We start from the raw sequence: 65,559 nt of genomic DNA, 5'->3' as shown, positions 1-65,559 counted from the left end.
GGTACAGGCAGAGGCTTCAGGCATGATTAGCCATGGTAAGAGACAGCCCCGGGCGAGGAGGCCCGGGGCGAGCAGCCCCGGGCGAGGAGGCCCGGGGCGAGCAGCCCCGGGCGAGGAGGCCCGGGGCGAGCAGCCCCGGGCGAGGAGGCCCGGGGCGAGCAGCCCCGGGCCTGGAGGCCCGGGGCGAGCAGCCCCGGGCCTGGAGGCCCGGGGCGAGCAGCCCCGGGCGAGGAGGCCCGGGGCGAGCAGCCCCGGGCCTGGAGGCCCGGGGCGAGCAGCCCCGGGCCTGGAGGCCCGGGGCGAGCAGCCCCGGGCCTGGAGGCCCGGGGCGAGCAGCCCCGGGCCTGGAGGCCCGGGGCGAGCAGCCCCGGGCCTGGAGGCCCGGGGCGAGCAGCCCCGGGCCTGGAGGCCCGGGGCGAGCAGCCCCGGGCCTGGAGGCCCGGGGCGAGCAGCCCCGGGCCTGGAGGCCCGGGGCGAGCAGCCCCGGGCCTGGAGGCCCGGGGCGAGCAGCCCCGGGCCTGGAGGCCCGGGGCGAGCGGGGCACTTCCCTTTCTGGGTCTCCAATGCCTCGGACCTTTGCGGGGAATCTCTGCACTGAGTCCCTAGGGTCTGGAGGCTGTTTCGGGTCCTGTGAACCCTTTCTCTCAGGTACAGGGAGCGGCTTCACCCACGGTGAGCCAAGGTAATGACTCAGGGCTTGGATGCCGTGTCTCGTAGCAGGTGTTTGGGATTCTGTGTTTCCCTACTCTCGGACCTAACCCCGCGGAGTCAGGCATCTGTCTCCTTGGGATTTTGTGCTCGCTGCATAGCCCCTGGAGGGGCTGCTTGGGATTCTGTGTCTCCCACTTCTCCAACATTCCCCGTAAGGTTCTCAGCTTAGACCCCATGGACTGGAGGCTGTGTGGGATACTCTGACCCGTTCCTCTCGGGTACAGGCAGAGGCTTCAGGCATGATTAGCCATGGTAAGAGACAGCCCCGGGCGAGGAGGCCCGGGGCGAGCAGCCCCGGGCGAGGAGGCCCGGGGCGAGCAGCCCCGGGCCTGGAGGCCCGGGGCGAGCAGCCCCGGGCTAGGAGGCCCGGGGCGAGCAGCCCCGGGCCTGGAGGCCCGGGGCGAGCAGCCCCGGGCCTGGAGGCCCGGGGCGAGCAGCCCCGGGCCTGGAGGCCCGGGGCGAGCAGCCCCGGGCCTGGAGGCCCGGGGCGAGCAGCCCCGGGCGAGGAGGCCCGGGGCGAGCAGCCCCGGGCCTGGAGGCCCGGGGCGAGCAGCCCCGGGCCTGGAGGCCCGGGGCGAGCAGCCCCGGGCCTGGAGGCCCGGGGCGAGCAGCCCCGGGCCTGGAGGCCCGGGGCGAGCAGCCCCGGGCCTGGAGGCCCGGGGCGAGCAGCCCCGGGCCTGGAGGCCCGGGGCGAGCAGCCCCGGGCCTGGAGGCCCGGGGCGAGCAGCCCCGGGCCTGGAGGCCCGGGGCGAGCAGCCCCGGGCCTGGAGGCCCGGGGCGAGCAGCCCCGGGCCTGGAGGCCCGGGGCGAGCAGCCCCGGGCCTGGAGGCCCGGGGCGAGCAGCCCCGGGCCTGGAGGCCCGGGGCGAGCAGCCCCGGGCCTGGAGGCCCGGGGCGAGCAGCCCCGGGCCTGGAGGCCCGGGGCGAGCAGCCCCGGGCCTGGAGGCCCGGGGCGAGCAGCCCCGGGCCTGGAGGCCCGGGGCGAGCAGCCCCGGGCCTGGAGGCCCGGGGCGAGCAGCCCCGGGCCTGGAGGCCCGGGGCGAGCGGGGCACTTCCCTTTCTGGGTCTCCAATGCCTCGGACCTTTGCGGGGAATCTCTGCACTGAGTCCCCAGGGTCTGGAGGCTGTTTCGGGTCCTGTGAACCCTTTCTCTTAGGTACAGGGAACGGCTTCACCCACGGTGAGCCAAGGTAATGACTCAGGGCTTGGATGCCGTGTCTCGTAGCAGGTGTTTGGGATTCTGTGTTTCCCTACTCTCGGACCTAACCCCGGCATTTCTGGGCCGAGAGGAAGGGTTTGTTTCCTTTTCGGAGTCAGGCATCTGTCTCCTTGGGATTTTGTGCTCGCTGCATAGCCCCTGGAGGGGCTGCTTGGGATTCTGTGTCTCCCACTTCTCCAACATTCCCCGTAAGGTTCTCAGCTTAGACCCCATGGACTGGAGGCTGTGTGGGATACTCTGACCCGTTCCTCTCGGGTACAGGCAGAGGCTTCAGGCATGATTAGCAATGGTAAGAGACAGCCCAGGGCGAGGAGGCCCGGGGCGAGCAGCCCCGGGCGAGGAGTCCCGGGGCGAGCAGCCCAGGGCGAGGAGGCCCGGGGCGAGCAGCCCCGGGCGAGGAGGCCCGGGGCGAGCAGCCCCGGGCGAGGAGGCCCGGGGCGAGCAGCCCCGGGCGAGGAGGCCCGGGGCGAGCAGCCCCGGGCCTGGAGGCCCGGGGCGAGCAGCCCCGGGCCTGGCGGCCCGGGGCGAGCAGCCCCGGGCCTGGCGGCCCGGGGCGAGCAGCCCCGGGCCTGGAGGCCCGGGGCGAGCAGCCCCGGGCCTGGAGGCCCGGGGCGAGCAGCCCCGGGCCTGGAGGCCCGGGGCGAGCAGCCCCGGGCGAGGAGGCCCGGGGCGAGCAGCCCCGGGCCTGGAGGCCCGGGGCGAGCAGCCCCGGGCCTGGAGGCCCGGGGCGAGCAGCCCCGGGCCTGGAGGCCCTGTGCGAGCAGCCCCGGGCCTGGAGGCCCGGGGCGAGCAGCCCCGGGCCTGGAGGCCCGGGGCGAGCAGCCCCGGGCCTGGAGGCCCGGGGCGAGCAGCCCCGGGCCTGGAGGCCCGGGGCGAGCAGCCCCGGGCCTGGAGGCCCGGGGCGAGCAGCCCCGGGCCTGGAGGCCCGGGGCGAGCGGGGCACTTCCCTTTCTGGGTCTCCAATGCCTCGGACCTTTGCGGGGAATCTCTGCACTGAGTCCCCAGGGTCTGGAGGCTGTTTCGGGTCCTGTGAACCCTTTCTCTCAGGTACAGGGAGCGGCTTCACCCACGGTGAGCGAAGGTAATGACTCAGGGCTGGATGCCGTGTCTCGTAGCAGGTGTTTGGGATTCTGTGTTTCCCTACTCTCGGACCTAACCCCGGGATTTCTGGGCCGAGAGGAAGGGTTTGTTTCCTTTTCGGAGTCAGGCATCTGTCTCCTTGGGATTTTGTGCTCGCTGCATAGCCCCTGGAGGGGCTGCTTGGGATTCTGTGTCTCCCACTTCTCCAACATTCCCCGTAAGGTTCTCAGCTTAGACCCCATGGACTGGAGGCTGTGTGGGATACTCTGACCCGTTCCTCTCGGGTACACGCAGAGGCTTCAGGCATGATTAGAAATGGTAAGAGACAGCCCCGGGCGAGGAGGCCCGGGGCGAGCAGCCCCGGGCGAGGAGGCCCGGGGCGAGCAGCCCCGGGCCTGGAGGCCCGGGGCGAGCAGCCCCGGGCGAGGAGGCCCGGGGCGAGCAGCCCCGGGCCTGGAGGCCCGGGGCGAGCAGCCCCGGGCGAGGAGGCCCGGGGCGAGCAGCCCCGGGCGAGGAGGCCCGGGGCGAGCAGCCCCGGGCCTGGAGGCCCGGGGCGAGCAGCCCCGGGCGAGGATGCCCGGGGCGAGCAGCCCCGGGCCTGGAGGCCCGGGGCGAGCAGCCCCGGGCCTGGAGGCCCGGGGCGAGCAGCCCCGGGCCTGGAGGCCCGGGGCGAGCAGCCCCGGGCCTGGAGGCCCGGGGCGAGCAGCCCCGGGCGAGGAGGCCCGGGGCGAGCAGCCCCGGGCGAGGAGGCCCGGGGCGAGCAGCCCCGGGCCTGGAGGCCCGGGGCGAGCAGCCCCGGGCCTGGAGGCCCGGGGCGAGCAGCCCCGGGCCTGGAGGCCCGGGGCGAGCAGCCCCGGGCCTGGAGGCCCGGGGCGAGCAGCCCCGGGCCTGGAGGCCCGGGGCGAGCAGCCCCGGGCCTGGAGGCCCGGGGCGAGCAGCCCCGGGCCTGGAGGCCCGGGGCGAGCAGCCCCGGGCCTGGAGGCCCGGGGCGAGCAGCCCCGGGCCTGGAGGCCCGGGGCGAGCAGCCCCGGGCCTGGAGGCCCGGGGCGAGCAGCCCCGGGCCTGGAGGCCCGGGGCGAGCAGCCCCGGGCCTGGAGGCCCGGGGCGAGCAGCCCCGGGCCTGGAGGCCCGGGGCGAGCGGGGCACTTCCCTTTCTGGGTCTCCAATGCCTCGGACCTTTGCGGGGAATCTCTGCACTGAGTCCCTAAGGTCTGGAGGCTGTTTCGGGTCCTGTGAACCCTTTCTCTCAGGTACAGGGAGCGGCTTCACCCACGGTGAGCCAAGGTAATGACTCAGGGCTTGGATGCCGTGTCTCGTAGCAGGTGTTTGGGATTCTGTGTTTCCCTACTCTCGGACCTAACCCCGGCATTTCTGGGCCGAGAGGAAGGGTTTGTTTCCTTTTCGGAGTCAGGCATCTGTCTCCTTGGGATTTTGTGCTCGCTGCATAGCCCCTGGAGGGGCTGCTTGGGATTCTGTGTCTCCCACTTCTCCAACATTCCCCGTAAGGTTCTCAGCTTAGACCCCATGGACTGGAGGCTGTGTGGGATACTCTGACCCGTTCCTCTCGGGTACAGGCAGAGGCTTCAGGCATGATTAGCCATGGTAAGAGACAGCCCCGGGCGAGGAGGCCCGGGGCGAGCAGCCCCGGGCGAGGAGGCCCGGGGCGAGCAGCCCCGGGCGAGGAGGCCCGGGGCGAGCAGCCCCGGGCGAGGAGGCCCGGGGCGAGCAGCCCCGGGCGAGGAGGCCCGGGGCGAGCAGCCCCGGGCGAGGAGGCCCCGGGCGAGCAGCCCCGGGCCTGGAGGCCCGGGGCGAGCAGCCCCGGGCGAGGAGGCCCGGGGCGAGCAGCCCCGGGCCTGGAGGCCCGGGGCGAGCAGCCCCGGGCGAGGAGGCCCGGGGCGAGCAGCCCCGGGCCTGGAGGCCCGGGGCGAGCAGCCCCGGGCCTGGAGGCCCGGGGCGAGCAGCCCCGGGCCTGGAGGCCCGGGGCGAGCGGGGCACTTCCCTTTCTGGGTCTCCAATGCCTCGGACCTTTGCGGGGAATCTCTGCACTGAGTCCCTAAGGTCTGGAGGCTGTTTCGGGTCCTGTGAACCCTTTCTCTCAGGTACAGGGAGCGGCTTCACCCACGGTGAGCCAAGGTAATGACTCAGGGCTTGGATGCCGTGTCTCGTAGCAGGTGTTTGGGATTCTGTGTTTCCCTACTCTCGGACCTAACCCCGGCATTTCTGGGCCGAGAGGAAGGGTTTGTTTCCTTTTCGGAGTCAGGCATCTGTCTCCTTGGGATTTTGTGCTCGCTGCATAGCCCCTGGAGGGGCTGCTTGGGATTCTGTGTCTCCCACTTCTCCAACATTCCCCGTAAGGTTCTCAGCTTAGACCCCATGGACTGGAGGCTGTGTGGGATACTCTGACCCGTTCCTCTCGGGTACAGGCAGAGGCTTCAGGCATGATTAGCCATGGTAAGAGACAGCCCCGGGCGAGGAGGCCCGGGGCGAGCAGCCCCGGGCGAGGAGGCCCGGGGCGAGCAGCCCCGGGCGAGGAGGCCCGGGGCGAGCAGCCCCGGGCGAGGAGGCCCGGGGCGAGCAGCCCCGGGCGAGGAGGCCCGGGGCGAGCAGCCCCGGGCGAGGAGGCCCGGGGCGAGCAGCCCCGGGCCTGGAGGCCCGGGGCGAGCAGCCCCGGGCGAGGAGGCCCGGGGCGAGCAGCCCCGGGCCTGGAGGCCCGGGGCGAGCAGCCCCGGGCGAGGAGGCCCGGGGCGAGCAGCCCCGGGCCTGGAGGCCCGGGGCGAGCAGCCCCGGGCCTGGAGGCCCGGGGCGAGCAGCCCCGGGCCTGGAGGCCCGGGGCGAGCAGCCCCGGGCCTGGAGGCCCGGGGCGAGCAGCCCCGGGCCTGGAGGCCCGGGGCGAGCAGCCCCGGGCCTGGAGGCCCGGGGCGAGCAGCCCCGGGCCTGGAGGCCCGGGGCGAGCAGCCCCGGGCCTGGAGGCCCGGGGCGAGCGGGGCACTTCCCTTTCTGGGTCTCCAATGCCTCGGACCTTTGCGGGGAATCTCTGTACTGAGTCCCCAGGGTCTGGAGGCTGTTTCGGGTCCTGTGAACCCTTTCTCTCAGGTACAGGGAGCGGCTTCACGCACGGTGAGCCAAGGTAATGACTCAGGGCTTGGATGCCGTGTCTCGTAGCAGGTGTTTGGGATTCTGTGTTTCCCTACTCTCGGACCTAACCCCGGCATTTCTGGGCCGAGAGGAAGGGTTTGTTTCCTTTTCGGAGTCAGGCATCTGTCTCCTTGGGATTTTGTGCTCGCTGCATAGCCCCTGGAGGGGCTGCTTGGGATTCTGTGTCTCCCACTTCTCCAACATTCCCCGTAAGGTTCTCAGCTTGGACCCCATGGACTGGAGGCTGTGTGGGATACTCTGACCCGTTCCTCTCGGGTACAGGCAGAGGCTTCAGGCATGATTAGCAATGGTAAGAGACAGCCCCGGGCGAGGAGGCCCGGGGCGAGCAGCCCCGGGCGAGGAGGCCAGGGGCGAGCAGCCCCGGGCGAGGAGGCCCGGGGCGAGCAGCCCCGGGCGAGGAGGCCCGGGGCGAGCAGCCCCGGGCGAGGAGGCCCGGGGCGAGCAGCCCCGGGCCTGGAGGCCCGGGGCGAGCAGCCCCGGGCGAGGAGGCCCGGGGCGAGCAGCCCCGGGCCTGGAGGCCCGGGGCGAGCAGCCCCGGGCCTGGAGGCCCGGGGCGAGCAGCCCCGGGCGAGGAGGCCCGGGGCGAGCAGCCCCGGGCGAGGAGGCCCGGGGCGAGCAGCCCCGGGCGAGGAGGCCCGGGGCGAGCAGCCCCGGGCCTGGAGGCCCGGGGCGAGCAGCCCCGGGCGAGGAGGCCCGGGGCGAGCAGCCCCGGGCGAGGAGGCCCGGGGCGAGCAGCCCCGGGCGAGGAGGCCCGGGGCGAGCAGCCCCGGGCGAGGAGGCCCGGGGCGAGCAGCCCCGGGCGAGGAGGCCCGGGGCGAGCAGCCCCGGGCCTGGAGGCCCGGGGCGAGCAGCCCCGGGCGAGGAGGCCCGGGGCGAGCAGCCCCGGGCCTGGAGGCCCGGGGCGAGCAGCCCCGGGCGAGGAGGCCCGGGGCGAGCAGCCCCGGGCGAGGAGGCCCGGGGCGAGCAGCCCCGGGCGAGGAGGCCCGGGGCGAGCAGCCCCGGGCCTGGAGGCCCGGGGCGAGCAGCCCCGGGCGAGGAGGCCCGGGGCGAGCAGCCCCGGGCCTGGAAGCCCGGGGCGAGCAGCCCCGGGCGAGGAGGCCCGGGGCGAGCAGCCCCGGGCCTGGAGGCCCGGGGCGAGCAGCCCCGGGCCTGGAGGCCCGGGGCGAGCAGCCCCGGGCCTGGAGGCCCGGGGCGAGCAGCCCCGGGCCTGGAGGCCCGGGGCGAGCTGCCCCGGGCCTGGAGGCCCGGGGCGAGCTGCCCCGGGCCTGGAGGCCCGGGGCGAGCAGCCCCGGGCCTGGAGGCCCGGGGCGAGCAGCCCCGGGCCTGGAGGCCCGGGGCGAGCAGCCCCGGGCCTGGAGGCCCGGGGCGAGCAGCCCCGGGCCTGGAGGCCCGGGGCGAGCAGCCCCGGGCCTGGAGGCCCGGGGCGAGCAGCCCCGGGCCTGGAGGCCCGGGGCGAGCAGCCCCGGGCCTGGAGGCCCGGGGCGAGCAGCCCCGGGCCTGGAGGCCCGGGGCGAGCAGCCCCGGGCCTGGAGGCCCGGGGCGAGCAGCCCCGGGCCTGGAGGCCCGGGGCGAGCAGCCCCGGGCCTGGAGGCCCGGGGCGAGCAGCCCCGGGCCTGGAGGCCCGGGGCGAGCAGCCCCGGGCCTGGAGGCCCGGGGCGAGCAGCCCCGGGCCTGGAGGCCCGGGGCGAGCAGCCCCGGGCCTGGAGGCCCGGGGCGAGCGGGGCACTTCCCTTTCTGGGTCTCCAATGCCTCGGACCTTTGCGGGGAATCTCTGTACTGAGTCCCCAGGGTCTGGAGGCTGTTTCGGGTCCTGTGAACCCTTTCTCTCAGGTACAGGGAGCGGCTTCACCCACGGTGAGCCAAGGTAATGACTCAGGGCTTGGATGCCGTGTCTCGTAGCAGGTGTTTGGGATTCTGTGTTTCCCTACTCTCGGACCTAACCCCGGCATTTCTGGGCCGAGAGGAAGGGTTTGTTTCCTTTTCGGAGTCAGGCATCTGTCTCCTTGGGATTTTGTGCTCGCTGCATAGCCCCTGGAGGGGCTGCTTGGGATTCTGTGTCTCCCACTTCTCCAACATTCCCCGTAAGGTTCTCAGCTTAGACCCCATGGACTGGAGGCTGTGTGGGATACTCTGACCCGTTCCTCTCGGGTACAGGCAGAGGCTTCAGGCATGATTAGCAATGGTAAGAGACAGCCCCGGGCGAGGAGGCCCGGGGCGAGCAGCCCCGGGCGAGGAGGCCCGGGGCGAGCAGCCCCGGGCGAGGAGGCCCGGGGCGAGCAGCCCCGGGCGAGGAGGCCCGGGGCGAGCAGCCCCGGGCGAGGAGGCCCGGGGCGAGCAGCCCCGGGCGAGGAGGCCCGGGGCGAGCAGCCCCGGGCGAGGAGGCCCGGGGCGAGCAGCCCCGGGCGAGGAGGCCCGGGGCGAGCAGCCCCGGGCGAGGAGGCCCGGGGCGAGCAGCCCCGGGCGAGGAGGCCCGGGGCGAGCAGCCCCGGGCCTGGAGGCCCGGGGCGAGCAGCCCCGGGCCTGGAGGCCCGGGGCGAGCAGCCCCGGGCCTGGAGGCCCGGGGCGAGCAGCCCCGGGCCTGGAGGCCCGGGGCGAGCAGCCCCGGGCCTGGAGGCCCGGGGCGAGCAGCCCCGGGCCTGGAGGCCCGGGGCGAGCAGCCCCGGGCCTGGAGGCCCGGGGCGAGCAGCCCCGGGCCTGGAGGCCCGGGGCGAGCAGCCCCGGGCCTGGAGGCCCGGGGCGAGCAGCCCCGGGCCTGGAGGCCCGGGGCGAGCAGCCCCGGGCCTGGAGGCCCGGGGCGAGCAGCCCCGGGCCTGGAGGCCCGGGGCGAGCAGCCCCGGGCCTGGAGGCCCGGGGCGAGCAGCCCCGGGCCTGGAGGCCCGGGGCGAGCAGCCCCGGGCCTGGAGGCCCGGGGCGAGCAGCCCCGGGCCTGGAGGCCCGGGGCGAGCAGCCCCGGGCCTGGAGGCCCGGGGCGAGCAGCCCCGGGCCTGGAGGCCCGGGGCGAGCAGCCCCGGGCCTGGAGGCCCGGGGCGAGCAGCCCCGGGCCTGGAGGCCCGGGGCGAGCAGCCCCGGGCCTGGAGGCCCGGGGCGAGCAGCCCCGGGCCTGGAGGCCCGGGGCGAGCAGCCCCGGGCCTGGAGGCCCGGGGCGAGCAGCCCCGGGCCTGGAGGCCCGGGGCGAGCGGGGCACTTCCCATTCTGGGTCTCCAATGCCTCGGACCTTTGCGGGGAATCTCTGCACTGAGTCCCCAGGGTCTGGAGGCTGTTTCGGGTCCTGTGAACCCTTTCTCTCAGGTACAGGGAGCGGCTTCACCCACGGTGAGACAAGGTAATGACTCAGGGCTTGGATGCCGTGTCTCGTAGCAGGTTTTTGGGATTCTGTGTTTCCCTACTCTCGGACCTAACCCCGGCATTTCTGGGCCGAGAGGAAGGGTTTGTTTCCTTTTCGGAGTCAGGCATCTGTCTCCTTGGGATTTTGTGCTCGCTGCATAGCCCCTGGAGGGGCTGCTTGGGATTCTGTGTCTCCCACTTCTCCAACATTCCCCGTAAGGTTCTCAGCTTAGACCCCATGGACTGGAGGCTGTGTGGGATACTCTGACCCGTTCCTCTCGGGTACAGGCAGAGGCTTCAGGCATGATTAGCCATGGTAAGAGACAGCCCCGGGCGAGGAGGCCCGGGGCGAGCAGCCCCGGGCGAGGAGGCCCGGGGCGAGCAGCCCCGGGCGAGGAGGCCCGGGGCGAGCAGCCCCGGGCCTGGAGGCCCGGGGCGAGCAGCCCCGGGCCTGGAGGCCCGGGGCGAGCAGCCCCGGGCCTGGAGGCCCGGGGCGAGCAGCCCCGGGCCTGGAGGCCCGGGGCGAGCAGCCCCGGGCCTGGAGGCCCGGGGCGAGCAGCCCCGGGCGAGGAGGCCCGGGGCGAGCAGCCCCGGGCGAGGAGGCCCGGGGCGAGCAGCCCCGGGCGAGGAGGCCCGGGGCGAGCAGCCCCGGGCGAGGAGGCCCGGGGCGAGCAGCCCCGGGCGAGGAGGCCCGGGGCGAGCAGCCCCGGGCGAGGAGGCCCGGGGCGAGCAGCCCCGGGCGAGGAGGCCCGGGGCGAGCAGCCCCGGGCGAGGAGGCCCGGGGCGAGCAGCCCCGGGCGAGGAGGCCCGGGGCGAGCAGCCCCGGGCCTGGAGGCCCGGGGCGAGCAGCCCCGGGCCTGGAGGCCCGGGGCGAGCAGCCCCGGGCCTGGAGGCCCGGGGCGAGCAGCCCCGGGCCTGGAGGCCCGGGGCGAGCAGCCCCGGGCCTGGAGGCCCGGGGCGAGCAGCCCCGGGCCTGGAGGCCCGGGGCGAGCAGCCCCGGGCCTGGAGGCCCGGGGCGAGCAGCCCCGGGCCTGGAGGCCCGGGGCGAGCAGCCCCGGGCCTGGAGGCCCGGGGCGAGCAGCCCCGGGCCTGGAGGCCCGGGGCGAGCAGCCCCGGGCCTGGAGGCCCGGGGCGAGCAGCCCCGGGCCTGGAGGCCCGGGGCGAGCAGCCCCGGGCCTGGAGGCCCGGGGCGAGCAGCCCCGGGCCTGGAGGCCCGGGGCGAGCAGCCCCGGGCCTGGAGGCCCGGGGCGAGCAGCCCCGGGCCTGGAGGCCCGGGGCGAGCAGCCCCGGGCCTGGAGGCCCGGGGCGAGCAGCCCCGGGCCTGGAGGCCCGGGGCGAGCAGCCCCGGGCCTGGAGGCCCGGGGCGAGCAGCCCCGGGCCTGGAGGCCCGGGGCGAGCAGCCCCGGGCCTGGAGGCCCGGGGCGAGCAGCCCCGGGCCTGGAGGCCCGGGGCGAGCAGCCCCGGGCCTGGAGGCCCGGGGCGAGCAGCCCCGGGCCTGGAGGCCCGGGGCGAGCAGCCCCGGGCCTGGAGGCCCGGGGCGAGCAGCCCCGGGCCTGGAGGCCCGGGGCGAGCAGCCCCGGGCCTGGAGGCCCGGGGCGAGCAGCCCCGGGCCTGGAGGCCCGGGGCGAGCAGCCCCGGGCCTGGAGGCCCGGGGCGAGCAGCCCCGGGCCTGGAGGCCCGGGGCGAGCAGCCCCGGGCCTGGAGGCCCGGGGCGAGCAGCCCCGGGCCTGGAGGCCCGGGGCGAGCAGCCCCGGGCCTGGAGGCCCGGGGCGAGCAGCCCCGGGCCTGGAGGCCCGGGGCGAGCAGCCCCGGGCCTGGAGGCCCGGGGCGAGCAGCCCCGGGCCTGGAGGCCCGGGGCGAGCAGCCCCGGGCCTGGAGGCCCGGGGCGAGCAGCCCCGGGCCTGGAGGCCCGGGGCGAGCAGCCCCGGGCCTGGAGGCCCGGGGCGAGCAGCCCCGGGCCTGGAGGCCCGGGGCGAGCAGCCCCGGGCCTGGAGGCCCGGGGCGAGCAGCCCCGGGCCTGGAGGCCCGGGGCGAGCAGCCCCGGGCCTGGAGGCCCGGGGCGAGCAGCCCCGGGCCTGGAGGCCCGGGGCGAGCAGCCCCGGGCCTGGAGGCCCGGGGCGAGCAGCCCCGGGCCTGGAGGCCCGGGGCGAGCAGCCCCGGGCCTGGAGGCCCGGGGCGAGCAGCCCCGGGCCTGGAGGCCCGGGGCGAGCAGCCCCGGGCCTGGAGGCCCGGGGCGAGCAGCCCCGGGCCTGGAGGCCCGGGGCGAGCAGCCCCGGGCCTGGAGGCCCGGGGCGAGCAGCCCCGGGCCTGGAGGCCCGGGGCGAGCAGCCCCGGGCCTGGAGGCCCGGGGCGAGCAGCCCCGGGCCTGGAGGCCCGGGGCGAGCAGCCCCGGGCCTGGAGGCCCGGGGCGAGCAGCCCCGGGCCTGGAGGCCCGGGGCGAGCAGCCCCGGGCCTGGAGGCCCGGGGCGAGCAGCCCCGGGCCTGGAGGCCCGGGGCGAGCAGCCCCGGGCCTGGAGGCCCGGGGCGAGCAGCCCCGGGCCTGGAGGCCCGGGGCGAGCAGCCCCGGGCCTGGAGGCCCGGGGCGAGCAGCCCCGGGCCTGGAGGCCCGGGGCGAGCAGCCCCGGGCCTGGAGGCCCGGGGCGAGCAGCCCCGGGCCTGGAGGCCCGGGGCGAGCAGCCCCGGGCCTGGAGGCCCGGGGCGAGCAGCCCCGGGCCTGGAGGCCCGGGGCGAGCAGCCCCGGGCCTGGAGGCCCGGGGCGAGCAGCCCCGGGCCTGGAGGCCCGGGGCGAGCAGCCCCGGGCCTGGAGGCCCGGGGCGAGCAGCCCCGGGCCTGGAGGCCCGGGGCGAGCAGCCCCGGGCCTGGAGGCCCGGGGCGAGCAGCCCCGGGCCTGGAGGCCCGGGGCGAGCGGGGCACTTCCCTTTCTGGGTCTCCAATGCCTCGGACCTTTGCGGGGAATCTCTGTACTGAGTCCCCAGGGTCTGGAGGCTGTTTCGGGTCCTGTGAACCCTTTCTCTCAGGTACAGGGAGCGGCTTCACCCACGGTGAGCCAAGGTAAAGACTCAAGGCTTGGATGCCGTGTCTCGTAGCAGGTGTTTGGGATTCTGTGTTTCCCTACTCTCGGACCTAACCCCGGCATTTCTGGGCCGAGAGGAAGGGTTTGTTTCCTTTTCGGAGTCAGGCATCTGTCTCCTTGGGATTTTGTGCTCGCTGCATAGCCCCTGGAGGGGCTGCTTGGGATTCTGTGTCTCCCACTTCTCCAACATTCCCCGTAAGGTTCTCAGCTTAGACCCCATGGACTGGAGGCTGTGTGGGATACTCTGACCCGTTCCTCTCGGGTACAGGCAGAGGCTTCAGGCATGATTAGCAATGGTAAGAGACAGCCCCGGGCGAGGAGGCCCGGGGCGAGCAGCCCCGGGCGAGGAGGCCCGGGGCGAGCAGCCCCGGGCGAGGAGGCCCGGGGCGAGCAGCCCCGGGCGAGGAGGCCCGGGGCGAGCAGCCCCGGGCGAGGAGGCCCGGGGCGAGCAGCCCCGGGCGAGGAGGCCCGGGGCGAGCAGCCCCGGGCCTGGAGGCCCGGGGCGAGCAGCCCCGGGCGAGGAGGCCCGGGGCGAGCAGCCCCGGGCGAGGAGGCCCGGGGCGAGCAGCCCCGGGCCTGGAGGCCCGGGGCGAGCAGCCCCGGGCCTGGAGGCCCGGGGCGAGCAGCCCCGGGCCTGGAGGCCCGGGGCGAGCAGCCCCGGGCCTGGAGGCCCGGGGCGAGCAGCCCCGGGCCTGGAGGCCCGGGGCGAGCAGCCCCGGGCCTGGAGGCCCGGGGCGAGCAGCCCCGGGCCTGGAGGCCCGGGGCGAGCAGCCCCGGGCCTGGAGGCCCGGGGCGAGCAGCCCCGGGCCTGGAGGCCCGGGGCGAGCAGCCCCGGGCCTGGAGGCCCGGGGCGAGCAGCCCCGGGCCTGGAGGCCCGGGGCGAGCAGCCCCGGGCCTGGAGGCCCGGGGCGAGCAGCCCCGGGCCTGGAGGCCCGGGGCGAGCAGCCCCGGGCCTGGAGGCCCGGGGCGAGCAGCCCCGGGCCTGGAGGCCCGGGGCGAGCAGCCCCGGGCGAGGAGGCCCGGGGCGAGCAGCCCCGGGCGAGGAGGCCCGGGGCGAGCAGCCCCGGGCGAGGAGGCCCGGGGCGAGCAGCCCCGGGCCTGGAGGCCCGGGGCGAGCAGCCCCGGGCCTGGAGGCCCGGGGCGAGCAGCCCCGGGCCTGGAGGCCCGGGGCGAGCAGCCCCGGGCCTGGAGGCCCGGGGCGAGCAGCCCCGGGCCTGGAGGCCCGGGGCGAGCAGCCCCGGGCCTGGAGGCCCGGGGCGAGCAGCCCCGGGCCTGGAGGCCCGGGGCGAGCAGCCCCGGGCCTGGAGGCCCGGGGCGAGCAGCCCCGGGCCTGGAGGCCCGGGGCGAGCAGCCCCGGGCCTGGAGGCCCGGGGCGAGCAGCCCCGGGCCTGGAGGCCCGGGGCGAGCAGCCCCGGGCCTGGAGGCCCGGGGCGAGCAGCCCCGGGCCTGGAGGCCCGGGGCGAGCAGCCCCGGGCCTGGAGGCCCGGGGCGAGCAGCCCCGGGCCTGGAGGCCCGGGGCGAGCAGCCCCGGGCCTGGAGGCCCGGGGCGAGCAGCCCCGGGCCTGGAGGCCCGGGGCGAGCAGCCCCGGGCCTGGAGGCCCGGGGCGAGCGGGGCACTTCCCATTCTGGGTCTCCAATGCCTCGGACCTTTGCGGGGAATCTCTGCACTGAGTCCCCAGGGTCTGGAGGCTGTTTCGGGTCCTGTGAACCCTTTCTCTCAGGTACAGGGAGCGGCTTCACCCACGGTGAGACAAGGTAATGACTCAGGGCTTGGATGCCGTGTCTCGTAGCAGGTTTTTGGGATTCTGTGTTTCCCTACTCTCGGACCTAACCCCGGGATTTCTGGGCCGAGAGGAAGGGTTTGTTTCCTTTTCGGAGTCAGGCATCTGTCTCCTTGGGATTTTGTGCTCGCTGCATAGCCCCTGGAGGGGCTGCTTGGGATTCTGTGTCTCCCACTTCTCCAACATTCCCCGTAAGGTTCTCAGCTTAGACCCCATGGACTGGAGGCTGTGTGGGATACTCTGACCCATTCCTCTCGGGTACAGGCAGAGGCTTCAGGCATGATTAGCCATGGTAAGAGACAGCCCCGGGCGAGGAGGCCCGGGGCGAGCAGCCCCGGGCGAGGAGGCCCGGGGCGAGCAGCCCCGGGCGAGGAGGCCCGGGGCGAGCAGCCCCGGGCGAGGAGGCCCGGGGCGAGCAGCCCCGGGCGAGGAGGCCCGGGGCGAGCAGCCCCGGGCGAGGAGGCCCGGGGCGAGCAGCCCCGGGCCTGGAGGCCCGGGGCGAGCAGCCCCGGGCGAGGAGGCCCGGGGCGAGCAGCCCCGGGCGAGGAGGCCCGGGGCGAGCAGCCCCGGGCGAGGAGGCCCGGGGCGAGCAGCCCCGGGCGAGGAGGCCCGGGGCGAGCAGCCCCGGGCGAGGAGGCCCGGGGCGAGCAGCCCCGGGCGAGGAGGCCCGGGGCGAGCAGCCCCGGGCGAGGAGGCCCGGGGCGAGCAGCCCCGGGCCTGGAGGCCCGGGGCGAGCAGCCCCGGGCCTGGAGGCCCGGGACGAGCAGCCCCGGGCCTGGAGGCCCGGGGCGAGCAGCCCCGGGCGAGGAGGCCCGGGGCGAGCAGCCCCGGGCCTGGAGGCCCGGGGCGAGCAGCCCCGGGCCTGGAGGCCCGGGGCGAGCAGCCCCGGGCCTGGAGGCCCGGGGCGAGCAGCCCCGGGCCTGGAGGCCCGGGGCGAGCAGCCCCGGGCCTGGAGGCCCGGGGCGAGCAGCCCCGGGCCTGGAGGCCCGGGGCGAGCAGCCCCGGGCCTGGAGGCCCGGGGCGAGCAGCCCCGGGCCTGGAGGCCCGGGGCGAGCAGCCCCGGGCCTGGAGGCCCGGGGCGAGCAGCCCCGGGCCTGGAGGCCCGGGGCGAGCAGCCCCGGGCCTGGAGGCCCGGGGCGAGCAGCCCCGGGCCTGGAGGCCCGGGGCGAGCAGCCCCGGGCCTGGAGGCCCGGGGCGAGCAGCCCCGGGCCTGGAGGCCCGGGGCGAGCAGCCCCGGGCCTGGAGGCCCGGGGCGAGCAGCCCCGGGCCTGGAGGCCCGGGGCGAGCAGCCCCGGGCCTGGAGGCCCGGGGCGAGCAGCCCCGGGCCTGGAGGCCCGGGGCGAGCAGCCCCGGGCCTGGAGGCCCGGGGCGAGCAGCCCCGGGCCTGGAGGCCCGGGGCGAGCAGCCCCGGGCCTGGAGGCCCGGGGCGAGCAGCCCCGGGCCTGGAGGCCCGGGGCGAGCAGCCCCGGGCCTGGAGGCCCGGGGCGAGCGGGGCACTTCCCTTTCTGGGTCTCCAATGCCTCGGACCTTTGCGGGGAATCTCTGCACTGAGTCCCCAGGGTCTGGAGGCTGTTTCGGGTCCTGTGAACCCTTTCTCTTAGGTACAGGGAACGGCTTCACCCACGGTGAGCCAAGGTAATGACTCAGGGCTTGGATGCCGTGTCTCGTAGCAGGTGTTTGGGATTCTGTGTTTCCCTACTCTCGGACCTAACCCCGGCATTTCTGGGCCGAGAGGAAGGGTTTGTTTCCTTTTCGGAGTCAGGCATCTGTCTCCTTGGGATTTTGTGCTCGCTGCATAGCCCCTGGAGGGGCTGCTTGGGATTCTGTGTCTCCCACTTCTCCAACATTCCCCGTAAGGTTCTCAGCTTAGACCCCATGGACTGGAGGCTGTGTGGGATACTCTGACCCGTTCCTCTCGGGTACAGGCAGAGGCTTCAGGCATGATTAGCAATGGTAAGAGACAGCCCCGGGCGAGGAGGCCCGGGGCGAGCAGCCCCGGGCGAGGAGGCCCGGGGCGAGCAGCCCCGGGCGAGGAGGCCCGGGGCGAGCAGCCCCGGGCGAGGAGGCCCGGGGCGAGCAGCCCCGGGCGAGGAGGCCCGGGGCGAGCAGCCCCGGGCGAGGAGGCCCGGGGCGAGCAGCCCCGGGCGAGGAGGCCCGGGGCGAGCAGCCCCGGGCCTGGAGGCCCGGGGCGAGCAGCCCCGGGCCTGGAGGCCCGGGGCGAGCAGCCCCGGGCCTGGAGGCCCGGGGCGAGCAGCCCCGGGCGAGGAGGCCCGGGGCGAGCAGCCCCGGGCCTGGAGGCCCGGGGCGAGCAGCCCCGGGCCTGGAGGCCCGGGGCGAGCAGCCCCGGGCCTGGAGGCCCGGGGCGAGCAGCCCCGGGCCTGGAGGCCCGGGGCGAGCAGCCCCGGGCCTGGAGGCCCGGGGCGAGCAGCCCCGGGCCTGGAGGCCCGGGGCGAGCAGCCCCGGGCCTGGAGGCCCGGGGCGAGCAGCCCCGGGCCTGGAGGCCCGGGGCGAGCAGCCCCGGGCCTGGAGGCCCGGGGCGAGCAGCCCCGGGCCTGGAGGCCCGGGGCGAGCAGCCCCGGGCCTGGAGGCCCGGGGCGAGCAGCCCCGGGCCTGGAGGCCCGGGGCGAGCGGGGCACTTCCCTTTCTGGGTCTCCAATGCCTCGGACCTTTGCGGGGAATCTCTGCACTGAGTCCCCAGGGTCTGGAGGCTGTTTCGGGTCCTGTGAACCCTTTCTCTTAGGTACAGGGAACGGCTTCACCCACGGTGAGCCAAGGTAATGACTCAGGGCTTGGATGCCGTGTCTCGTAGCAGGTGTTTGGGATTCTGTGTTTCCCTACTCTCGGACCTAACCCCGGCATTTCTGGGCCGAGAGGAAGGGTTTGTTTCCTTTTCGGAGTCAGGCATCTGTCTCCTTGGGATTTTGTGCTCGCTGCATAGCCCCTGGAGGGGCTGCTTGGGATTCTGTGTCTCCCACTTCTCCAACATTCCCCGTAAGGTTCTCAGCTTAGACCCCATGGACTGGAGGCTGTGTGGGATACTCTGACCCGTTCCTCTCGGGTACAGGCAGAGGCTTCAGGCATGATTAGCAATGGTAAGAGACAGCCCCGGGCGAGGAGGCCCGGGGCGAGCAGCCCCGGGCGAGGAGGCCCGGGGCGAGCAGCCCCGGGCGAGGAGGCCCGGGGCGAGCAGCCCCGGGCGAGGAGGCCCGGGGCGAGCAGCCCCGGGCCTGGAGGCCCGGGGCGAGCAGCCCCGGGCCTGGAGGCCCGGGGCGAGCAGCCCCGGGCGAGGAGGCCCGGGGCGAGCAGCCCCGGGCCTGGAGGCCCGGGGCGAGCAGCCCCGGGCCTGGAGGCCCGGGGCGAGCAGCCCCGGGCCTGGAGGCCCGGGGCGAGCAGCCCCGGGCCTGGAGGCCCGGGGCGAGCAGCCCCGGGCCTGGAGGCCCGGGGCGAGCAGCCCCGGGCCTGGAGGCCCGGGGCGAGCAGCCCCGGGCCTGGAGGCCCGGGGCGAGCAGCCCCGGGCCTGGAGGCCCGGGGCGAGCAGCCCCGGGCCTGGAGGCCCGGGGCGAGCAGCCCCGGGCCTGGAGGCCCGGGGCGAGCAGCCCCGGGCCTGGAGGCCCGGGGCGAGCAGCCCCGGGCCTGGAGGCCCGGGGCGAGCAGCCCCGGGCCTGGAGGCCCGGGGCGAGCGGGGCACTTCCCTTTCTGGGTCTCCAATGCCTCGGACCTTTGCGGGGAATCTCTGCACTGAGTCCCTAGGGTCTGGAGGCTGTTTCGGGTCCTGTGAACCCTTTCTCTCAGGTACAGGGAGCGGCTTCACCCACGGTGAGCCAAGGTAATGACTCAGGGCTTGGATGCCGTGTCTCGTAGCAGGTGTTTGGGATTCTGTGTTTCCCTACTCTCGGACCTAACCCCGGCATTTCTGGGCCGAGAGGAAGGGTTTGTTTCCTTTTCGGAGTCAGGCATCTGTCTCCTTGGGATTTTGTGCTCGCTGCATAGCCCCTGGAGGGGCTGCTTGGGATTCTGTGTCTCCCACTTCTCCAACATTCCCCGTAAGGTTCTCAGCTTAGACCCCATGGACTGGAGGCTGTGTGGGATACTCTGACCCGTTCCTCTCGGGTACAGGCAGAGGCTTCAGGCATGATTAGCCATGGTAAGAGACAGCCCCGGGCGAGGAGGCCCGGGGCGAGCAGCCCCGGGCCTGGAGGCCCGGGGCGAGCAGCCCCGGGCGAGGAGGCCCGGGGCGAGCAGCCCCGGGCCTGGAGGCCCGGGGCGAGCAGCCCCGGGCCTGGAGGCCCGGGGCGAGCAGCCCCGGGCCTGGAGGCCCGGGGCGAGCAGCCCCGGGCCTGGAGGCCCGGGGCGAGCAGCCCCGGGCCTGGAGGCCCGGGGCGAGCAGCCCCGGGCCTGGAGGCCCGGGGCGAGCAGCCCCGGGCCTGGAGGCCCGGGGCGAGCAGCCCCGGGCCTGGAGGCCCGGGGCGAGCAGCCCCGGGCCTGGAGGCCCGGGGCGAGCAGCCCCGGGCCTGGAGGCCCGGGGCGAGCAGCCCCGGGCCTGGAGGCCCGGGGCGAGCGGGGCACTTCCCTTTCTGGGTCTCCAATGCCTCGGACCTTAGCGGGGAATCTCTGCACTGAGTCCCTAGGGTCTGGAGGCTGTTTCGGGTCCTGTGAACCCTTTCTCTCAGGTACAGGGAGCGGCTTCACCCACGGTGAGCCAAGGTAATGACTCAGGGCTTGGATGCCGTGTCTCGTAGCAGGTGTTTGGGATTCTGTGTTTCCCTACTCTCGGACCTAACCCCGGCATTTCTGGGCCGAGAGGAAGGTTTTGTTTCCTTTTCGGAGTCAGGCATCTGTCTCCTTGGGATTTTGTGCTCGCTGCATAGCCCCTGGAGGGGCTGCTTGGGATTCTGTGTCTCCCACTTCTCCAACATTCCCCGTAAGGTTCTCAGCTTAGACCCCATGGACTGGAGGCTGTGTGGGATACTCTGACCCGTTCCTCTCGGGTACAGGCAGAGGCTTCAGGCATGATTAGCCATGGTAAGAGACAGCCCCGGGCGAGGAGGCCCGGGGCGAGCAGCCCCGGGCCTGGAGGCCCGGGGCGAGCAGCCCCGGGCGAGGAGGCCCGGGGCGAGCAGCCCCGGGCCTGGAGGCCCGGGGCGAGCAGCCCCGGGCCTGGAGGCCCGGGGCGAGCAGCCCCGGGCCTGGAGGCCCGGGGCGAGCAGCCCCGGGCGAGGAGGCCCGGGGCGAGCAGCCCCGGGCCTGGAGGCCCGGGGCGAGCAGCCCCGGGCCTGGAGGCCCGGGGCGAGCAGCCCCGGGCCTGGAGGCCCGGGGCGAGCAGCCCCGGGCCTGGAGGCCCGGGGCGAGCAGCCCCGGGCCTGGAGGCCCGGGGCGAGCAGCCCCGGGCCTGGAGGCCCGGGGCGAGCAGCCCCGGGCCTGGAGGCCCGGGGCGAGCAGCCCCGGGCCTGGAGGCCCGGGGCGAGCAGCCCCGGGCCTGGAGGCCCGGGGCGAGCAGCCCCGGGCCTGGAGGCCCGGGGCGAGCAGCCCCGGGCCTGGAGGCCCGGGGCGAGCAGCCCCGGGCCTGGAGGCCCGGGGCGAGCAGCCCCGGGCCTGGAGGCCCGGGGCGAGCGGGGCACTTCCCTTTCTGGGTCTCCAATGCCTCGGACCTTTGCGGGGAATCTCTGCACTGAGTCCCCAGGGTCTGGAGGCTGTTTCGGGTCCTGTGAACCCTTTCTCTTAGGTACAGGGAACGGCTTCACCCACGGTGAGCCAAGGTAATGACTCAGGGCTTGGATGCCGTGTCTCGTAGCAGGTGTTTGGGATTCTGTGTTTCCCTACTCTCGGACCTAACCCCGGCATTTCTGGGCCGAGAGGAAGGGTTTGTTTCCTTTTCGGAGTCAGGCATCTGTCTCCTTGGGATTTTGTGCTCGCTGCATAGCCCCTGGAGGGGCTGCTTGGGATTCTGTGTCTCCCACTTCTCCAACATTCCCCGTAAGGTTCTCAGCTTAGACCCCATGGACTGGAGGCTGTGTGGGATACTCTGACCCGTTCCTCTCGGGTACAGGCAGAGGCTTCAGGCATGATTAGCAATGGTAAGAGACAGCCCAGGGCGAGGAGGCCCGGGGCGAGCAGCCCCGGGCGAGGAGTCCCGGGGCGAGCAGCCCAGGGCGAGGAGGCCCGGGGCGAGCAGCCCCGGGCGAGGAGGCCCGGGGCGAGCAGCCCCGGGCGAGGAGGCCCGGGGCGAGCAGCCCCGGGCGAGGAGGCCCGGGGCGAGCAGCCCCGGGCCTGGAGGCCCGGGGCGAGCAGCCCCGGGCCTGGCGGCCCGGGGCGAGCAGCCCCGGGCCTGGAGGCCCGGGGCGAGCAGCCCCGGGCCTGGAGGCCCGGGGCGAGCAGCCCCGGGCCTGGAGGCCCGGGGCGAGCAGCCCCGGGCCTGGAGGCCCGGGGCGAGCAGCCCCGGGCGAGGAGGCCCGGGGCGAGCAGCCCCGGGCCTGGAGGCCCGGGGCGAGCAGCCCCGGGCCTGGAGGCCCGGGGCGAGCAGCCCCGGGCCTGGAGGCCCGGGGCGAGCAGCCCCGGGCCTGGAGGCCCGGGGCGAGCAGCCCCGGGCCTGGAGGCCCGGGGCGAGCAGCCCCGGGCCTGGAGGCCCGGGGCGAGCAGCCCCGGGCCTGGAGGCCCGGGGCGAGCAGCCCCGGGCCTGGAGGCCCGGGGCGAGCAGCCCCGGGCCTGGAGGCCCGGGGCGAGCAGCCCCGGGCCTGGAGGCCCGGGGCGAGCAGCCCCGGGCCTGGAGGCCCGGGGCGAGCAGCCCCGGGCCTGGAGGCCCGGGGCGAGCAGCCCCGGGCCTGGAGGCCCGGGGCGAGCAGCCCCGGGCCTGGAGGCCCGGGGCGAGCAGCCCCGGGCCTGGAGGCCCGGGGCGAGCAGCCCCGGGCCTGGAGGCCCGGGGCGAGCAGCCCCGGGCCTGGAGGCCCGGGGCGAGCGGGGCACTTCCCTTTCTGGGTCTCCAATGCCTCGGACCTTTGCGGGGAATCTCTGCACTGAGTCCCCAGGGTCTGGAGGCTGTTTCGGGTCCTGTGAACCCTTTCTCTCAGGTACAGGGAGCGGCTTCACCCACGGTGAGCGAAGGTAATGACTCAGGGCTGGATGCCGTGTCTCGTAGCAGGTGTTTGGGATTCTGTGTTTCCCTACTCTCGGACCTAACCCCGGGATTTCTGGGCCGAGAGGAAGGGTTTGTTTCCTTTTCGGAGTCAGGCATCTGTCTCCTTGGGATTTTGTGCTCGCTGCATAGCCCCTGGAGGGGCTGCTTGGGATTCTGTGTCTCCCACTTCTCCAACATTCCCCGTAAGGTTCTCAGCTTAGACCCCATGGACTGGAGGCTGTGTGGGATACTCTGACCCGTTCCTCTCGGGTACACGCAGAGGCTTCAGGCATGATTAGCAATGGTAAGAGACAGCCCCGGGCGAGGAGGCCCGGGGCGAGCAGCCCCGGGCGAGGAGGCCCGGGGCGAGCAGCCCCGGGCGAGGAGGCCCGGGGCGAGCAGCCCCGGGCGAGGAGGCCCGGGGCGAGCAGCCCCGGGCGAGGAGGCCCGGGGCGAGCAGCCCCGGGCCTGGAGGCCCGGGGCGAGCAGCCCCGGGCGAGGAGGCCCGGGGCGAGCAGCCCCGGGCCTGGAGGCCCGGGGCGAGCAGCCCCGGGCGAGGAGGCCCGGGGCGAGCAGCCCCGGGCGAGGAGGCCCGGGGCGAGCAGCCCCGGGCCTGGAGGCCCGGGGCGAGCAGCCCCGGGCCTGGAGGCCCGGGGCGAGCAGCCCCGGGCGAGGAGGCCCGGGGCGAGCAGCCCCGGGCGAGGAGGCCCGGGGCGAGCAGCCCCGGGCGAGGAGGCCCGGGGCGAGCAGCCCCGGGCCTGGAGGCCCGGGGCGAGCAGCCCCGGGCGAGGAGGCCCGGGGCGAGCAGCCCCGGGCCTGGAGGCCCGGGGCGAGCAGCCCCGGGCCTGGAGGCCCGGGGCGAGCAGCCCCGGGCCTGGAGGCCCGGGGCGAGCAGCCCCGGGCGAGGAGGCCCGGGGCGAGCAGCCCCGGGCCTGGAGGCCCGGGGCGAGCAGCCCCGGGCCTGGAGGCCCGGGGCGAGCAGCCCCGGGCCTGGAGGCCCGGGGCGAGCAGCCCCGGGCCTGGAGGCCCGGGGCGAGCAGCCCCGGGCCTGGAGGCCCGGGGCGAGCAGCCCCGGGCCTGGAGGCCCGGGGCGAGCAGCCCCGGGCCTGGAGGCCCGGGGCGAGCAGCCCCGGGCCTGGAGGCCCGGGGCGAGCAGCCCCGGGCCTGGAGGCCCGGGGCGAGCAGCCCCGGGCCTGGAGGCCCGGGGCGAGCAGCCCCGGGCCTGGAGGCCCGGGGCGAGCAGCCCCGGGCCTGGAGGCCCGGGGCGAGCAGCCCCGGGCCTGGAGGCCCGGGGCGAGCAGCCCCGGGCCTGGAGGCCCGGGGCGAGCAGCCCCGGGCCTGGAGGCCCGGGGCGAGCAGCCCCGGGCCTGGAGGCCCGGGGCGAGCAGCCCCGGGCCTGGAGGCCCGGGGCGAGCAGCCCCGGGCCTGGAGGCCCGGGGCGAGCAGCCCCGGGCCTGGAGGCCCGGGGCGAGCAGCCCCGGGCCTGGAGGCCCGGGGCGAGCAGCCCCGGGCCTGGAGGCCCGGGGCGAGCAGCCCCGGGCCTGGAGGCCCGGGGCGAGCAGCCCCGGGCCTGGAGGCCCGGGGCGAGCAGCCCCGGGCCTGGAGGCCCGGGGCGAGCAGCCCCGGGCCTGGAGGCCCGGGGCGAGCAGCCCCGGGCCTGGAGGCCCGGGGCGAGCAGCCCCGGGCCTGGAGGCCCGGGGCGAGCAGCCCCGGGCCTGGAGGCCCGGGGCGAGCAGCCCCGGGCCTGGAGGCCCGGGGCGAGCAGCCCCGGGCCTGGAGGCCCGGGGCGAGCAGCCCCGGGCCTGGAGGCCCGGGGCGAGCAGCCCCGGGCCTGGAGGCCCGGGGCGAGCAGCCCCGGGCCTGGAGGCCCGGGGCGAGCAGCCCCGGGCCTGGAGGCCCGGGGCGAGCAGCCCCGGGCCTGGAGGCCCGGGGCGAGCAGCCCCGGGCCTGGAGGCCCGGGGCGAGCAGCCCCGGGCCTGGAGGCCCGGGGCGAGCAGCCCCGGGCCTGGAGGCCCGGGGCGAGCAGCCCCGGGCCTGGAGGCCCGGGGCGAGCAGCCCCGGGCCTGGAGGCCCGGGGCGAGCAGCCCCGGGCCTGGAGGCCCGGGGCGAGCAGCCCCGGGCCTGGAGGCCCGGGGCGAGCAGCCCCGGGCCTGGAGGCCCGGGGCGAGCAGCCCCGGGCCTGGAGGCCCGGGGCGAGCAGCCCCGGGCCTGGAGGCCCGGGGCGAGCAGCCCCGGGCCTGGAGGCCCGGGGCGAGCAGCCCCGGGCCTGGAGGCCCGGGGCGAGCAGCCCCGGGCCTGGAGGCCCGGGGCGAGCAGCCCCGGGCCTGGAGGCCCGGGGCGAGCAGCCCCGGGCCTGGAGGCCCGGGGCGAGCAGCCCCGGGCCTGGAGGCCCGGGGCGAGCAGCCCCGGGCCTGGAGGCCCGGGGCGAGCAGCCCCGGGCCTGGAGGCCCGGGGCGAGCAGCCCCGGGCCTGGAGGCCCGGGGCGAGCAGCCCCGGGCCTGGAGGCCCGGGGCGAGCAGCCCCGGGCCTGGAGGCCCGGGGCGAGCAGCCCCGGGCCTGGAGGCCCGGGGCGAGCAGCCCCGGGCCTGGAGGCCCGGGGCGAGCAGCCCCGGGCCTGGAGGCCCGGGGCGAGCAGCCCCGGGCCTGGAGGCCCGGGGCGAGCAGCCCCGGGCCTGGAGGCCCGGGGCGAGCAGCCCCGGGCCTGGAGGCCCGGGGCGAGCAGCCCCGGGCCTGGAGGCCCGGGGCGAGCAGCCCCGGGCCTGGAGGCCCGGGGCGAGCAGCCCCGGGCCTGGAGGCCCGGGGCGAGCAGCCCCGGGCCTGGAGGCCCGGGGCGAGCAGCCCCGGGCCTGGAGGCCCGGGGCGAGCAGCCCCGGGCCTGGAGGCCCGGGGCGAGCAGCCCCGGGCCTGGAGGCCCGGGGCGAGCAGCCCCGGGCCTGGAGGCCCGGGGCGAGCAGCCCCGGGCCTGGAGGCCCGGGGCGAGCAGCCCCGGGCCTGGAGGCCCGGGGCGAGCAGCCCCGGGCCTGGAGGCCCGGGGCGAGCAGCCCCGGGCCTGGAGGCCCGGGGCGAGCAGCCCCGGGCCTGGAGGCCCGGGGCGAGCAGCCCCGGGCCTGGAGGCCCGGGGCGAGCAGCCCCGGGCCTGGAGGCCCGGGGCGAGCAGCCCCGGGCCTGGAGGCCCGGGGCGAGCAGCCCCGGGCCTGGAGGCCCGGGGCGAGCAGCCCCGGGCCTGGAGGCCCGGGGCGAGCAGCCCCGGGCCTGGAGGCCCGGGGCGAGCAGCCCCGGGCCTGGAGGCCCGGGGCGAGCAGCCCCGGGCCTGGAGGCCCGGGGCGAGCAGCCCCGGGCCTGGAGGCCCGGGGCGAGCAGCCCCGGGCCTGGAGGCCCGGGGCGAGCAGCCCCGGGCCTGGAGGCCCGGGGCGAGCAGCCCCGGGCCTGGAGGCCCGGGGCGAGCAGCCCCGGGCCTGGAGGCCCGGGGCGAGCAGCCCCGGGCCTGGAGGCCCGGGGCGAGCAGCCCCGGGCCTGGAGGCCCGGGGCGAGCAGCCCCGGGCCTGGAGGCCCGGGGCGAGCAGCCCCGGGCCTGGAGGCCCGGGGCGAGCAGCCCCGGGCCTGGAGGCCCGGGGCGAGCAGCCCCGGGCCTGGAGGCCCGGGGCGAGCAGCCCCGGGCCTGGAGGCCCGGGGCGAGCAGCCCCGGGCCTGGAGGCCCGGGGCGAGCAGCCCCGGGCCTGGAGGCCCGGGGCGAGCAGCCCCGGGCCTGGAGGCCCGGGGCGAGCAGCCCCGGGCCTGGAGGCCCGGGGCGAGCAGCCCCGGGCCTGGAGGCCCGGGGCGAGCAGCCCCGGGCCTGGAGGCCCGGGGCGAGCAGCCCCGGGCCTGGAGGCCCGGGGCGAGCAGCCCCGGGCCTGGAGGCCCGGGGCGAGCAGCCCCGGGCCTGGAGGCCCGGGGCGAGCAGCCCCGGGCCTGGAGGCCCGGGGCGAGCAGCCCCGGGCCTGGAGGCCCGGGGCGAGCAGCCCCGGGCCTGGAGGCCCGGGGCGAGCGGGGCACTTCCCTTTCTGGGTCTCCAATGCCTCGGACCTTTGCGGGGAATCTCTGTACTGAGTCCCCAGGGTCTGGAGGCTGTTTCGGGTCCTGTGAACCCTTTCTCTCAGGTACAGGGAGCGGCTTCACCCACGGTGAGCCAAGGTAAAGACTCAAGGCTTGGATGCCGTGTCTCGTAGCAGGTGTTTGGGATTCTGTGTTTCCCTACTCTCGGACCTAACCCCGGCATTTCTGGGCCGAGAGGAAGGGTTTGTTTCCTTTTCGGAGTCAGGCATCTGTCTCCTTGGGATTTTGTGCTCGCTGCATAGCCCCTGGAGGGGCTGCTTGGGATTCTGTGTCTCCCACTTCTCCAACATTCCCCGTAAGGTTCTCAGCTTAGACCCCATGGACTGGAGGCTGTGTGGGATACTCTGACCCGTTCCTCTCGGGTACAGGCAGAGGCTTCAGGCATGATTAGCAATGGTAAGAGACAGCCCCGGGCGAGGAGGCCCGGGGCGAGCAGCCCCGGGCGAGGAGGCCCGGGGCGAGCAGCCCCGGGCGAGGAGGCCCGGGGCGAGCAGCCCCGGGCGAGGAGGCCCGGGGCGAGCAGCCCCGGGCGAGGAGGCCCGGGGCGAGCAGCCCCGGGCGAGGAGGCCCGGGGCGAGCAGCCCCGGGCGAGGAGGCCCGGGGCGAGCAGCCCCGGGCGAGGAGGCCCGGGGCGAGCAGCCCCGGGCGAGGAGGCCCGGGGCGAGCAGCCCCGGGCGAGGAGGCCCGGGGCGAGCAGCCCCGGGCCTGGAGGCCCGGGGCGAGCAGCCCCGGGCCTGGAGGCCCGGGGCGAGCAGCCCCGGGCCTGGAGGCCCGGGGCGAGCAGCCCCGGGCCTGGAGGCCCGGGGCGAGCAGCCCCGGGCCTGGAGGCCCGGGGCGAGCAGCCCCGGGCCTGGAGGCCCGGGGCGAGCAGCCCCGGGCCTGGAGGCCCGGGGCGAGCAGCCCCGGGCCTGGAGGCCCGGGGCGAGCAGCCCCGGGCCTGGAGGCCCGGGGCGAGCAGCCCCGGGCCTGGAGGCCCGGGGCGAGCAGCCCCGGGCCTGGAGGCCCGGGGCGAGCAGCCCCGGGCCTGGAGGCCCGGGGCGAGCAGCCCCGGGCCTGGAGGCCCGGGGCGAGCAGCCCCGGGCCTGGAGGCCCGGGGCGAGCAGCCCCGGGCCTGGAGGCCCGGGGCGAGCAGCCCCGGGCCTGGAGGCCCGGGGCGAGCAGCCCCGGGCCTGGAGGCCCGGGGCGAGCAGCCCCGGGCCTGGAGGCCCGGGGCGAGCAGCCCCGGGCCTGGAGGCCCGGGGCGAGCAGCCCCGGGCCTGGAGGCCCGGGGCGAGCAGCCCCGGGCCTGGAGGCCCGGGGCGAGCAGCCCCGGGCCTGGAGGCCCGGGGCGAGCAGCCCCGGGCCTGGAGGCCCGGGGCGAGCAGCCCCGGGCCTGGAGGCCCGGGGCGAGCAGCCCCGGGCCTGGAGGCCCGGGGCGAGCAGCCCCGGGCCTGGAGGCCCGGGGCGAGCAGCCCCGGGCCTGGAGGCCCGGGGCGAGCAGCCCCGGGCCTGGAGGCCCGGGGCGAGCAGCCCCGGGCCTGGAGGCCCGGGGCGAGCAGCCCCGGGCCTGGAGGCCCGGGGCGAGCAGCCCCGGGCCTGGAGGCCCGGGGCGAGCAGCCCCGGGCCTGGAGGCCCGGGGCGAGCAGCCCCGGGCCTGGAGGCCCGGGGCGAGCAGCCCCGGGCCTGGAGGCCCGGGGCGAGCAGCCCCGGGCCTGGAGGCCCGGGGCGAGCAGCCCCGGGCCTGGAGGCCCGGGGCGAGCAGCCCCGGGCCTGGAGGCCCGGGGCGAGCAGCCCCGGGCCTGGAGGCCCGGGGCGAGCAGCCCCGGGCCTGGAGGCCCGGGGCGAGCAGCCCCGGGCCTGGAGGCCCGGGGCGAGCAGCCCCGGGCCTGGAGGCCCGGGGCGAGCAGCCCCGGGCCTGGAGGCCCGGGGCGAGCAGCCCCGGGCCTGGAGGCCCGGGGCGAGCAGCCCCGGGCCTGGAGGCCCGGGGCGAGCAGCCCCGGGCCTGGAGGCCCGGGGCGAGCAGCCCCGGGCCTGGAGGCCCGGGGCGAGCAGCCCCGGGCCTGGAGGCCCGGGGCGAGCAGCCCCGGGCCTGGAGGCCCGGGGCGAGCAGCCCCGGGCCTGGAGGCCCGGGGCGAGCAGCCCCGGGCCTGGAGGCCCGGGGCGAGCAGCCCCGGGCCTGGAGGCCCGGGGCGAGCAGCCCCGGGCCTGGAGGCCCGGGGCGAGCAGCCCCGGGCCTGGAGGCCCGGGGCGAGCAGCCCCGGGCCTGGAGGCCCGGGGCGAGCAGCCCCGGGCCTGGAGGCCCGGGGCGAGCAGCCCCGGGCCTGGAGGCCCGGGGCGAGCAGCCCCGGGCCTGGAGGCCCGGGGCGAGCAGCCCCGGGCCTGGAGGCCCGGGGCGAGCAGCCCCGGGCCTGGAGGCCCGGGGCGAGCAGCCCCGGGCCTGGAGGCCCGGGGCGAGCAGCCCCGGGCCTGGAGGCCCGGGGCGAGCAGCCCCGGGCCTGGAGGCCCGGGGCGAGCAGCCCCGGGCCTGGAGGCCCGGGGCGAGCAGCCCCGGGCCTGGAGGCCCGGGGCGAGCAGCCCCGGGCCTGGAGGCCCGGGGCGAGCAGCCCCGGGCCTGGAGGCCCGGGGCGAGCAGCCCCGGGCCTGGAGGCCCGGGGCGAGCAGCCCCGGGCCTGGAGGCCCGGGGCGAGCAGCCCCGGGCCTGGAGGCCCGGGGCGAGCAGCCCCGGGCCTGGAGGCCCGGGGCGAGCAGCCCCGGGCCTGGAGGCCCGGGGCGAGCAGCCCCGGGCCTGGAGGCCCGGGGCGAGCAGCCCCGGGCCTGGAGGCCCGGGGCGAGCAGCCCCGGGCCTGGAGGCCCGGGGCGAGCAGCCCCGGGCCTGGAGGCCCGGGGCGAGCAGCCCCGGGCCTGGAGGCCCGGGGCGAGCAGCCCCGGGCCTGGAGGCCCGGGGCGAGCAGCCCCGGGCCTGGAGGCCCGGGGCGAGCAGCCCCGGGCCTGGAGGCCCGGGGCGAGCAGCCCCGGGCCTGGAGGCCCGGGGCGAGCAGCCCCGGGCCTGGAGGCCCGGGGCGAGCAGCCCCGGGCCTGGAGGCCCGGGGCGAGCAGCCCCGGGCCTGGAGGCCCGGGGCGAGCAGCCCCGGGCCTGGAGGCCCGGGGCGAGCAGCCCCGGGCCTGGAGGCCCGGGGCGAGCGGGGCACTTCCCTTTCTGGGTCTCCAATGCCTCGGACCTTTGCGGGGAATCTCTGTACTGAGTCCCCAGGGTCTGGAGGCTGTTTCGGGTCCTGTGAACCCTTTCTCTCAGGTACAGGGAGCGGCTTCACCCACGGTGAGCCAAGGTAAAGACTCAAGGCTTGGATGCCGTGTCTCGTAGCAGGTGTTTGGGATTCTGTGTTTCCCTACTCTCGGACCTAACCCCGGCATTTCTGGGCCGAGAGGAAGGGTTTGTTTCCTTTTCGGAGTCAGGCATCTGTCTCCTTGGGATTTTGTGCTCGCTGCATAGCCCCTGGAGGGGCTGCTTGGGATTCTGTGTCTCCCACTTCTCCAACATTCCCCGTAAGGTTCTCAGCTTAGACCCCATGGACTGGAGGCTGTGTGGGATACTCTGACCCGTTCCTCTCGGGTACAGGCAGAGGCTTCAGGCATGATTAGCAATGGTAAGAGACAGCCCCGGGCGAGGAGGCCCGGGGCGAGCAGCCCCGGGCGAGGAGGCCCGGGGCGAGCAGCCCCGGGCGAGGAGGCCCGGGGCGAGCAGCCCCGGGCGAGGAGGCCCGGGGCGAGCAGCCCCGGGCGAGGAGGCCCGGGGCGAGCAGCCCCGGGCGAGGAGGCCCGGGGCGAGCAGCCCCGGGCGAGGAGGCCCGGGGCGAGCAGCCCCGGGCGAGGAGGCCCGGGGCGAGCAGCCCCGGGCGAGGAGGCCCGGGGCGAGCAGCCCCGGGCGAGGAGGCCCGGGGCGAGCAGCCCCGGGCCTGGAGGCCCGGGGCGAGCAGCCCCGGGCCTGGAGGCCCGGGGCGAGCAGCCCCGGGCCTGGAGGCCCGGGGCGAGCAGCCCCGGGCCTGGAGGCCCGGGGCGAGCAGCCCCGGGCCTGGAGGCCCGGGGCGAGCAGCCCCGGGCCTGGAGGCCCGGGGCGAGCAGCCCCGGGCCTGGAGGCCCGGGGCGAGCAGCCCCGGGCCTGGAGGCCCGGGGCGAGCAGCCCCGGGCCTGGAGGCCCGGGGCGAGCAGCCCCGGGCCTGGAGGCCCGGGGCGAGCAGCCCCGGGCCTGGAGGCCCGGGGCGAGCAGCCCCGGGCCTGGAGGCCCGGGGCGAGCAGCCCCGGGCCTGGAGGCCCGGGGCGAGCAGCCCCGGGCCTGGAGGCCCGGGGCGAGCAGCCCCGGGCCTGGAGGCCCGGGGCGAGCGGGGCACTTCCCATTCTGGGTCTCCAATGCCTCGGACCTTTGCGGGGAATCTCTGCACTGAGTCCCCAGGGTCTGGAGGCTGTTTCGGGTCCTGTGAACCCTTTCTCTCAGGTACAGGGAGCGGCTTCACCCACGGTGAGACAAGGTAATGACTCAGGGCTTGGATGCCGTGTCTCGTAGCAGGTTTTTGGGATTCTGTGTTTCCCTACTCTCGGACCTAACCCCGGCATTTCTGGGCCGAGAGGAAGGGTTTGTTTCCTTTTCGGAGTCAGGCATCTGTCTCCTTGGGATTTTGTGCTCGCTGCATAGCCCCTGGAGGGGCTGCTTGGGATTCTGTGTCTCCCACTTCTCCAACATTCCCCGTAAGGTTCTCAGCTTAGACCCCATGGACTGGAGGCTGTGTGGGATACTCTGACCCGTTCCTCTCGGGTACAGGCAGAGGCTTCAGGCATGATTAGCCATGGTAAGAGACAACCCCGGGCGAGGAGGCCCGGGGCGAGCAGCCCCGGGCGAGGAGGCCCGGGGCGAGCAGCCCCGGGCGAGGAGGCCCGGGGCGAGCAGCCCCGGGCGAGGAGCCCGGGGCGAGCAGCCCCGGGCGAGGAGGCCCGGGGCGAGCAGCCCCGGGCGAGGAGGCCCGGGGCGAGCAGCCCCGGGCGAGGAGGCCCGGGGCGAGCAGCCCCGGGCGAGGAGGCCCGGGGCGAGCAGCCCCGGGCGAGGAGGCCCGGGGCGAGCAGCCCCGGGCGAGGAGGCCCGGGGCGAGCAGCCCCGGGCCTGGAGGCCCGGGGCGAGCAGCCCCGGGCCTGGAGGCCCGGGGCGAGCAGCCCCGGGCCTGGAGGCCCGGGGCGAGCAGCCCCGGGCGAGGAGGCCCGGGGCGAGCAGCCCCGGGCGAGGAGGCCCGGGGCGAGCAGCCCCGGGCGAGGAGGCCCGGGGCGAGCAGCCCCGGGCGAGGAGGCCCGGGGCGAGCAGCCCCGGGCGAGGAGGCCCGTGGCGAGCAGCCCCGGGCGAGGAGGCCCGGGGCGAGCAGCCCCGGGCGAGGAGGCCCGGGGCGAGCAGCCCCGGGCGAGGAGGCCCGGGGCGAGCAGCCCCGGGCCTGGAGGCCCGGGGCGAGCAGCCCCGGGCGAGGAGGCCCGGGGCGAGCAGCCCCGGGCCTGGAGGCCCGGGGCGAGCAGCCCCGGGCGAGGAGGCCCGGGGCGAGCAGCCCCGGGCGAGGAGGCCCGGGGCGAGCAGCCCCGGGCGAGGAGGCCCGGGGCGAGCAGCCCCGGGCCTGGAGGCCCGGGGCGAGCAGCCCCGGGCGAGGAGGCCCGGGGCGAGCAGCCCCGGGCGAGGAGGCCCGGGGCGAGCAGCCCCGGGCCTGGAGGCCCGGGGCGAGCAGCCCCGGGCGAGGAGGCCCGGGGCGAGCAGCCCCGGGCGAGGAGGCCCGGGGCGAGCAGCCCCGGGCGAGGAGGCCCGGGGCGAGCAGCCCCGGGCGAGGAGGCCCGGGGCGAGCAGCCCCGGGCCGGGAGGCCCGGGGCGAGCAGCCCCGGGCGAGGAGGCCCGGGGCGAGCAGCCCCGGGCCGGGAGGCCCGGGGCGAGCAGCCCCGGGCCGGGAGGCCCGGGGCGAGCAGCCCCGGGCCGGGAGGCCCGGGGCGAGCAGCCCCGGGCCGGGAGGCCCGGGGCGAGCAGCCCCGGGCCGGGAGGCCCGGGGCGAGCAGCCCCGGGCCGGGAGGCCCGGGGCGAGCAGCCCCGGGCCGGGAGGCCCGGGGCGAGCAGCCCCGGGCCGGGAGGCCCGGGGCGAGCAGCCCCGGGCCGGGAGGCCCGGGGCGAGCAGCCCCGGGCCGGGAGGCCCGGGGCGAGCAGCCCCGGGCCGGGAGGCCCGGGGCGAGCAGCCCCGGGCCGGGAGGCCCGGGGCGAGCAGCCCCGGGCCGGGAGGCCCGGGGCGAGCAGCCCCGGGCCGGGAGGCCCGGGGCGAGCGGGGCACTTCCCATTCTGGGTCTCCAATGCCTCGGACCTTTGCGGGGAATCTCTGCACTGAGTCCCCAGGGTCTGGAGGCTGTTTCGGGTCCTGTGAACCCTTTCTCTCAGGTACAGGGAGCGGCTTCACCCACGGTGAGACAAGGTAATGACTCAGGGCTTGGATGCCGTGTCTCGTAGCAGGTTTTTGGGATTCTGTGTTTCCCTACTCTCGGACCTAACCCCGGCATTTCTGGGCCGAGAGGAAGGGTTTGTTTCCTTTTCGGAGTCAGGCATCTGTCTCCTTGGGATTTTGTGCTCGCTGCATAGCCCCTGGAGGGGCTGCTTGGGATTCTGTGTCTCCCACTTCTCCAACATTCCCCGTAAGGTTCTCAGCTTAGACCCCATGGACTGGAGGCTGTGTGGGATACTCTGACCCGTTCCTCTCGGGTACAGGCAGAGGCTTCAGGCATGATTAGCCATGGTAAGAGACAGCCCCGGGCGAGGAGGCCCGGGGCGAGCAGCCCCGGGCGAGGAGGCCCGGGGCGAGCAGCCCCGGGCGAGGAGGCCCGGGGCGAGCAGCCCCGGGCGAGGAGGCCCGGGGCGAGCAGCCCCGGGCGAGGAGGCCCGGGGCGAGCAGCCCCGGGCGAGGAGGCCCGGGGCGAGCAGCCCCGGGCGAGGAGGCCCGGGGCGAGCAGCCCCGGGCCTGGAGGCCCGGGGCGAGCAGCCCCGGGCCTGGAGGCCCGGGACGAGCAGCCCCGGGCCTGGAGGCCCGGGGCGAGCAGCCCCGGGCGAGGAGGCCCGGGGCGAGCAGCCCCGGGCCTGGAGGCCCGGGGCGAGCAGCCCCGGGCCTGGAGGCCCGGGGCGAGCAGCCCCGGGCCTGGAGGCCCGGGGCGAGCAGCCCCGGGCCTGGAGGCCCGGGGCGAGCAGCCCCGGGCCTGGAGGCCCGGGGCGAGCAGCCCCGGGCCTGGAGGCCCGGGGCGAGCAGCCCCGGGCCTGGAGGCCCGGGGCGAGCAGCCCCGGGCCTGGAGGCCCGGGGCGAGCAGCCCCGGGCCTGGAGGCCCGGGGCGAGCAGCCCCGGGCCTGGAGGCCCGGGGCGAGCAGCCCCGGGCCTGGAGGCCCGGGGCGAGCAGCCCCGGGCCTGGAGGCCCGGGGCGAGCAGCCCCGGGCCTGGAGGCCCGGGGCGAGCAGCCCCGGGCCTGGAGGCCCGGGGCGAGCAGCCCCGGGCCTGGAGGCCCGGGGCGAGCAGCCCCGGGCCTGGAGGCCCGCGGCGAGCAGCCCCGGGCCTGGAGGCCCGCGGCGAGCAGCCCCGGGCCTGGAGGCCCGGGGCGAGCGGGGCACTTCCCTTTCTGGGTCTCCAATGCCTCGGACCTTTGCGGGGAATCTCTGCACTGAGTCCCCAGGGTCTGGAGGCTGTTTCGGGTCCTGTGAACCCTTTCTCTCAGGTACAGGGAGCGGCTTCACCCACGGTGAGCCAAGGTAATGACTCAGGGCTTGGATGCCGTGTCTCGTAGCAGGTGTTTGGGATTCTGTGTTTCCCTACTCTCGGACCTAACCCCGGCATTTCTGGGCCGAGAGGAAGGGTTTGTTTCCTTTTCGGAGTCAGGCATCTGTCTCCTTGGGATTTTTGCTCGCTGCATAGCCCCTGGAGGGGCTGCTTGGGATTCTGTGTCTCCCACTTCTCCAACATTCCCCGTAAGGTTCTCAGCTTAGACCCCATGGACTGGAGGCTGTGTGGGATACTCTGACCCGTTCCTCTCGGGTACAGGCAGAGGCTTCAGGCATGATTAGCAATGGTAAGAGACAGCCCCGGGCGAGGAGGCCCGGGGCGAGCAGCCCCGGGCGAGGAGGCCCGGGGCGAGCAGCCCCGGGCGAGGAGGCCCGGGGCGAGCAGCCCCGGGCGAGGAGGCCCGGGGCGAGCAGCCCCGGGCGAGGAGGCCCGGGGCGAGCAGCCCCGGGCGAGGAGGCCCGGGGCGAGCAGCCCCGGGCGAGGAGGCCCGGGGCGAGCAGCCCCGGGCGAGGAGGCCCGGGGCGAGCAGCCCCGGGCGAGGAGGCCCGGGGCGAGCAGCCCCGGGCGAGGAGGCCCGGGGCGAGCAGCCCCGGGCGAGGAGGCCCGGGGCGAGCAGCCCCGGGCGAGGAGGCCCGGGGCGAGCAGCCCCGGGCGAGGAGGCCCGGGGCGAGCAGCCCCGGGCGAGGAGGCCCGGGGCGAGCAGCCCCGGGCGAGGAGGCCCGGGGCGAGCAGCCCCGGGCGAGGAGGCCCGGGGCGAGCAGCCCCGGGCGAGGAGGCCCGGGGCGAGCAGCCCCGGGCGAGGAGGCCCGGGGCGAGCAGCCCCGGGCGAGGAGGCCCGGGGCGAGCAGCCCCGGGCGAGGAGGCCCGGGGCGAGCAGCCCCGGGCGAGGAGGCCCGGGGCGAGCAGCCCCGGGCGAGGAGGCCCGGGGCGAGCAGCCCCGGGCCTGGAGGCCCGGGGCGAGCAGCCCCGGGCCTGGAGGCCCGGGGCGAGCAGCCCCGGGCCTGGAGGCCCGGGGCGAGCAGCCCCGGGCCTGGAGGCCCGGGGCGAGCAGCCCCGGGCCTGGAGGCCCGGGGCGAGCAGCCCCGGGCCTGGAGGCCCGGGGCGAGCAGCCCCGGGCCTGGAGGCCCGGGGCGAGCAGCCCCGGGCCTGGAGGCCCGGGGCGAGCAGCCCCGGGCCTGGAGGCCCGGGGCGAGCAGCCCCGGGCCTGGAGGCCCGGGGCGAGCAGCCCCGGGCCTGGAGGCCCGGGGCGAGCAGCCCCGGGCCTGGAGGCCCGGGGCGAGCAGCCCCGGGCCTGGAGGCCCGGGGCGAGCAGCCCCGGGCCTGGAGGCCCGGGGCGAGCAGCCCCGGGCCTGGAGGCCCGGGGCGAGCAGCCCCGGGCCTGGAGGCCCGGGGCGAGCAGCCCCGGGCCTGGAGGCCCGGGGCGAGCAGCCCCGGGCCTGGAGGCCCGGGGCGAGCAGCCCCGGGCCTGGAGGCCCGGGGCGAGCAGCCCCGGGCCTGGAGGCCCGGGGCGAGCAGCCCCGGGCCTGGAGGCCCGGGGCGAGCAGCCCCGGGCCTGGAGGCCCGGGGCGAGCAGCCCCGGGCCTGGAGGCCCGGGGCGAGCAGCCCCGGGCCTGGAGGCCCGGGGCGAGCAGCCCCGGGCCTGGAGGCCCGGGGCGAGCAGCCCCGGGCCTGGAGGCCCGGGGCGAGCAGCCCCGGGCCTGGAGGCCCGGGGCGAGCAGCCCCGGGCCTGGAGGCCCGGGGCGAGCAGCCCCGGGCCTGGAGGCCCGGGGCGAGCAGCCCCGGGCCTGGAGGCCCGGGGCGAGCAGCCCCGGGCCTGGAGGCCCGGGGCGAGCAGCCCCGGGCCTGGAGGCCCGGGGCGAGCAGCCCCGGGCCTGGAGGCCCGGGGCGAGCAGCCCCGGGCCTGGAGGCCCGGGGCGAGCAGCCCCGGGCCTGGAGGCCCGGGGCGAGCAGCCCCGGGCCTGGAGGCCCGGGGCGAGCGGGGCACTTCCCTTTCTTGGTCTCCAATGCCTCGGACCTTTGCGGGGAATCTCTGCACTGAGTCCCTAGGGTCTGGAGGCTGTTTCGGGTCCTGTGAACCCTTTCTCTCAGGTACAGGGAGCGGCTTCACCCACGGTGAGCCAAGGTAATGACTCAGGGCTTGGATGCCGTGTCTCGTAGCAGGTGTTTGGGATTCTGTGTTTCCCTACTCTCGGACCTAACCCCGGGATTTCTGGGCCGAGAGGAAGGGTTTGTTTCCTTTTCGGAGTCAGGCATCTGTCTCCTTGGGATTTTGTGCTCGCTGCATAGCCCCTGGAGGGGCTGCTTGGGATTCTGTGTCTCCCACTTCTCCAACATTCCCCGTAAGGTTCTCAGCTTAGACCCCATGGACTGGAGGCTGTGTGGGATACTCTGACCCATTCCTCTCGGGTACAGGCAGAGGCTTCAGGCATGATTAGCCATGGTAAGAGACAGCCCCGGGCGAGGAGGCCCGGGGCGAGCAGCCCCGGGCGAGGAGGCCCGGGGCGAGCAGCCCCGGGCGAGGAGGCCCGGGGCGAGCAGCCCCGGGCGAGGAGGCCCGGGGCGAGCAGCCCCGGGCGAGGAGGCCCGGGGCGAGCAGCCCCGGGCGAGGAGGCCCGGGGCGAGCAGCCCCGGGCCTGGAGGCCCGGGGCGAGCAGCCCCGGGCGAGGAGGCCCGGGGCGAGCAGCCCCGGGCGAGGAGGCCCGGGGCGAGCAGCCCCGGGCGAGGAGGCCCGGGGCGAGCAGCCCCGGGCGAGGAGGCCCGGGGCGAGCAGCCCCGGGCGAGGAGGCCCGGGGCGAGCAGCCCCGGGCGAGGAGGCCCGGGGCGAGCAGCCCCGGGCGAGGAGGCCCGGGGCGAGCAGCCCCGGGCGAGGAGGCCCGGGGCGAGCAGCCCCGGGCCTGGAGGCCCGGGGCGAGCAGCCCCGGGCCTGGAGGCCCGGGACGAGCAGCCCCGGGCCTGGAGGCCCGGGGCGAGCAGCCCCGGGCGAGGAGGCCCGGGGCGAGCAGCCCCGGGCCTGGAGGCCCGGGGCGAGCAGCCCCGGGCCTGGAGGCCCGGGGCGAGCAGCCCCGGGCCTGGAGGCCCGGGGCGAGCAGCCCCGGGCCTGGAGGCCCGGGGCGAGCAGCCCCGGGCCTGGAGGCCCGGGGCGAGCAGCCCCGGGCCTGGAGGCCCGGGGCGAGCAGCCCCGGGCCTGGAGGCCCGGGGCGAGCAGCCCCGGGCCTGGAGGCCCGGGGCGAGCAGCCCCGGGCCTGGAGGCCCGGGGCGAGCAGCCCCGGGCCTGGAGGCCCGGGGCGAGCAGCCCCGGGCCTGGAGGCCCGGGGCGAGCAGCCCCGGGCCTGGAGGCCCGGGGCGAGCAGCCCCGGGCCTGGAGGCCCGGGGCGAGCAGCCCCGGGCCTGGAGGCCCGGGGCGAGCAGCCCCGGGCCTGGAGGCCCGGGGCGAGCGGGGCACTTCCCTTTCTGGGTCTCCAATGCCTCGGACCTTTGCGGGGAATCTCTGCACTGAGTCCCCAGGGTCTGGAGGCTGTTTCGGGTCCTGTGAACCCTTTCTCTTAGGTACAGGGAACGGCTTCACCCACGGTGAGCCAAGGTAATGACTCAGGGCTTGGATGCCGTGTCTCGTAGCAGGTGTTTGGGATTCTGTGTTTCCCTACTCTCGGACCTAACCCCGGCATTTCTGGGCCGAGAGGAAGGGTTTGTTTCCTTTTCGGAGTCAGGCATCTGTCTCCTTGGGATTTTGTGCTCGCTGCATAGCCCCTGGAGGGGCTGCTTGGGATTCTGTGTCTCCCACTTCTCCAACATTCCCCGTAAGGTTCTCAGCTTAGACCCCATGGACTGGAGGCTGTGTGGGATACTCTGACCCGTTCCTCTCGGGTACAGGCAGAGGCTTCAGGCATGATTAGCAATGGTAAGAGACAGCCCCGGGCGAGGAGGCCCGGGGCGAGCAGCCCCGGGCGAGGAGGCCCGGGGCGAGCAGCCCCGGGCGAGGAGGCCCGGGGCGAGCAGCCCCGGGCGAGGAGGCCCGGGGCGAGCAGCCCCGGGCGAGGAGGCCCGGGGCGAGCAGCCCCGGGCGAGGAGGCCCGGGGCGAGCAGCCCCGGGCGAGGAGGCCCGGGGCGAGCAGCCCCGGGCCTGGAGGCCCGGGGCGAGCAGCCCCGGGCCTGGAGGCCCGGGGCGAGCAGCCCCGGGCCTGGAGGCCCGGGGCGAGCAGCCCCGGGCGAGGAGGCCCGGGGCGAGCAGCCCCGGGCCTGGAGGCCCGGGGCGAGCAGCCCCGGGCCTGGAGGCCCGGGGCGAGCAGCCCCGGGCCTGGAGGCCCGGGGCGAGCAGCCCCGGGCCTGGAGGCCCGGGGCGAGCAGCCCCGGGCCTGGAGGCCCGGGGCGAGCAGCCCCGGGCCTGGAGGCCCGGGGCGAGCAGCCCCGGGCCTGGAGGCCCGGGGCGAGCGGGGCACTTCCCTTTCTGGGTCTCCAATGCCTCGGACCTTTGCGGGGAATCTCTGCACTGAGTCCCCAGGGTCTGGAGGCTGTTTCGGGTCCTGTGAACCCTTTCTCTTAGGTACAGGGAACGGCTTCACCCACGGTGAGCCAAGGTAATGACTCAGGGCTTGGATGCCGTGTCTCGTAGCAGGTGTTTGGGATTCTGTGTTTCCCTACTCTCGGACCTAACCCCGGCATTTCTGGGCCGAGAGGAAGGGTTTGTTTCCTTTTCGGAGTCAGGCATCTGTCTCCTTGGGATTTTGTGCTCGCTGCATAGCCCCTGGAGGGGCTGCTTGGGATTCTGTGTCTCCCACTTCTCCAACATTCCCCGTAAGGTTCTCAGCTTAGACCCCATGGACTGGAGGCTGTGTGGGATACTCTGACCCGTTCCTCTCGGGTACAGGCAGAGGCTTCAGGCATGATTAGCAATGGTAAGAGACAGCCCCGGGCGAGGAGGCCCGGGGCGAGCAGCCCCGGGCGAGGAGGCCCGGGGCGAGCAGCCCCGGGCGAGGAGGCCCGGGGCGAGCAGCCCCGGGCGAGGAGGCCCGGGGCGAGCAGCCCCGGGCCTGGAGGCCCGGGGCGAGCAGCCCCGGGCCTGGAGGCCCGGGGCGAGCAGCCCCGGGCGAGGAGGCCCGGGGCGAGCAGCCCCGGGCCTGGAGGCCCGGGGCGAGCAGCCCCGGGCCTGGAGGCCCGGGGCGAGCAGCCCCGGGCCTGGAGGCCCGGGGCGAGCAGCCCCGGGCCTGGAGGCCCGGGGCGAGCAGCCCCGGGCCTGGAGGCCCGGGGCGAGCAGCCCCGGGCCTGGAGGCCCGGGGCGAGCAGCCCCGGGCCTGGAGGCCCGGGGCGAGCAGCCCCGGGCCTGGAGGCCCGGGGCGAGCAGCCCCGGGCCTGGAGGCCCGGGGCGAGCAGCCCCGGGCCTGGAGGCCCGGGGCGAGCAGCCCCGGGCCTGGAGGCCCGGGGCGAGCGGGGCACTTCCCTTTCTGGGTCTCCAATGCCTCGGACCTTTGCGGGGAATCTCTGCACTGAGTCCCTAGGGTCTGGAGGCTGTTTCGGGTCCTGTGAACCCTTTCTCTCAGGTACAGGGAGCGGCTTCACCCACGGTGAGCCAAGGTAATGACTCAGGGCTTGGATGCCGTGTCTCGTAGCAGGTGTTTGGGATTCTGTGTTTCCCTACTCTCGGACCTAACCCCGGCATTTCTGGGCCGAGAGGAAGGGTTTGTTTCCTTTTCGGAGTCAGGCATCTGTCTCCTTGGGATTTTGTGCTCGCTGCATAGCCCCTGGAGGGGCTGCTTGGGATTCTGTGTCTCCCACTTCTCCAACATTCCCCGTAAGGTTCTCAGCTTAGACCCCATGGACTGGAGGCTGTGTGGGATACTCTGACCCGTTCCTCTCGGGTACAGGCAGAGGCTTCAGGCATGATTAGCCATGGTAAGAGACAGCCCCGGGCGAGGAGGCCCGGGGCGAGCAGCCCCGGGCCTGGAGGCCCGGGGCGAGCAGCCCCGGGCGAGGAGGCCCGGGGCGAGCAGCCCCGGGCCTGGAGGCCCGGGGCGAGCAGCCCCGGGCCTGGAGGCCCGGGGCGAGCAGCCCCGGGCCTGGAGGCCCGGGGCGAGCAGCCCCGGGCCTGGAGGCCCGGGGCGAGCAGCCCCGGGCCTGGAGGCCCGGGGCGAGCAGCCCCGGGCCTGGAGGCCCGGGGCGAGCAGCCCCGGGCCTGGAGGCCCGGGGCGAGCAGCCCCGGGCCTGGAGGCCCGGGGCGAGCAGCCCCGGGCCTGGAGGCCCGGGGCGAGCAGCCCCGGGCCTGGAGGCCCGGGGCGAGCGGGGCACTTCCCTTTCTGGGTCTCCAATGCCTCGGACCTTAGCGGGGAATCTCTGCACTGAGTCCCTAGGGTCTGGAGGCTGTTTCGGGTCCTGTGAACCCTTTCTCTCAGGTACAGGGAGCGGCTTCACCCACGGTGAGCCAAGGTAATGACTCAGGGCTTGGATGCCGTGTCTCGTAGCAGGTGTTTGGGATTCTGTGTTTCCCTACTCTCGGACCTAACCCCGGCATTTCTGGGCCGAGAGGAAGGTTTTGTTTCCTTTTCGGAGTCAGGCATCTGTCTCCTTGGGATTTTGTGCTCGCTGCATAGCCCCTGGAGGGGCTGCTTGGGATTCTGTGTCTCCCACTTCTCCAACATTCCCCGTAAGGTTCTCAGCTTAGACCCCATGGACTGGAGGCTGTGTGGGATACTCTGACCCGTTCCTCTCGGGTACAGGCAGAGGCTTCAGGCATGATTAGCCATGGTAAGAGACAGCCCCGGGCGAGGAGGCCCGGGGCGAGCAGCCCCGGGCCTGGAGGCCCGGGGCGAGCAGCCCCGGGCGAGGAGGCCCGGGGCGAGCAGCCCCGGGCCTGGAGGCCCGGGGCGAGCAGCCCCGGGCCTGGAGGCCCGGGGCGAGCAGCCCCGGGCCTGGAGGCCCGGGGCGAGCAGCCCCGGGCGAGGAGGCCCGGGGCGAGCAGCCCCGGGCCTGGAGGCCCGGGGCGAGCAGCCCCGGGCCTGGAGGCCCGGGGCGAGCAGCCCCGGGCCTGGAGGCCCGGGGCGAGCAGCCCCGGGCCTGGAGGCCCGGGGCGAGCAGCCCCGGGCCTGGAGGCCCGGGGCGAGCAGCCCCGGGCCTGGAGGCCCGGGGCGAGCAGCCCCGGGCCTGGAGGCCCGGGGCGAGCAGCCCCGGGCCTGGAGGCCCGGGGCGAGCAGCCCCGGGCCTGGAGGCCCGGGGCGAGCAGCCCCGGGCCTGGAGGCCCGGGGCGAGCAGCCCCGGGCCTGGAGGCCCGGGGCGAGCAGCCCCGGGCCTGGAGGCCCGGGGCGAGCAGCCCCGGGCCTGGAGGCCCGGGGCGAGCAGCCCCGGGCCTGGAGGCCCGGGGCGAGCAGCCCCGGGCCTGGAGGCCCGGGGCGAGCAGCCCCGGGCCTGGAGGCCCGGGGCGAGCAGCCCCGGGCCTGGAGGCCCGGGGCGAGCAGCCCCGGGCCTGGAGGCCCGGGGCGAGCGGGGCACTTCCCATTCTGGGTCTCCAATGCCTCGGACCTTTGCGGGGAATCTCTGCACTGAGTCCCCAGGGTCTGGAGGCTGTTTCGGGTCCTGTGAACCCTTTCTCTCAGGTACAGGGAGCGGCTTCACCCACGGTGAGACAAGGTAATGACTCAGGGCTTGGATGCCGTGTCTCGTAGCAGGTTTTTGGGATTCTGTGTTTCCCTACTCTCGGACCTAACCCCGGCATTTCTGGGCCGAGAGGAAGGGTTTGTTTCCTTTTCGGAGTCAGGCATCTGTCTCCTTGGGATTTTGTGCTCGCTGCATAGCCCCTGGAGGGGCTGCTTGGGATTCTGTGTCTCCCACTTCTCCAACATTCCCCGTAAGGTTCTCAGCTTAGACCCCATGGACTGGAGGCTGTGTGGGATACTCTGACCCGTTCCTCTCGGGTACAGGCAGAGGCTTCAGGCATGATTAGCCATGGTAAGAGACAGCCCCGGGCGAGGAGGCCCGGGGCGAGCAGCCCCGGGCGAGGAGGCCCGGGGCGAGCAGCCCCGGGCGAGGAGGCCCGGGGCGAGCAGCCCCGGGCGAGGAGGCCCGGGGCGAGCAGCCCCGGGCCTGGAGGCCCGGGGCGAGCAGCCCCGGGCGAGGAGGCCCGGGGCGAGCAGCCCCGGCCTGGAGGCCCGGGGCGAGCAGCCCCGGGCCAGGAGGCCCGGGGCGAGCAGCCCCGGGCCTGGAGGCCCGGGGCGAGCAGCCCCGGGCCTGGAGGCCCGGGGCGAGCAGCCCCGGGCCTGGAGGCCCGGGGCGAGCAGCCCCGGGCCTGGAGGCCCGGGGCGAGCAGCCCCGGGCCTGGAGGCCCGGGGCGAGCAGCCCCGGGCCTGGAGGCCCGGGGCGAGCAGCCCCGGGCCTGGAGGCCCGGGGCGAGCAGCCCCGGGCCTGGAGGCCCGGGGCGAGCAGCCCCGGGCCTGGAGGCCCGGGGCGAGCAGCCCCGGGCCTGGAGGCCCGGGGCGAGCAGCCCCGGGCCTGGAGGCCCGGGGCGAGCAGCCCCGGGCCTGGAGGCCCGGGGCGAGCAGCCCCGGGCCTGGAGGCCCGGGGCGAGCAGCCCCGGGCCTGGAGGCCCGGGGCGAGCAGCCCCGGGCCTGGAGGCCCGGGGCGAGCAGCCCCGGGCCTGGAGGCCCGCGGCGAGCAGCCCCGGGCCTGGAGGCCCGCGGCGAGCAGCCCCGGGCCTGGAGGCCCGGGGCGAGCGGGGCACTTCCCTTTCTGGGTCTCCAATGCCTCGGACCTTTGCGGGGAATCTCTGCACTGAGTCCCCAGGGTCTGGAGGCTGTTTCGGGTCCTGTGAACCCTTTCTCTCAGGTACAGGGAGCGGCTTCACCCACGGTGAGCCAAGGTAATGACTCAGGGCTTGGATGCCGTGTCTCGTAGCAGGTGTTTGGGATTCTGTGTTTCCCTACTCTCGGACCTAACCCCGGCATTTCTGGGCCGAGAGGAAGGGTTTGTTTCCTTTTCGGAGTCAGGCATCTGTCTCCTTGGGATTTTTGCTCGCTGCATAGCCCCTGGAGGGGCTGCTTGGGATTCTGTGTCTCCCACTTCTCCAACATTCCCCGTAAGGTTCTCAGCTTAGACCCCATGGACTGGAGGCTGTGTGGGATACTCTGACCCGTTCCTCTCGGGTACAGGCAGAGGCTTCAGGCATGATTAGCAATGGTAAGAGACAGCCCCGGGCGAGGAGGCCCGGGGCGAGCAGCCCCGGGCGAGGAGGCCCGGGGCGAGCAGCCCCGGGCGAGGAGGCCCGGGGCGAGCAGCCCCGGGCGAGGAGGCCCGGGGCGAGCAGCCCCGGGCGAGGAGGCCCGGGGCGAGCAGCCCCGGGCGAGGAGGCCCGGGGCGAGCAGCCCCGGGCGAGGAGGCCCGGGGCGAGCAGCCCCGGGCGAGGAGGCCCGGGGCGAGCAGCCCCGGGCGAGGAGGCCCGGGGCGAGCAGCCCCGGGCGAGGAGGCCCGGGGCGAGCAGCCCCGGGCGAGGAGGCCCGGGGCGAGCAGCCCCGGGCGAGGAGGCCCGGGGCGAGCAGCCCCGGGCGAGGAGGCCCGGGGCGAGCAGCCCCGGGCGAGGAGGCCCGGGGCGAGCAGCCCCGGGCGAGGAGGCCCGGGGCGAGCAGCCCCGGGCGAGGAGGCCCGGGGCGAGCAGCCCCGGGCGAGGAGGCCCGGGGCGAGCAGCCCCGGGCGAGGAGGCCCGGGGCGAGCAGCCCCGGGCGAGGAGGCCCGGGGCGAGCAGCCCCGGGCGAGGAGGCCCGGGGCGAGCAGCCCCGGGCCTGGAGGCCCGGGGCGAGCAGCCCCGGGCGAGGAGGCCCGGGGCGAGCAGCCCCGGGCCTGGAGGCCCGGGGCGAGCAGCCCCGGGCGAGGAGGCCCGGGGCGAGCAGCCCCGGGCCTGGAGGCCCGGGGCGAGCAGCCCCGGGCGAGGAGGCCCGGGGCGAGCAGCCCCGGGCCTGGAGGCCCGGGGCGAGCAGCCCCGGGCGAGGAGGCCCGGGGCGAGCAGCCCCGGGCCTGGAGGCCCGGGGCGAGCAGCCCCGGGCCTGGAGGCCCGGGGCGAGCAGCCCCGGGCCTGGAGGCCCGGGGCGAGCAGCCCCGGGCCTGGAGGCCCGGGGCGAGCAGCCCCGGGCCTGGAGGCCCGGGGCGAGCAGCCCCGGGCCTGGAGGCCCGGGGCGAGCAGCCCCGGGCCTGGAGGCCCGGGGCGAGCAGCCCCGGGCCTGGAGGCCCGGGGCGAGCAGCCCCGGGCCTGGAGGCCCGGGGCGAGCAGCCCCGGGCCTGGAGGCCCGGGGCGAGCAGCCCCGGGCCTGGAGGCCCGGGGCGAGCAGCCCCGGGCCTGGAGGCCCGGGGCGAGCAGCCCCGGGCCTGGAGGCCCGGGGCGAGCAGCCCCGGGCCTGGAGGCCCGGGGCGAGCAGCCCCGGGCCTGGAGGCCCGGGGCGAGCAGCCCCGGGCCTGGAGGCCCGGGGCGAGCAGCCCCGGGCCTGGAGGCCCGGGGCGAGCAGCCCCGGGCCTGGAGGCCCGGGGCGAGCAGCCCCGGGCCTGGAGGCCCGGGGCGAGCAGCCCCGGGCCTGGAGGCCCGGGGCGAGCAGCCCCGGGCCTGGAGGCCCGGGGCGAGCAGCCCCGGGCCTGGAGGCCCGGGGCGAGCAGCCCCGGGCCTGGAGGCCCGGGGCGAGCAGCCCCGGGCCTGGAGGCCCGGGGCGAGCAGCCCCGGGCCTGGAGGCCCGGGGCGAGCAGCCCCGGGCCTGGAGGCCCGGGGCGAGCAGCCCCGGGCCTGGAGGCCCGGGGCGAGCAGCCCCGGGCCTGGAGGCCCGGGGCGAGCAGCCCCGGGCCTGGAGGCCCGGGGCGAGCAGCCCCGGGCCTGGAGGCCCGGGGCGAGCAGCCCCGGGCCTGGAGGCCCGGGGCGAGCAGCCCCGGGCCTGGAGGCCCGGGGCGAGCAGCCCCGGGCCTGGAGGCCCGGGGCGAGCAGCCCCGGGCCTGGAGGCCCGGGGCGAGCAGCCCCGGGCCTGGAGGCCCGGGGCGAGCAGCCCCGGGCCTGGAGGCCCGGGGCGAGCAGCCCCGGGCCTGGAGGCCCGGGGCGAGCAGCCCCGGGCCTGGAGGCCCGGGGCGAGCAGCCCCGGGCCTGGAGGCCCGGGGCGAGCAGCCCCGGGCCTGGAGGCCCGGGGCGAGCAGCCCCGGGCCTGGAGGCCCGGGGCGAGCAGCCCCGGGCCTGGAGGCCCGGGGCGAGCAGCCCCGGGCCTGGAGGCCCGGGGCGAGCAGCCCCGGGCCTGGAGGCCCGGGGCGAGCAGCCCCGGGCCTGGAGGCCCGGGGCGAGCAGCCCCGGGCCTGGAGGCCCGGGGCGAGCAGCCCCGGGCCTGGAGGCCCGGGGCGAGCAGCCCCGGGCCTGGAGGCCCGGGGCGAGCAGCCCCGGGCCTGGAGGCCCGGGGCGAGCAGCCCCGGGCCTGGAGGCCCGGGGCGAGCAGCCCCGGGCCTGGAGGCCCGGGGCGAGCAGCCCCGGGCCTGGAGGCCCGGGGCGAGCAGCCCCGGGCCTGGAGGCCCGGGGCGAGCAGCCCCGGGCCTGGAGGCCCGGGGCGAGCAGCCCCGGGCCTGGAGGCCCGGGGCGAGCAGCCCCGGGCCTGGAGGCCCGGGGCGAGCAGCCCCGGGCCTGGAGGCCCGGGGCGAGCAGCCCCGGGCCTGGAGGCCCGGGGCGAGCAGCCCCGGGCCTGGAGGCCCGGGGCGAGCAGCCCCGGGCCTGGAGGCCCGGGGCGAGCAGCCCCGGGCCTGGAGGCCCGGGGCGAGCAGCCCCGGGCCTGGAGGCCCGGGGCGAGCAGCCCCGGGCCTGGAGGCCCGGGGCGAGCAGCCCCGGGCCTGGAGGCCCGGGGCGAGCAGCCCCGGGCCTGGAGGCCCGGGGCGAGCAGCCCCGGGCCTGGAGGCCCGGGGCGAGCAGCCCCGGGCCTGGAGGCCCGGGGCGAGCAGCCCCGGGCCTGGAGGCCCGGGGCGAGCAGCCCCGGGCCTGGAGGCCCGGGGCGAGCAGCCCCGGGCCTGGAGGCCCGGGGCGAGCAGCCCCGGGCCTGGAGGCCCGGGGCGAGCAGCCCCGGGCCTGGAGGCCCGGGGCGAGCAGCCCCGGGCCTGGAGGCCCGGGGCGAGCAGCCCCGGGCCTGGAGGCCCGGGGCGAGCAGCCCCGGGCCTGGAGGCCCGGGGCGAGCAGCCCCGGGCCTGGAGGCCCGGGGCGAGCAGCCCCGGGCCTGGAGGCCCGGGGCGAGCAGCCCCGGGCCTGGAGGCCCGGGGCGAGCAGCCCCGGGCCTGGAGGCCCGGGGCGAGCAGCCCCGGGCCTGGAGGCCCGGGGCGAGCAGCCCCGGGCCTGGAGGCCCGGGGCGAGCAGCCCCGGGCCTGGAGGCCCGGGGCGAGCAGCCCCGGGCCTGGAGGCCCGGGGCGAGCAGCCCCGGGCCTGGAGGCCCGGGGCGAGCAGCCCCGGGCCTGGAGGCCCGGGGCGAGCAGCCCCGGGCCTGGAGGCCCGGGGCGAGCAGCCCCGGGCCTGGAGGCCCGGGGCGAGCAGCCCCGGGCCTGGAGGCCCGGGGCGAGCAGCCCCGGGCCTGGAGGCCCGGGGCGAGCAGCCCCGGGCCTGGAGGCCCGGGGCGAGCAGCCCCGGGCCTGGAGGCCCGGGGCGAGCAGCCCCGGGCCTGGAGGCCCGGGGCGAGCAGCCCCGGGCCTGGAGGCCCGGGGCGAGCAGCCCCGGGCCTGGAGGCCCGGGGCGAGCAGCCCCGGGCCTGGAGGCCCGGGGCGAGCAGCCCCGGGCCTGGAGGCCCGGGGCGAGCAGCCCCGGGCCTGGAGGCCCGGGGCGAGCAGCCCCGGGCCTGGAGGCCCGGGGCGAGCAGCCCCGGGCCTGGAGGCCCGGGGCGAGCAGCCCCGGGCCTGGAGGCCCGGGGCGAGCAGCCCCGGGCCTGGAGGCCCGGGGCGAGCAGCCCCGGGCCTGGAGGCCCGGGGCGAGCAGCCCCGGGCCTGGAGGCCCGGGGCGAGCAGCCCCGGGCCTGGAGGCCCGGGGCGAGCGGGGCACTTCCCTTTCTGGGTCTCCAATGCCTCGGACCTTTGCGGGGAATCTCTGTACTGAGTCCCCAGGGTCTGGAGGCTGTTTCGGGTCCTGTGAACCCTTTCTCTCAGGTACAGGGAGCGGCTTCACCCACGGTGAGCCAAGGTAAAGACTCAAGGCTTGGATGCCGTGTCTCGTAGCAGGTGTTTGGGATTCTGTGTTTCCCTACTCTCGGACCTAACCCCGGCATTTCTGGGCCGAGAGGAAGGGTTTGTTTCCTTTTCGGAGTCAGGCATCTGTCTCCTTGGGATTTTGTGCTCGCTGCATAGCCCCTGGAGGGGCTGCTTGGGATTCTGTGTCTCCCACTTCTCCAACATTCCCCGTAAGGTTCTCAGCTTAGACCCCATGGACTGGAGGCTGTGTGGGATACTCTGACCCGTTCCTCTCGGGTACAGGCAGAGGCTTCAGGCATGATTAGCAATGGTAAGAGACAGCCCCGGGCGAGGAGGCCCGGGGCGAGCAGCCCCGGGCGAGGAGGCCCGGGGCGAGCAGCCCCGGGCGAGGAGGCCCGGGGCGAGCAGCCCCGGGCGAGGAGGCCCGGGGCGAGCAGCCCCGGGCGAGGAGGCCCGGGGCGAGCAGCCCCGGGCGAGGAGGCCCGGGGCGAGCAGCCCCGGGCGAGGAGGCCCGGGGCGAGCAGCCCCGGGCGAGGAGGCCCGGGGCGAGCAGCCCCGGGCGAGGAGGCCCGGGGCGAGCAGCCCCGGGCGAGGAGGCCCGGGGCGAGCAGCCCCGGGCCTGGAGGCCCGGGGCGAGCAGCCCCGGGCCTGGAGGCCCGGGGCGAGCAGCCCCGGGCCTGGAGGCCCGGGGCGAGCAGCCCCGGGCCTGGAGGCCCGGGGCGAGCAGCCCCGGGCCTGGAGGCCCGGGGCGAGCAGCCCCGGGCCTGGAGGCCCGGGGCGAGCAGCCCCGGGCCTGGAGGCCCGGGGCGAGCAGCCCCGGGCCTGGAGGCCCGGGGCGAGCAGCCCCGGGCCTGGAGGCCCGGGGCGAGCAGCCCCGGGCCTGGAGGCCCGGGGCGAGCAGCCCCGGGCCTGGAGGCCCGGGGCGAGCAGCCCCGGGCCTGGAGGCCCGGGGCGAGCAGCCCCGGGCCTGGAGGCCCGGGGCGAGCAGCCCCGGGCCTGGAGGCCCGGGGCGAGCAGCCCCGGGCCTGGAGGCCCGGGGCGAGCAGCCCCGGGCCTGGAGGCCCGGGGCGAGCAGCCCCGGGCCTGGAGGCCCGGGGCGAGCGGGGCACTTCCCATTCTGGGTCTCCAATGCCTCGGACCTTTGCGGGGAATCTCTGCACTGAGTCCCCAGGGTCTGGAGGCTGTTTCGGGTCCTGTGAACCCTTTCTCTCAGGTACAGGGAGCGGCTTCACCCACGGTGAGACAAGGTAATGACTCAGGGCTTGGATGCCGTGTCTCGTAGCAGGTTTTTGGGATTCTGTGTTTCCCTACTCTCGGACCTAACCCCGGCATTTCTGGGCCGAGAGGAAGGGTTTGTTTCCTTTTCGGAGTCAGGCATCTGTCTCCTTGGGATTTTGTGCTCGCTGCATAGCCCCTGGAGGGGCTGCTTGGGATTCTGTGTCTCCCACTTCTCCAACATTCCCCGTAAGGTTCTCAGCTTAGACCCCATGGACTGGAGGCTGTGTGGGATACTCTGACCCGTTCCTCTCGGGTACAGGCAGAGGCTTCAGGCATGATTAGCCATGGTAAGAGACAACCCCGGGCGAGGAGGCCCGGGGCGAGCAGCCCCGGGCGAGGAGGCCCGGGGCGAGCAGCCCCGGGCGAGGAGGCCCGGGGCGAGCAGCCCCGGGCGAGGAGCCCGGGGCGAGCAGCCCCGGGCGAGGAGGCCCGGGGCGAGCAGCCCCGGGCGAGGAGGCCCGGGGCGAGCAGCCCCGGGCGAGGAGGCCCGGGGCGAGCAGCCCCGGGCGAGGAGGCCCGGGGCGAGCAGCCCCGGGCGAGGAGGCCCGGGGCGAGCAGCCCCGGGCGAGGAGGCCCGGGGCGAGCAGCCCCGGGCCTGGAGGCCCGGGGCGAGCAGCCCCGGGCCTGGAGGCCCGGGGCGAGCAGCCCCGGGCCTGGAGGCCCGGGGCGAGCAGCCCCGGGCGAGGAGGCCCGGGGCGAGCAGCCCCGGGCGAGGAGGCCCGGGGCGAGCAGCCCCGGGCGAGGAGGCCCGGGGCGAGCAGCCCCGGGCGAGGAGGCCCGGGGCGAGCAGCCCCGGGCGAGGAGGCCCGTGGCGAGCAGCCCCGGGCGAGGAGGCCCGGGGCGAGCAGCCCCGGGCGAGGAGGCCCGGGGCGAGCAGCCCCGGGCGAGGAGGCCCGGGGCGAGCAGCCCCGGGCCTGGAGGCCCGGGGCGAGCAGCCCCGGGCGAGGAGGCCCGGGGCGAGCAGCCCCGGGCCTGGAGGCCCGGGGCGAGCAGCCCCGGGCGAGGAGGCCCGGGGCGAGCAGCCCCGGGCGAGGAGGCCCGGGGCGAGCAGCCCCGGGCGAGGAGGCCCGGGGCGAGCAGCCCCGGGCCTGGAGGCCCGGGGCGAGCAGCCCCGGGCGAGGAGGCCCGGGGCGAGCAGCCCCGGGCGAGGAGGCCCGGGGCGAGCAGCCCCGGGCCTGGAGGCCCGGGGCGAGCAGCCCCGGGCGAGGAGGCCCGGGGCGAGCAGCCCCGGGCGAGGAGGCCCGGGGCGAGCAGCCCCGGGCGAGGAGGCCCGGGGCGAGCAGCCCCGGGCGAGGAGGCCCGGGGCGAGCAGCCCCGGGCCGGGAGGCCCGGGGCGAGCAGCCCCGGGCGAGGAGGCCCGGGGCGAGCAGCCCCGGGCCGGGAGGCCCGGGGCGAGCAGCCCCGGGCCGGGAGGCCCGGGGCGAGCAGCCCCGGGCCGGGAGGCCCGGGGCGAGCAGCCCCGGGCCGGGAGGCCCGGGGCGAGCAGCCCCGGGCCGGGAGGCCCGGGGCGAGCAGCCCCGGGCCGGGAGGCCCGGGGCGAGCAGCCCCGGGCCGGGAGGCCCGGGGCGAGCAGCCCCGGGCCGGGAGGCCCGGGGCGAGCAGCCCCGGGCCGGGAGGCCCGGGGCGAGCAGCCCCGGGCCGGGAGGCCCGGGGCGAGCAGCCCCGGGCCGGGAGGCCCGGGGCGAGCAGCCCCGGGCCGGGAGGCCCGGGGCGAGCAGCCCCGGGCCGGGAGGCCCGGGGCGAGCGGGGCACTTCCCATTCTGGGTCTCCAATGCCTCGGACCTTTGCGGGGAATCTCTGCACTGAGTCCCCAGGGTCTGGAGGCTGTTTCGGGTCCTGTGAACCCTTTCTCTCAGGTACAGGGAGCGGCTTCACCCACGGTGAGACAAGGTAATGACTCAGGGCTTGGATGCCGTGTCTCGTAGCAGGTTTTTGGGATTCTGTGTTTCCCTACTCTCGGACCTAACCCCGGCATTTCTGGGCCGAGAGGAAGGGTTTGTTTCCTTTTCGGAGTCAGGCATCTGTCTCCTTGGGATTTTGTGCTCGCTGCATAGCCCCTGGAGGGGCTGCTTGGGATTCTGTGTCTCCCACTTCTCCAACATTCCCCGTAAGGTTCTCAGCTTAGACCCCATGGACTGGAGGCTGTGTGGGATACTCTGACCCGTTCCTCTCGGGTACAGGCAGAGGCTTCAGGCATGATTAGCCATGGTAAGAGACAGCCCCGGGCGAGGAGGCCCGGGGCGAGCAGCCCCGGGCGAGGAGGCCCGGGGCGAGCAGCCCCGGGCGAGGAGGCCCGGGGCGAGCAGCCCCGGGCGAGGAGGCCCGGGGCGAGCAGCCCCGGGCGAGGAGGCCCGGGGCGAGCAGCCCCGGGCGAGGAGGCCCGGGGCGAGCAGCCCCGGGCGAGGAGGCCCGGGGCGAGCAGCCCCGGGCCTGGAGGCCCGGGGCGAGCAGCCCCGGGCCTGGAGGCCCGGGACGAGCAGCCCCGGGCCTGGAGGCCCGGGGCGAGCAGCCCCGGGCGAGGAGGCCCGGGGCGAGCAGCCCCGGGCCTGGAGGCCCGGGGCGAGCAGCCCCGGGCCTGGAGGCCCGGGGCGAGCAGCCCCGGGCCTGGAGGCCCGGGGCGAGCAGCCCCGGGCCTGGAGGCCCGGGGCGAGCAGCCCCGGGCCTGGAGGCCCGGGGCGAGCAGCCCCGGGCGAGGAGGCCCGGGGCGAGCAGCCCCGGGCGAGGAGGCCCGGGGCGAGCAGCCCCGGGCGAGGAGGCCCGGGGCGAGCAGCCCCGGGCCTGGAGGCCCGGGGCGAGCAGCCCCGGGCCTGGAGGCCCGGGGCGAGCAGCCCCGGGCCTGGAGGCCCGGGGCGAGCAGCCCCGGGCCTGGAGGCCCGGGGCGAGCAGCCCCGGGCCTGGAGGCCCGGGGCGAGCAGCCCCGGGCCTGGAGGCCCGGGGCGAGCAGCCCCGGGCCTGGAGGCCCGCGGCGAGCAGCCCCGGGCCTGGAGGCCCGCGGCGAGCAGCCCCGGGCCTGGAGGCCCGGGGCGAGCGGGGCACTTCCCTTTCTGGGTCTCCAATGCCTCGGACCTTTGCGGGGAATCTCTGCACTGAGTCCCCAGGGTCTGGAGGCTGTTTCGGGTCCTGTGAACCCTTTCTCTCAGGTACAGGGAGCGGCTTCACCCACGGTGAGCCAAGGTAATGACTCAGGGCTTGGATGCCGTGTCTCGTAGCAGGTGTTTGGGATTCTGTGTTTCCCTACTCTCGGACCTAACCCCGGCATTTCTGGGCCGAGAGGAAGGGTTTGTTTCCTTTTCGGAGTCAGGCATCTGTCTCCTTGGGATTTTTGCTCGCTGCATAGCCCCTGGAGGGGCTGCTTGGGATTCTGTGTCTCCCACTTCTCCAACATTCCCCGTAAGGTTCTCAGCTTAGACCCCATGGACTGGAGGCTGTGTGGGATACTCTGACCCGTTCCTCTCGGGTACAGGCAGAGGCTTCAGGCATGATTAGCAATGGTAAGAGACAGCCCCGGGCGAGGAGGCCCGGGGCGAGCAGCCCCGGGCGAGGAGGCCCGGGGCGAGCAGCCCCGGGCGAGGAGGCCCGGGGCGAGCAGCCCCGGGCGAGGAGGCCCGGGGCGAGCAGCCCCGGGCGAGGAGGCCCGGGGCGAGCAGCCCCGGGCGAGGAGGCCCGGGGCGAGCAGCCCCGGGCGAGGAGGCCCGGGGCGAGCAGCCCCGGGCGAGGAGGCCCGGGGCGAGCAGCCCCGGGCGAGGAGGCCCGGGGCGAGCAGCCCCGGGCGAGGAGGCCCGGGGCGAGCAGCCCCGGGCGAGGAGGCCCGGGGCGAGCAGCCCCGGGCGAGGAGGCCCGGGGCGAGCAGCCCCGGGCCTGGAGGCCCGGGGCGAGCAGCCCCGGGCGAGGAGGCCCGGGGCGAGCAGCCCCGGGCGAGGAGGCCCGGGGCGAGCAGCCCCGGGCGAGGAGGCCCGGGGCGAGCAGCCCCGGGCCTGGAGGCCCGGGGCGAGCAGCCCCGGGCCTGGAGGCCCGGGGCGAGCAGCCCCGGGCCTGGAGGCCCGGGGCGAGCAGCCCCGGGCCTGGAGGCCCGGGGCGAGCAGCCCCGGGCCTGGAGGCCCGGGGCGAGCAGCCCCGGGCCTGGAGGCCCGGGGCGAGCAGCCCCGGGCCTGGAGGCCCGGGGCGAGCAGCCCCGGGCCTGGAGGCCCGGGGCGAGCAGCCCCGGGCCTGGAGGCCCGGGGCGAGCAGCCCCGGGCCTGGAGGCCCGGGGCGAGCAGCCCCGGGCCTGGAGGCCCGGGGCGAGCAGCCCCGGGCCTGGAGGCCCGGGGCGAGCAGCCCCGGGCCTGGAGGCCCGGGGCGAGCAGCCCCGGGCCTGGAGGCCCGGGGCGAGCAGCCCCGGGCCTGGAGGCCCGGGGCGAGCAGCCCCGGGCCTGGAGGCCCGGGGCGAGCAGCCCCGGGCCTGGAGGCCCGGGGCGAGCAGCCCCGGGCCTGGAGGCCCGGGGCGAGCAGCCCCGGGCCTGGAGGCCCGGGGCGAGCAGCCCCGGGCCTGGAGGCCCGGGGCGAGCAGCCCCGGGCCTGGAGGCCCGGGGCGAGCAGCCCCGGGCCTGGAGGCCCGGGGCGAGCAGCCCCGGGCCTGGAGGCCCGGGGCGAGCAGCCCCGGGCCTGGAGGCCCGGGGCGAGCAGCCCCGGGCCTGGAGGCCCGGGGCGAGCAGCCCCGGGCCTGGAGGCCCGGGGCGAGCAGCCCCGGGCCTGGAGGCCCGGGGCGAGCAGCCCCGGGCCTGGAGGCCCGGGGCGAGCAGCCCCGGGCCTGGAGGCCCGGGGCGAGCAGCCCCGGGCCTGGAGGCCCGGGGCGAGCAGCCCCGGGCCTGGAGGCCCGGGGCGAGCAGCCCCGGGCCTGGAGGCCCGGGGCGAGCAGCCCCGGGCCTGGAGGCCCGGGGCGAGCAGCCCCGGGCCTGGAGGCCCGGGGCGAGCGGGGCACTTCCCTTTCTTGGTCTCCAATGCCTCGGACCTTTGCGGGGAATCTCTGCACTGAGTCCCTAGGGTCTGGAGGCTGTTTCGGGTCCTGTGAACCCTTTCTCTCAGGTACAGGGAGCGGCTTCACCCACGGTGAGCCAAGGTAATGACTCAGGGCTTGGATGCCGTGTCTCGTAGCAGGTGTTTGGGATTCTGTGTTTCCCTACTCTCGGACCTAACCCCGGGATTTCTGGGCCGAGAGGAAGGGTTTGTTTCCTTTTCGGAGTCAGGCATCTGTCTCCTTGGGATTTTGTGCTCGCTGCATAGCCCCTGGAGGGGCTGCTTGGGATTCTGTGTCTCCCACTTCTCCAACATTCCCCGTAAGGTTCTCAGCTTAGACCCCATGGACTGGAGGCTGTGTGGGATACTCTGACCCATTCCTCTCGGGTACAGGCAGAGGCTTCAGGCATGATTAGCCATGGTAAGAGACAGCCCCGGGCGAGGAGGCCCGGGGCGAGCAGCCCCGGGCGAGGAGGCCCGGGGCGAGCAGCCCCGGGCGAGGAGGCCCGGGGCGAGCAGCCCCGGGCGAGGAGGCCCGGGGCGAGCAGCCCCGGGCGAGGAGGCCCGGGGCGAGCAGCCCCGGGCCTGGAGGCCCGGGGCGAGCAGCCCCGGGCGAGGAGGCCCGGGGCGAGCAGCCCCGGGCGAGGAGGCCCGGGGCGAGCAGCCCCGGGCGAGGAGGCCCGGGGCGAGCAGCCCCGGGCGAGGAGGCCCGGGGCGAGCAGCCCCGGGCGAGGAGGCCCGGGGCGAGCAGCCCCGGGCGAGGAGGCCCGGGGCGAGCAGCCCCGGGCGAGGAGGCCCGGGGCGAGCAGCCCCGGGCGAGGAGGCCCGGGGCGAGCAGCCCCGGGCCTGGAGGCCCGGGGCGAGCAGCCCCGGGCCTGGAGGCCCGGGACGAGCAGCCCCGGGCCTGGAGGCCCGGGGCGAGCAGCCCCGGGCGAGGAGGCCCGGGGCGAGCAGCCCCGGGCCTGGAGGCCCGGGGCGAGCAGCCCCGGGCCTGGAGGCCCGGGGCGAGCAGCCCCGGGCCTGGAGGCCCGGGGCGAGCAGCCCCGGGCCTGGAGGCCCGGGGCGAGCAGCCCCGGGCCTGGAGGCCCGGGGCGAGCAGCCCCGGGCCTGGAGGCCCGGGGCGAGCAGCCCCGGGCCTGGAGGCCCGGGGCGAGCAGCCCCGGGCCTGGAGGCCCGGGGCGAGCAGCCCCGGGCCTGGAGGCCCGGGGCGAGCAGCCCCGGGCCTGGAGGCCCGGGGCGAGCAGCCCCGGGCCTGGAGGCCCGGGGCGAGCAGCCCCGGGCCTGGAGGCCCGGGGCGAGCAGCCCCGGGCCTGGAGGCCCGGGGCGAGCAGCCCCGGGCCTGGAGGCCCGGGGCGAGCAGCCCCGGGCCTGGAGGCCCGGGGCGAGCAGCCCCGGGCCTGGAGGCCCGGGGCGAGCAGCCCCGGGCCTGGAGGCCCGGGGCGAGCAGCCCCGGGCCTGGAGGCCCGGGGCGAGCAGCCCCGGGCCTGGAGGCCCGGGGCGAGCAGCCCCGGGCCTGGAGGCCCGGGGCGAGCAGCCCCGGGCCTGGAGGCCCGGGGCGAGCAGCCCCGGGCCTGGAGGCCCGGGGCGAGCGGGGCACTTCCCTTTCTGGGTCTCCAATGCCTCGGACCTTTGCGGGGAATCTCTGCACTGAGTCCCCAGGGTCTGGAGGCTGTTTCGGGTCCTGTGAACCCTTTCTCTTAGGTACAGGGAACGGCTTCACCCACGGTGAGCCAAGGTAATGACTCAGGGCTTGGATGCCGTGTCTCGTAGCAGGTGTTTGGGATTCTGTGTTTCCCTACTCTCGGACCTAACCCCGGCATTTCTGGGCCGAGAGGAAGGGTTTGTTTCCTTTTCGGAGTCAGGCATCTGTCTCCTTGGGATTTTGTGCTCGCTGCATAGCCCCTGGAGGGGCTGCTTGGGATTCTGTGTCTCCCACTTCTCCAACATTCCCCGTAAGGTTCTCAGCTTAGACCCCATGGACTGGAGGCTGTGTGGGATACTCTGACCCGTTCCTCTCGGGTACAGGCAGAGGCTTCAGGCATGATTAGCAATGGTAAGAGACAGCCCCGGGCGAGGAGGCCCGGGGCGAGCAGCCCCGGGCGAGGAGGCCCGGGGCGAGCAGCCCCGGGCGAGGAGGCCCGGGGCGAGCAGCCCCGGGCGAGGAGGCCCGGGGCGAGCAGCCCCGGGCGAGGAGGCCCGGGGCGAGCAGCCCCGGGCGAGGAGGCCCGGGGCGAGCAGCCCCGGGCGAGGAGGCCCGGGGCGAGCAGCCCCGGGCCTGGAGGCCCGGGGCGAGCAGCCCCGGGCCTGGAGGCCCGGGGCGAGCAGCCCCGGGCCTGGAGGCCCGGGGCGAGCAGCCCCGGGCGAGGAGGCCCGGGGCGAGCAGCCCCGGGCCTGGAGGCCCGGGGCGAGCAGCCCCGGGCCTGGAGGCCCGGGGCGAGCAGCCCCGGGCCTGGAGGCCCGGGGCGAGCAGCCCCGGGCCTGGAGGCCCGGGGCGAGCAGCCCCGGGCCTGGAGGCCCGGGGCGAGCAGCCCCGGGCCTGGAGGCCCGGGGCGAGCAGCCCCGGGCCTGGAGGCCCGGGGCGAGCAGCCCCGGGCCTGGAGGCCCGGGGCGAGCAGCCCCGGGCCTGGAGGCCCGGGGCGAGCAGCCCCGGGCCTGGAGGCCCGGGGCGAGCAGCCCCGGGCCTGGAGGCCCGGGGCGAGCAGCCCCGGGCCTGGAGGCCCGGGGCGAGCAGCCCCGGGCCTGGAGGCCCGGGGCGAGCAGCCCCGGGCCTGGAGGCCCGGGGCGAGCAGCCCCGGGCCTGGAGGCCCGGGGCGAGCAGCCCCGGGCCTGGAGGCCCGGGGCGAGCAGCCCCGGGCCTGGAGGCCCGGGGCGAGCAGCCCCGGGCCTGGAGGCCCGGGGCGAGCAGCCCCGGGCCTGGAGGCCCGGGGCGAGCAGCCCCGGGCCTGGAGGCCCGGGGCGAGCGGGGCACTTCCCTTTCTGGGTCTCCAATGCCTCGGACCTTTGCGGGGAATCTCTGCACTGAGTCCCCAGGGTCTGGAGGCTGTTTCGGGTCCTGTGAACCCTTTCTCTTAGGTACAGGGAACGGCTTCACCCACGGTGAGCCAAGGTAATGACTCAGGGCTTGGATGCCGTGTCTCGTAGCAGGTGTTTGGGATTCTGTGTTTCCCTACTCTCGGACCTAACCCCGGCATTTCTGGGCCGAGAGGAAGGGTTTGTTTCCTTTTCGGAGTCAGGCATCTGTCTCCTTGGGATTTTGTGCTCGCTGCATAGCCCCTGGAGGGGCTGCTTGGGATTCTGTGTCTCCCACTTCTCCAACATTCCCCGTAAGGTTCTCAGCTTAGACCCCATGGACTGGAGGCTGTGTGGGATACTCTGACCCGTTCCTCTCGGGTACAGGCAGAGGCTTCAGGCATGATTAGCAATGGTAAGAGACAGCCCCGGGCGAGGAGGCCCGGGGCGAGCAGCCCCGGGCGAGGAGGCCCGGGGCGAGCAGCCCCGGGCGAGGAGGCCCGGGGCGAGCAGCCCCGGGCGAGGAGGCCCGGGGCGAGCAGCCCCGGGCCTGGAGGCCCGGGGCGAGCAGCCCCGGGCCTGGAGGCCCGGGGCGAGCAGCCCCGGGCGAGGAGGCCCGGGGCGAGCAGCCCCGGGCCTGGAGGCCCGGGGCGAGCAGCCCCGGGCCTGGAGGCCCGGGGCGAGCAGCCCCGGGCCTGGAGGCCCGGGGCGAGCAGCCCCGGGCCTGGAGGCCCGGGGCGAGCAGCCCCGGGCCTGGAGGCCCGGGGCGAGCAGCCCCGGGCCTGGAGGCCCGGGGCGAGCAGCCCCGGGCCTGGAGGCCCGGGGCGAGCAGCCCCGGGCCTGGAGGCCCGGGGCGAGCAGCCCCGGGCCTGGAGGCCCGGGGCGAGCAGCCCCGGGCCTGGAGGCCCGGGGCGAGCAGCCCCGGGCCTGGAGGCCCGGGGCGAGCGGGGCACTTCCCTTTCTGGGTCTCCAATGCCTCGGACCTTTGCGGGGAATCTCTGCACTGAGTCCCTAGGGTCTGGAGGCTGTTTCGGGTCCTGTGAACCCTTTCTCTCAGGTACAGGGAGCGGCTTCACCCACGGTGAGCCAAGGTAATGACTCAGGGCTTGGATGCCGTGTCTCGTAGCAGGTGTTTGGGATTCTGTGTTTCCCTACTCTCGGACCTAACCCCGGCATTTCTGGGCCGAGAGGAAGGGTTTGTTTCCTTTTCGGAGTCAGGCATCTGTCTCCTTGGGATTTTGTGCTCGCTGCATAGCCCCTGGAGGGGCTGCTTGGGATTCTGTGTCTCCCACTTCTCCAACATTCCCCGTAAGGTTCTCAGCTTAGACCCCATGGACTGGAGGCTGTGTGGGATACTCTGACCCGTTCCTCTCGGGTACAGGCAGAGGCTTCAGGCATGATTAGCCATGGTAAGAGACAGCCCCGGGCGAGGAGGCCCGGGGCGAGCAGCCCCGGGCCTGGAGGCCCGGGGCGAGCAGCCCCGGGCGAGGAGGCCCGGGGCGAGCAGCCCCGGGCCTGGAGGCCCGGGGCGAGCAGCCCCGGGCCTGGAGGCCCGGGGCGAGCAGCCCCGGGCCTGGAGGCCCGGGGCGAGCAGCCCCGGGCCTGGAGGCCCGGGGCGAGCAGCCCCGGGCCTGGAGGCCCGGGGCGAGCAGCCCCGGGCCTGGAGGCCCGGGGCGAGCAGCCCCGGGCCTGGAGGCCCGGGGCGAGCAGCCCCGGGCCTGGAGGCCCGGGGCGAGCGGGGCACTTCCCTTTCTGGGTCTCCAATGCCTCGGACCTTAGCGGGGAATCTCTGCACTGAGTCCCTAGGGTCTGGAGGCTGTTTCGGGTCCTGTGAACCCTTTCTCTCAGGTACAGGGAGCGGCTTCACCCACGGTGAGCCAAGGTAATGACTCAGGGCTTGGATGCCGTGTCTCGTAGCAGGTGTTTGGGATTCTGTGTTTCCCTACTCTCGGACCTAACCCCGGCATTTCTGGGCCGAGAGGAAGGTTTTGTTTCCTTTTCGGAGTCAGGCATCTGTCTCCTTGGGATTTTGTGCTCGCTGCATAGCCCCTGGAGGGGCTGCTTGGGATTCTGTGTCTCCCACTTCTCCAACATTCCCCGTAAGGTTCTCAGCTTAGACCCCATGGACTGGAGGCTGTGTGGGATACTCTGACCCGTTCCTCTCGGGTACAGGCAGAGGCTTCAGGCATGATTAGCCATGGTAAGAGACAGCCCCGGGCGAGGAGGCCCGGGGCGAGCAGCCCCGGGCCTGGAGGCCCGGGGCGAGCAGCCCCGGGCGAGGAGGCCCGGGGCGAGCAGCCCCGGGCCTGGAGGCCCGGGGCGAGCAGCCCCGGGCCTGGAGGCCCGGGGCGAGCAGCCCCGGGCCTGGAGGCCCGGGGCGAGCAGCCCCGGGCGAGGAGGCCCGGGGCGAGCAGCCCCGGGCCTGGAGGCCCGGGGCGAGCAGCCCCGGGCCTGGAGGCCCGGGGCGAGCAGCCCCGGGCCTGGAGGCCCGGGGCGAGCAGCCCCGGGCCTGGAGGCCCGGGGCGAGCAGCCCCGGGCCTGGAGGCCCGGGGCGAGCAGCCCCGGGCCTGGAGGCCCGGGGCGAGCAGCCCCGGGCCTGGAGGCCCGGGGCGAGCAGCCCCGGGCCTGGAGGCCCGGGGCGAGCAGCCCCGGGCCTGGAGGCCCGGGGCGAGCAGCCCCGGGCCTGGAGGCCCGGGGCGAGCAGCCCCGGGCCTGGAGGCCCGGGGCGAGCGGGGCACTTCCCTTTCTGGGTCTCCAATGCCTCGGACCTTTGCGGGGAATCTCTGCACTGAGTCCCCAGGGTCTGGAGGCTGTTTCGGGTCCTGTGAACCCTTTCTCTTAGGTACAGGGAACGGCTTCACCCACGGTGAGCCAAGGTAATGACTCAGGGCTTGGATGCCGTGTCTCGTAGCAGGTGTTTGGGATTCTGTGTTTCCCTACTCTCGGACCTAACCCCGGCATTTCTGGGCCGAGAGGAAGGGTTTGTTTCCTTTTCGGAGTCAGGCATCTGTCTCCTTGGGATTTTGTGCTCGCTGCATAGCCCCTGGAGGGGCTGCTTGGGATTCTGTGTCTCCCACTTCTCCAACATTCCCCGTAAGGTTCTCAGCTTAGACCCCATGGACTGGAGGCTGTGTGGGATACTCTGACCCGTTCCTCTCGGGTACAGGCAGAGGCTTCAGGCATGATTAGCAATGGTAAGAGACAGCCCAGGGCGAGGAGGCCCGGGGCGAGCAGCCCCGGGCGAGGAGTCCCGGGGCGAGCAGCCCAGGGCGAGGAGGCCCGGGGCGAGCAGCCCCGGGCGAGGAGGCCCGGGGCGAGCAGCCCCGGGCGAGGAGGCCCGGGGCGAGCAGCCCCGGGCGAGGAGGCCCGGGGCGAGCAGCCCCGGGCCTGGAGGCCCGGGGCGAGCAGCCCCGGGCCTGGCGGCCCGGGGCGAGCAGCCCCGGGCCTGGAGGCCCGGGGCGAGCAGCCCCGGGCCTGGAGGCCCGGGGCGAGCAGCCCCGGGCCTGGAGGCCCGGGGCGAGCAGCCCCGGGCGAGGAGGCCCGGGGCGAGCAGCCCCGGGCCTGGAGGCCCGGGGCGAGCAGCCCCGGGCCTGGAGGCCCGGGGCGAGCAGCCCCGGGCCTGGAGGCCCGGGGCGAGCAGCCCCGGGCCTGGAGGCCCGGGGCGAGCAGCCCCGGGCCTGGAGGCCCGGGGCGAGCAGCCCCGGGCCTGGAGGCCCGGGGCGAGCAGCCCCGGGCCTGGAGGCCCGGGGCGAGCAGCCCCGGGCCTGGAGGCCCGGGGCGAGCAGCCCCGGGCCTGGAGGCCCGGGGCGAGCAGCCCCGGGCCTGGAGGCCCGGGGCGAGCAGCCCCGGGCCTGGAGGCCCGGGGCGAGCAGCCCCGGGCCTGGAGGCCCGGGGCGAGCAGCCCCGGGCCTGGAGGCCCGGGGCGAGCAGCCCCGGGCCTGGAGGCCCGGGGCGAGCGGGGCACTTCCCTTTCTGGGTCTCCAATGCCTCGGACCTTTGCGGGGAATCTCTGCACTGAGTCCCCAGGGTCTGGAGGCTGTTTCGGGTCCTGTGAACCCTTTCTCTCAGGTACAGGGAGCGGCTTCACCCACGGTGAGCGAAGGTAATGACTCAGGGCTGGATGCCGTGTCTCGTAGCAGGTGTTTGGGATTCTGTGTTTCCCTACTCTCGGACCTAACCCCGGGATTTCTGGGCCGAGAGGAAGGGTTTGTTTCCTTTTCGGAGTCAGGCATCTGTCTCCTTGGGATTTTGTGCTCGCTGCATAGCCCCTGGAGGGGCTGCTTGGGATTCTGTGTCTCCCACTTCTCCAACATTCCCCGTAAGGTTCTCAGCTTAGACCCCATGGACTGGAGGCTGTGTGGGATACTCTGACCCGTTCCTCTCGGGTACACGCAGAGGCTTCAGGCATGATTAGCAATGGTAAGAGACAGCCCCGGGCGAGGAGGCCCGGGGCGAGCAGCCCCGGGCGAGGAGGCCCGGGGCGAGCAGCCCCGGGCCTGGAGGCCCGGGGCGAGCAGCCCCGGGCGAGGAGGCCCGGGGCGAGCAGCCCCGGGCGAGGAGGCCCGGGGCGAGCAGCCCCGGGCCTGGAGGCCCGGGGCGAGCAGCCCCGGGCGAGGAGGCCCGGGGCGAGCAGCCCCGGGCCTGGAGGCCCGGGGCGAGCAGCCCCGGGCGAGGAGGCCCGGGGCGAGCAGCCCCGGGCGAGGAGGCCCGGGGCGAGCAGCCCCGGGCGAGGAGGCCCGGGGCGAGCAGCCCCGGGCGAGGAGGCCCGGGGCGAGCAGCCCCGGGCGAGGAGGCCCGGGGCGAGCAGCCCCGGGCCTGGAGGCCCGGGGCGAGCAGCCCCGGGCCTGGAGGCCCGGGGCGAGCAGCCCCGGGCCTGGAGGCCCGGGGCGAGCAGCCCCGGGCGAGGAGGCCCGGGGCGAGCAGCCCCGGGCCTGGAGGCCCGGGGCGAGCAGCCCCGGGCCTGGAGGCCCGGGGCGAGCAGCCCCGGGCCTGGAGGCCCGGGGCGAGCAGCCCCGGGCCTGGAGGCCCGGGGCGAGCAGCCCCGGGCCTGGAGGCCCGGGGCGAGCAGCCCCGGGCCTGGAGGCCCGGGGCGAGCAGCCCCGGGCCTGGAGGCCCGGGGCGAGCAGCCCCGGGCCTGGAGGCCCGGGGCGAGCAGCCCCGGGCCTGGAGGCCCGGGGCGAGCAGCCCCGGGCCTGGAGGCCCGGGGCGAGCAGCCCCGGGCCTGGAGGCCCGGGGCGAGCAGCCCCGGGCCTGGAGGCCCGGGGCGAGCAGCCCCGGGCCTGGAGGCCCGGGGCGAGCAGCCCCGGGCCTGGAGGCCCGGGGCGAGCAGCCCCGGGCCTGGAGGCCCGGGGCGAGCAGCCCCGGGCCTGGAGGCCCGGGGCGAGCGGGGCACTTCCCTTTCTGGGTCTCCAATGCCTCGGACCTTTGCGGGGAATCTCTGCACTGAGTCCCCAGGGTCTGGAGGCTGTTTCGGGTCCTGTGAACCCTTTCTCTTAGGTACAGGGAACGGCTTCACCCACGGTGAGCCAAGGTAATGACTCAGGGCTTGGATGCCGTGTCTCGTAGCAGGTGTTTGGGATTCTGTGTTTCCCTACTCTCGGACCTAACCCCGGCATTTCTGGGCCGAGAGGAAGGGTTTGTTTCCTTTTCGGAGTCAGGCATCTGTCTCCTTGGGATTTTGTGCTCGCTGCATAGCCCCTGGAGGGGCTGCTTGGGATTCTGTGTCTCCCACTTCTCCAACATTCCCCGTAAGGTTCTCAGCTTAGACCCCATGGACTGGAGGCTGTGTGGGATACTCTGACCCGTTCCTCTCGGGTACAGGCAGAGGCTTCAGGCATGATTAGCAATGGTAAGAGACAGCCCCGGGCGAGGAGGCCCGGGGCGAGCAGCCCCGGGCGAGGAGGCCCGGGGCGAGCAGCCCCGGGCGAGGAGGCCCGGGGCGAGCAGCCCCGGGCGAGGAGGCCCGGGGCGAGCAGCCCCGGGCCTGGAGGCCCGGGGCGAGCAGCCCCGGGCCTGGAGGCCCGGGGCGAGCAGCCCCGGGCGAGGAGGCCCGGGGCGAGCAGCCCCGGGCCTGGAGGCCCGGGGCGAGCAGCCCCGGGCCTGGAGGCCCGGGGCGAGCAGCCCCGGGCCTGGAGGCCCGGGGCGAGCAGCCCCGGGCCTGGAGGCCCGGGGCGAGCAGCCCCGGGCCTGGAGGCCCGGGGCGAGCAGCCCCGGGCCTGGAGGCCCGGGGCGAGCAGCCCCGGGCCTGGAGGCCCGGGGCGAGCAGCCCCGGGCCTGGAGGCCCGGGGCGAGCAGCCCCGGGCCTGGAGGCCCGGGGCGAGCAGCCCCGGGCCTGGAGGCCCGGGGCGAGCAGCCCCGGGCCTGGAGGCCCGGGGCGAGCAGCCCCGGGCCTGGAGGCCCGGGGCGAGCAGCCCCGGGCCTGGAGGCCCGGGGCGAGCGGGGCACTTCCCTTTCTGGGTCTCCAATGCCTCGGACCTTTGCGGGGAATCTCTGCACTGAGTCCCTAGGGTCTGGAGGCTGTTTCGGGTCCTGTGAACCCTTTCTCTCAGGTACAGGGAGCGGCTTCACCCACGGTGAGCCAAGGTAATGACTCAGGGCTTGGATGCCGTGTCTCGTAGCAGGTGTTTGGGATTCTGTGTTTCCCTACTCTCGGACCTAACCCCGGCATTTCTGGGCCGAGAGGAAGGGTTTGTTTCCTTTTCGGAGTCAGGCATCTGTCTCCTTGGGATTTTGTGCTCGCTGCATAGCCCCTGGAGGGGCTGCTTGGGATTCTGTGTCTCCCACTTCTCCAACATTCCCCGTAAGGTTCTCAGCTTAGACCCCATGGACTGGAGGCTGTGTGGGATACTCTGACCCGTTCCTCTCGGGTACAGGCAGAGGCTTCAGGCATGATTAGCCATGGTAAGAGACAGCCCCGGGCGAGGAGGCCCGGGGCGAGCAGCCCCGGGCCTGGAGGCCCGGGGCGAGCAGCCCCGGGCGAGGAGGCCCGGGGCGAGCAGCCCCGGGCCTGGAGGCCCGGGGCGAGCAGCCCCGGGCCTGGAGGCCCGGGGCGAGCAGCCCCGGGCCTGGAGGCCCGGGGCGAGCAGCCCCGGGCCTGGAGGCCCGGGGCGAGCAGCCCCGGGCCTGGAGGCCCGGGGCGAGCAGCCCCGGGCCTGGAGGCCCGGGGCGAGCAGCCCCGGGCCTGGAGGCCCGGGGCGAGCAGCCCCGGGCCTGGAGGCCCGGGGCGAGCAGCCCCGGGCCTGGAGGCCCGGGGCGAGCGGGGCACTTCCCTTTCTGGGTCTCCAATGCCTCGGACCTTAGCGGGGAATCTCTGCACTGAGTCCCTAGGGTCTGGAGGCTGTTTCGGGTCCTGTGAACCCTTTCTCTCAGGTACAGGGAGCGGCTTCACCCACGGTGAGCCAAGGTAATGACTCAGGGCTTGGATGCCGTGTCTCGTAGCAGGTGTTTGGGATTCTGTGTTTCCCTACTCTCGGACCTAACCCCGGCATTTCTGGGCCGAGAGGAAGGTTTTGTTTCCTTTTCGGAGTCAGGCATCTGTCTCCTTGGGATTTTGTGCTCGCTGCATAGCCCCTGGAGGGGCTGCTTGGGATTCTGTGTCTCCCACTTCTCCAACATTCCCCGTAAGGTTCTCAGCTTAGACCCCATGGACTGGAGGCTGTGTGGGATACTCTGACCCGTTCCTCTCGGGTACAGGCAGAGGCTTCAGGCATGATTAGCCATGGTAAGAGACAGCCCCGGGCGAGGAGGCCCGGGGCGAGCAGCCCCGGGCCTGGAGGCCCGGGGCGAGCAGCCCCGGGCGAGGAGGCCCGGGGCGAGCAGCCCCGGGCCTGGAGGCCCGGGGCGAGCAGCCCCGGGCCTGGAGGCCCGGGGCGAGCAGCCCCGGGCCTGGAGGCCCGGGGCGAGCAGCCCCGGGCGAGGAGGCCCGGGGCGAGCAGCCCCGGGCCTGGAGGCCCGGGGCGAGCAGCCCCGGGCCTGGAGGCCCGGGGCGAGCAGCCCCGGGCCTGGAGGCCCGGGGCGAGCAGCCCCGGGCCTGGAGGCCCGGGGCGAGCAGCCCCGGGCCTGGAGGCCCGGGGCGAGCAGCCCCGGGCCTGGAGGCCCGGGGCGAGCAGCCCCGGGCCTGGAGGCCCGGGGCGAGCAGCCCCGGGCCTGGAGGCCCGGGGCGAGCAGCCCCGGGCCTGGAGGCCCGGGGCGAGCAGCCCCGGGCCTGGAGGCCCGGGGCGAGCGGGGCACTTCCCTTTCTGGGTCTCCAATGCCTCGGACCTTTGCGGGGAATCTCTGCACTGAGTCCCCAGGGTCTGGAGGCTGTTTCGGGTCCTGTGAACCCTTTCTCTTAGGTACAGGGAACGGCTTCACCCACGGTGAGCCAAGGTAATGACTCAGGGCTTGGATGCCGTGTCTCGTAGCAGGTGTTTGGGATTCTGTGTTTCCCTACTCTCGGACCTAACCCCGGCATTTCTGGGCCGAGAGGAAGGGTTTGTTTCCTTTTCGGAGTCAGGCATCTGTCTCCTTGGGATTTTGTGCTGGCTGCATAGCCCCTGGAGGGGCTGCTTGGGATTCTGTGTCTCCCACTTCTCCAACATTCCCCGTAAGGTTCTCAGCTTAGACCCCATGGACTGGAGGCTGTGTGGGATACTCTGACCCGTTCCTCTCGGGTACAGGCAGAGGCTTCAGGCATGATTAGCAATGGTAAGAGACAGCCCAGGGCGAGGAGGCCCGGGGCGAGCAGCCCCGGGCGAGGAGTCCCGGGGCGAGCAGCCCAGGGCGAGGAGGCCCGGGGCGAGCAGCCCCGGGCGAGGAGGCCCGGGGCGAGCAGCCCCGGGCGAGGAGGCCCGGGGCGAGCAGCCCCGGGCGAGGAGGCCCGGGGCGAGCAGCCCCGGGCCTGGCGGCCCGGGGCGAGCAGCCCCGGGCCTGGCGGCCCGGGGCGAGCAGCCCCGGGCCTGGAGGCCCGGGGCGAGCAGCCCCGGGCCTGGAGGCCCGGGGCGAGCAGCCCCGGGCCTGGAGGCCCGGGGCGAGCAGCCCCGGGCGAGGAGGCCCGGGGCGAGCAGCCCCGGGCCTGGAGGCCCGGGGCGAGCAGCCCCGGGCCTGGAGGCCCGGGGCGAGCAGCCCCGGGCCTGGAGGCCCGGGGCGAGCAGCCCCGGGCCTGGAGGCCCGGGGCGAGCAGCCCCGGGCCTGGAGGCCCGGGGCGAGCAGCCCCGGGCCTGGAGGCCCGGGGCGAGCAGCCCCGGGCCTGGAGGCCCGGGGCGAGCAGCCCCGGGCCTGGAGGCCCGGGGCGAGCAGCCCCGGGCCTGGAGGCCCGGGGCGAGCAGCCCCGGGCCTGGAGGCCCGGGGCGAGCAGCCCCGGGCCTGGAGGCCCGGGGCGAGCAGCCCCGGGCCTGGAGGCCCGGGGCGAGCAGCCCCGGGCCTGGAGGCCCGGGGCGAGCAGCCCCGGGCCTGGAGGCCCGGGGCGAGCAGCCCCGGGCCTGGAGGCCCGGGGCGAGCAGCCCCGGGCCTGGAGGCCCGGGGCGAGCAGCCCCGGGCCTGGAGGCCCGGGGCGAGCGGGGCACTTCCCTTTCTGGGTCTCCAATGCCTCGGACCTTTGCGGGGAATCTCTGCACTGAGTCCCCAGGGTCTGGAGGCTGTTTCGGGTCCTGTGAACCCTTTCTCTCAGGTACAGGGAGCGGCTTCACCCACGGTGAGCGAAGGTAATGACTCAGGGCTGGATGCCGTGTCTCGTAGCAGGTGTTTGGGATTCTGTGTTTCCCTACTCTCGGACCTAACCCCGGGATTTCTGGGCCGAGAGGAAGGGTTTGTTTC

The sequence above is a fragment of the Puma concolor genome, chromosome E2 (assembly GCF_028749965.1).
Source record: "Puma concolor isolate L17-30 chromosome E2, mPumCon1.1.hap2, whole genome shotgun sequence".
In the NCBI taxonomy this organism is placed as follows: domain Eukaryota; kingdom Metazoa; phylum Chordata; class Mammalia; order Carnivora; family Felidae; genus Puma; species Puma concolor.
Note: the sequence above shows the minus strand (reverse complement) of the source record.